The following is a 72,089-nucleotide window of genomic DNA, read 5'->3' as shown; positions in this document are numbered from 1 at the left end:
TAACTGAATATATTAAATCTTAATCTTTGGACATGTTGTAAGTTAAATCAAAACTTTGAACAGTTCCAGTTCAGATCCAATTTTACAGTTTGTAACAAAATTAGAGTTTTCCATTTCTAGCATGTAGCTGGAGCTAAGATTCTGACTTTTATTTGATATTGAAATTCAAAATTGTTTGAATTTTTTTTAAACTCATTGTTCGAATTATTCTTTTATATTATTAATTTTATCGTGAGATGTATGATGATTAAGTAATTGAGTGAGGATTCAAAGCGCTGAAGCTTGAGCTTTTCGATAAATCGAATTACAATTCCAAACGTCTAGTATTGACAATATGAGAGGATCATTGAGAGAATGAGTTTCAAAAGCCCTAAATCAATTTTGAGTTTCACCGACGGATGAGTAGCAAAATTTAACTCCAAACACGGGCTAAAAAGTAAAATTAAAGGTTTAATTTGTTACAAATTGTAAAATTGGGTCTAAATTGTAGCAATTCAAAAATTGTGTCGAATTTGCAATAACGTGTGGAAGGATCACATAAATTTGCTCCCATGTACAACTATGAATCAATATGGATTGTCGATCTTTGTCATGATTTACTATCGTCATAAGTGGATATGATTATTTTAATATTACAAAGTGTTAATTGGTTTGAAATATATATTTTTTTTTAATTTTGGTTTAAAATACACTATCCGCTATAAAAGAAAGTCGCGCGCAGCAGGGAATAGTGGCTAACGGGATTTTGTGAATTTTTGGGAATTCTCGAATTTTCGAGATTTTATCAGTATTTTCGAATTATATACTGTATTTATCCTTTGTGCCTAGCTATATATAAGTCCTTTTGTTAACATATTAGACACCTCTCTTCACCCTCTTTTCATTTTTTGTAAGTTTTTAATTTTAGAATTTATTTCTTTCATAGTGTGTAGTCTTAGATTTATTTTCTACAAAATTCAAGTTTCCAGCTATTTATTTATAATTATGTCTGGTTAGTTATTTTTTCTGATTTTAGGGTTTTTAAATAATTGATTGAATTTATGTGATTGATTTATTAATTCTTTTTGCCTTCCGATTTTTGATTTATAATTCCTAGTGTCTATTTCTTGTGGATTATCTAGTCAATAATTTGTATGTTTAGTTATTCAATTTGAAACCTAGTGGAGATAACTGTTTAACGGATTCGAGAATGTGTAATATGATTTGAACCTCAATACCTAGTGGAGATAGGTGGATCATAGAGAACTATTCATGTGAGTAGATTTTCTTGAGAAGTGGCGGAGATATAGAATTTATTAATCAACTGTCATAAAGTGTTATAACGATAATTTATTAATCAGCTATCATAAACTGTTATGGCGAGAGTGCGTGATTACTTATGTGATCTCTCGTTAGGACGAGATTAAACTGATAATTTAGATTAATAGTTTAATTGTGTAGATTTAATTAACGTAACTGCATTCTTTAGGATCAGTGCTTTTATTATTTATTTTATTTCTTTTTATTTATTTGCATTAGTTGAGTCTAGTTTTTATTCTCCACCATATTTTTGTGTTTACCTGGATATTGCAGTAGTATTTATTAGGATTATTCAGAGTGTTTTCGCTTATATATCAGTCTCTTTGTATACGATACTTGTTTGCTATTTATATTACGATTACACCATGTTAATTGCGGCATTTTATTGCTACAAAAATAGTGATCATTTATTCATTACAAAAGTTTCTCTCTTTTTTGGCTATAAAAATAATGATAATTTATTCATTACAAAAGCTCTTTTTTTTTTTTTTGGTAGTGACCACGACTTACTTACGTGAAAAACAAATAAACCAAAGAATTATATTTAAATCCTTATCACATATAGGCGCTTCTTGCTGTTAGTTGAAGGAAATAAATTTTAAATTATATTATGAAAACATTATGGGCAATCATCCTTAATTATTACCATGAATAATAGTGTAAACTAATAAATATAATGCAAATAAAATCAATCACTTACTTTATGAAAAAGTGTAACATGACAAAAAATTAGTCCGACTATATTCTTATATGTACATTTAACATTATTATTCAGGAAAATCTATATAATATAATGAGTGCACTTTTTTAGAAGCAATGTGAAATAAATTAGTGAAAGGCTTATAGTATCAAGGAAAAGTTGTTTGGCCATACTATGGCTAGCTACAATATGGCAAAAGCTATAAAATTCATGTATTTAATTTTTTACATTTAAAATAAAATTTTGATTTGGTTAGTTTTATACTTTTAGACATTATGACTATTTTTATAATTTTTTTTATTTTCTTAAAAAATAAAATCTTATACAATGTGTATAAAATAAAATGAGTAAAATTTTGAAGTAGCCAAAATAAAGCATAAAACACAATTTATGGGCACACATTGAAAAAACATAAAATTTGGCCATTTTTATTGATTTGGACGTTTTTACCCTTAATGAGGCGGGTCGGGTAGGATCAGGCACGCGGGTCGCGTGCCGGGTCGGGTTAGGCACTTATGGCACTATTAGTGCCATAAGCCAACGGAAATCCAAAATAAAACCAAGTAAAATGGTCTTTTTGGCACTTATGACACTATTAGTGTCATACGTGCAACAGAAACAATAATAATAGAATCAAGAAATCATAAATGGATAATCTAAACCCTAAATCGAACATCTAAACTCTAAATGGAACATCTAAACCCTACGAGGAAGTATTTAAAATGATTCTTTTGGCACTTATGGCACTAATAGTGCCATAAGTGCCAACGAAAATCCAAAATAAAACCAAGTAATAAAATGATGCGTATAGCACTTATGGCACTATTAGTGGCATACGCGCAGCGGGCGCTGGTTTTTCCCCGCGAGCGCGCAACTCACCCATAAGCTTCCAGCGGCCGCGCAATCACCCCAGCGACCGAGTAAAAATGGCAAATTAGGCATACCACCTAATTAATGGCCATATTTTGATGTTTTAAGATTAGGGGCCAAAAATTGATTTTCAATCTTCATTATGGCCATTTGACTACATTGTTTTAAATAAAATTAGCAACATTCTATTTTTATTTTGAACATAATATTTAACAATATTTTATCCGAACATATTTTGTCCAAATAGCATTATTGATATTTAAATACAATATTGTAAGTTTAAAGCTAGTATGACTATTTCATATTAGGACCAAGTAGCATCACTGAATTATTAATTAGTGATCGTTGTTTGACAAAAATAACATATTTTTGCTTCTTCTTTTTTGAGATGGAAAGTTTGTAATATTATTACTCTAAATCATTCTGTACAATGTCCCTTAGCCAGGAAGGTAAATTCTTCGTCCACCTCATCGAGTGTTCCATGTGACGCGCAAACTACGCAAGACTATGAACGACGGTATTGACTGATTGATACATATATGTAGACAATTAAATTGTCGTCGAATTAAATCGTGCCACGTGTAAATTCATGAATTAAATATTCAATTATATTTTCTATTTTATTAAATGGGATTTTATTCCTAAATTAAATAGATATATAATTAATATTTAACATAAATAAATTAATGGGCTTATGGACACCTAAAGCCCTAAGGCCCATGCATGAAGGCCCAAAGCCCATAAAGCCCACGAAGCCCATCTCTAAAATCTATAAATAGAGGTGTTGGGGTGTTCATTAGAAAGAACGTGAAGGAACGGAAGATTGAAGAGCATAAGAATTCTCTCTAGTATCACAAGTAGAAGAGGCGGAGAATTGGAGAGTTCAAGTATTCTTCCAAGTATTCAAGTATCTTGAAGAATTCTATCTAACGTTCAAGTCTCCTTCAAATCTTCAATCGTTTGAGTATTCAAATCTTCAAGTATCCTTCGAATCTTCAAGTATTTGAGCATTCAAATCTTCAAGTGATCAAGATCTTCAAATCTCCAAGATCGAAAGCTTCAAGGCGTTCTTACAAAATTCTAAGGACGTTCTTCTCAAATCAAATCAAGTTCAACGTTCAATCCAAAATCATGACTTAAGTCCCTTGGATTGGCGTCATCAAATCAAGTATTTCAATAATCTTCGAGCTTGTTCAAGAATCAAATGGAAGAGAAGAATCAGAGGATTAACTAGAGATTGCAACCTGCATAAATCTATCTTCAAATTCTATCAAATTATCTTTGTAACGCATTTTGTATTTTATCAAATTGAAATACAAAAAATTTGTGTTTACAAATTTTGGCACGCCCGGTGGGACATCTCTACCTCTCATCTCTACTCTTCACCAAAAATCTTGAACAATGTCAATTCAACCAAATACAACTGCTCTGTCACGACCGGCCTTAATTAAGGATAATTAATCCGGGAAAACCATGACTGGGGAAGGGAAATTAAGAAGCGGGTTTAGAAAGGGGCGTATGAAAGAATACTCAAAGAACTTGAATACGCGTGAAATATTCCTTAAAAAGGAAAAAGGCATAGTTCGCATAAAAAGGGTACTCAAAGAACTTGAATACGCGTGAAATATTCCTTAAAAAGGAAAAAGGCATAGTTCGCATAAAAAGGGTACTCAAAGAACTTGTATACGCGTTATATTCCTTAAAAGGAAAAAGGCATCGTTGGGGGCTTGGCTAAAACATTATCAGAGTTTGCAACGGAAGGCGTAACTGAAATAATCAGTGTTTACAGCGGAATGCATAACTGAGATACATGTATGAAGACATGTATCCTTTCTGAGCCTACTTTAAGTTCGACAAAAACTCCACTCAGCAACACTTCATCGCCCATCACAGCTCAACCTGCACAAACATAAACATACGAAGGGCTGAGTACAAGAGTACTCAGTGGGCAGTGCCAAGCATATAACATAATATCAACAACAAAACACAACTTCGCATAAGAGGCATAAGTTTCTTTCAAATCCTTTGCTCATTAAACATTTTCATATTCATAAACAGCATGAGCGCATTCTTCATCATTAACAATCATCAACACGCATCGTGTCGTGGAGAAGGCCTTCCCCAACGAACACGGGCCTGCCCCTTTGGGATTGTGAATTACCTCAAATGTTTGAACTGATTGCTTGTTGTTGGAGGTTGAACGTATTGTACAATAACTGAAATGAATTGAAACTGCCATTGCTTAACTAATGAAGGAGACTTTGGCAGTAATGGTAGATTTAAGAATAAACTCACCTTGAAGTTGCTTTGTTTGATTGTTGAACTGATTGCTAAAGCTGAATAATTGTAACTGGGAAGATTACTGAAATGAACGATGGTTCTCGTTTAATGCAGGTAAACTTCTCAAAGAAAATGAAATGATTAGTTTTGTTGGCTGAATTTAAAAAGCCATGAAGGTGGTGGTTGGCTGTAAAGTTTAAAAGATTGGAGATAGTGGTGGTGGTTGGCTGAGGGAGGAAAGCAAAAGATGGTGGCGCACTTGGCTAATGCGTAGGTCTCATAGATATATGTTGAGTGGAGTTGGTGGCTGAGTAGGCCACGTAGAGTCTACAGCTTTTGTAATATACTAGACGATTTTCCCCAAGCTGGGAACTAGCCTGTAATCTGTGAACTGTAAATAAATACTGGCTTCGATTTTCAATCATCGCATTTCTGTATCTTGCTTGATATCTTTTTCCTTGCCTGCTAACTTGATAAACTGTAATATAACTTAAATTAAATCCGTAGATTTAATCTGCGTTGCAGTCGGAATAATTCCTCGACTTCTAGTAGCACTAATAAAATATAAATGCTTATGTTTTTCGATTAATAAATAACATGACTTTGCTAAGTCAGTTATAACTTGAAAATAATAATTATTGAATGGCTCAATAATCCTCGTCGCGTTTTTCTCATACTTATAAAAGTATAAAGCTAAAATAATAACTTCGTTTCTGATAAAAAAAAAAAAATCAGGACCATAAACTGGATTCATTTATAAAAATTGCATTTACTAGTTTTAATCATAATTAAAAGAGCGGGCTACTACATACTACCCCTCTTAACAAAAATTTCGTCCCGAAATTTGCATATCTCTGCTAAAACAGTTCGGGGTATTTTTCCTTCATCTTGTCTTCAAGATCCCGCGTAACTTCTCTTGTCTGCGATGTCTCCATAAGATTTTCACTGATGTGATTGAGGCTGATTTCGCAAGTGTCCACGTATTGCTGGCAAGGGGGTGTGGGTGTTCCCAATTGCTGAACCTCGTTGTCTGTTGGGGCATTGCGTGGAGTAGTGACCCTTTTGGCCACAATTGTAACACCCGTTAGTTCCAGCCCGACAGACACCCCTATGCATCTTACCGCAATTTGGGCAAGGTGAAATTCTTCTCTGACCTTGGCTATCCCCAGTTGACTCGAGGTTAGTCTTTGCCTCGTGCCTTTGTTGAACATACTGTTCAGCCCGTTCATTTTCTTGCCACACTGTCTTATTAGTCTGATTGATATTATCTTCATTGTTGTCCCACTTGCGCTTCCCTTTGAGCGTATGTGAGGCTACTGGTGGGTCATTTGGCGTTGAGAGAAATGGTGGGGCTGACTTGTCCGACGGCATTGCAGCTTCAATGTCAAGTGCCCTGTTCAGAGACTCCGTGTATGAGAGTCCTCCGTGGCTTGCTAGAGCCATCTTAATTTCGTATCGTAGACCGGCACAAAATTTCTCTGCCATCTTCTCATCTGTGTCCACTTGTTGCGGAGCAAACCTCGACAGGTTGCAGAATTCCTTGTCGTATTCAACCACAGATTTCTTTCCTTGCTTTAACTCGTAGAACTCAGCTTCTTTCTTCTTCCTATAACTTTTCGGAATATATTTATCATATAATTCTGTCTTAAAATCTTCCCAAGTATAACTTGCCCATTGTTCAGGTGTCAGAATTTTTCGTCGTGCTTCCCACCAGAAATCCGCTGATCCTGTTAGCTGGAATGAGACGCAAGATAGGCGCTCCTCATCAGTACAATGTAGAAAGTTGAAGATGCGTTCATTTGCACGCACCCAAATCTCAGCTTCAGCTGGTTCACTCGTTCCGTCAAACGTAGGTGGGTTCTGCCTTAAAAAGAGTTCTTCGACTCTCCTAGTCGGGGGCGGAGGGGATGGATTATGTCCTCGAGCATCTTGTGGTTCTTCGGGTACAGCGTTACGGTTTCTGCGATTGTTATTGTTTCTCGCAGGGCGTCCTCTCTTAGGCGGCATTCTGATAGCAGGGATGTGCCAATTAGTACACTCTAGCATAATCTAATACAAGCCTCAAAAGAATTCTTGTACAGGTTAAATTATTCTAACTTGTAAACAAGTCATAACTCCAATGACTGCATTGATGTAGTAAGCTTTAAGGGTCCTTAGCATCTCAAATCCATGAGTCATATCAATTCTTAAGCATATAATATCACATCATCTAAATTGGATACTTAAACATAAGTCATGGAGATTTATAGTGGCTATAAAATCATGAGCTTAAAAAATTATTCTATATGCATCACTTATCTTGCTGCCTTCACTATAGCCACCAAAAGATACAATCTAATTTCTTCTATGTTTGCTTCTATGTTCTGTCGTAGTGGTGATCTCATATCTTAATAGCTCTATGTTCATAGGGATTCATTCCATAGGCATACTTAATCGTACTTGCGTAAATCATTTCATTCAATAACAACATAACAAAGCTATTGACAGTTTCTCACTTTGTTATTACGATAATTCTCACTTTTCGTAAACATTAACTTAAAACTTGGAAGAGCTTACCATTCTGCTTCGTTGAGTGTGATGCGATGAAGTGCTGAGCTTTGTCGATTGAACTCTAGACACTTTAGTGATCCATTCTAAGTTTGGCTTAAATAAACTCTTAGGCTCAGAGCAAACGAACTGCTCTGATACCACTCTGTCACGACCGGCCTTAATTAAGGATAATTAATCCGGGAAAACCATGACTGGGGAAGGGAAATTAAGAAGCGGGTTTAGAAAGGGGCGTATGAAAGAATACTCAAAGAACTTGAATACGCGTGAAATATTCCTTAAAAAGGAAAAAGGCATAGTTCGCATAAAAAGGGTACTCAAAGAACTTGAATACGCGTGAAATATTCCTTAAAAAGGAAAAAGGCATAGTTCGCATAAAAAGGGTACTCAAAGAACTTGTATACGCGTTATATTCCTTAAAAGGAAAAAGGCATCGTTGGGGGCTTGGCTAAAACATTATCAGAGTTTGCAACGGAAGGCGTAACTGAAATAATCAGTGTTTACAGCGGAATGCATAACTGAGATACATGTATGAAGACATGTATCCTTTCTGAGCCTACTTTAAGTTCGACAAAAACTCCACTCAGCAACACTTCATCGCCCATCACAGCTCAACCTGCACAAACATAAACATACGAAGGGCTGAGTACAAGAGTACTCAGTGGGCAGTGCCAAGCATATAACATAATGTTTAGCCCTATTTCGTGATGATTTTATGAGTTTTCCTGCTGTGCATTCGAGCTCGTTTCGTACCTTTTTGCTCTATATTTCACGTGCTTGATGATCTTTTTGGATGTACTATTGTCGCGTGCAGGATTCGCGAATTGCCGAGCGTTTTGGTATTGTTTCGAGCATGTTTTGGAGTCAGGCTCACGGCCGCCGCCGCCAGGCGGCGGCCGCCGTGGAGACGGCGGCCGCGGCCCCACGGCGCAGGCCGTGCAACCTTGGGAGCAATCTGCGAAGACGTCTCACGGCGGCCGCCGTCCAGACGCCGGCCGCGGCCCCACGGCGCGGGCCGTACAATTTTTGGAGGAAACCGCGAAGGGGCATCACGGCGGCGCCGTCCCACGGCGGCCGCCGTCCACGGCGCCGCCGTCCACGGCGCCGCCGTCTCACGGCGGCCGCCGCCCCTGTGCAGATCTGGCAGTTACGGAAATTGCTATAAAATCCGATTTTGAGGGTTTTATTTCACACTTCCGACTCCAGCAGCCTCCACCTGCGATTTTATGCTTTTTCCCATAGTTTAGATAGATAGAAACATTCTAGATACTTGTGGATTCCGCTAGATCGTTGAGTTCATTGGATCGATTGTAAGTTCTTCATTTTGATTAGTTAATCTTTACAAGCTTTCTCGTTATTGCATTGCTTAGATAATCGTTATTCCATGTTCAATTGATGAATCGTTGTTCTTTAATCTCGCCTAGATAATCGTTGTTTATGATTGATTGATTTATCTAATGCTTTCTAGATTGCTAGTTAAAACCCTAGGTTTCTTAGTTTCCTGCGTTCTTAATCTGCTTCCTTCTCATTCCGCCTAGATAGATTTATATGCTTTCTGTTGATTCTGCATTAGATAATTACAAGCTTATTTAATTACGCGCTAGTTAATCGGAGAGAGTGCCAGACCCAATTACCCGATTAGAGTGTTTAGATTTCTTTTAAGTTTCTTGTGAGCAATACGGTTAGAGCCCTGCTAAGTCTTCCTTGTGAGACGACTTGAGTCACCTTACCACCCTAGGACGACCTCGTATAAATTCGAGTCCATCCGTTAGGTGTTTTTGGATGAGTCAAATTTTGGCGCCGTTGCCGGGGAAGGCTTTAGGCATTTGATTGTGTTGCATTGTTTTCCGTGTTTTCTTTTGTTTATTTCTTTTGACTCGGTTATTTTCTCCCTCCGGTGCGTTTGATTTGGTTTGCTAGTGTTGTGTATGCAAGGTCGTCGTAGCTTGAAGAGAAAGCTAGTGCCTTACTTTGACAACATTCATCGACCTCGTGAGGTCCTTTCAAGCCTGGAGAAGGAGTCCGAGTCCAGTTCGAGAAGTTTTGTGGAATCACAGTTTCAAGAGAAAAACTGTGAAGAGAGAATTGCTTCCGATCCCATCCTGGAAGCCGTGGAGGAGACGCCTTCAGTGCATTCTGAAGAAGAAAAAGAAGAAACTCGGCCTAATCCTGACCAAGAAGCAATGGCGGAGCAGAATGTCCAGTACATGGGAGATTTTTCCAGGCCAGTTATTGGGACCACTAGCACTTCTGCGATAGTGTTTCCCACGGCGGTCCGGAATTATAATCTGAAGCCCAATGATTCAAACCTGTTGCCGCTCTTTTATGGGATGCCCAGTGAGGACGCCTTGCAGTTCATCCGTGATTTCTGCACCCAAGTGCAGACCTTCCCACTGCTGGAACTCACCGAGGATCAGTTGAGACTCAAGTGCTTACCCTACGCACTCAAGGACCGGGCGAGAACGTGGTTGCTGTCCCTACCGCCGAACTCCATCACTACATGGGGAGAGGCGTGTGAGAAGTTCATGCTCAAGTACTACCCTAATCACAAGACTCAAGAGATTAGGAGCCAAATAATGAACTTCATGCAAGGAGCTGACGAGCCTCTCCACGAGGCTTGGGAGAGATTCCAAGAGCTCCTCCGCCAGTGCCCACAGCACCAGTTATCACCTGTCATGTTGATGCAGTTCTTCTATGACGGATTGATTCAGACGGCACAGTTTATGGTGGACAGTACAGCAGGGGGCAACATTGCCCGGAAGACAGCTGATGAGCTCAAGGAGATTTTCAACACACTTGCAGCGAGTTCTCAACAGAAATCAGCTAGAGGAAGGAGGGTTGAAGCCAATGCAGTAGCTCCCAACAATGAGCTTCAGAAGCAAGTAGCAGAATTGATGAGGCAAGTTCAGCACCTCAAGATGAACCAGGCAGAAGCCCCACCAGTTCACGCGCCACCAGTAGAAGGATGTGGAATATGTGGCGAATTTGGCCATGGAATTAACGCATGCCATCGAATGGGCGAATTCCCACCTGAAGGACAAGCTGAAGTCTATGCTGCACAGGGCTATTCGGGGAGGCCTCAATTTGAACAGAGGCCCAGCTTTAATCAAGGGCAACAAAGCTCCAATTCGGGTTGGAGAGCTCAGCAGCAGAACTACACTCAAGCGTATCAGCAGCAGCAGCCTCAGCAGTATCAACAGTTCCCTATGCAACAAGGGAATTTTCAACAGCAGCAATACCAGAATGCTCCTCAACAGTTTCAGAAGCAAGCTCAACCGCAGAAAACCGTCTCTCGAGGACACCATGCAGTCCTTTATGGAGATGACCAAACAAAACATGGAGTCTCAGAGTGCTACTATCAAGCGCCTCGAGACCACAGTTGGGCAATTAACAGGAGCCTTGACTCAGCTGCAGCAAGAACAGCCAACGGGGAGGTTCCCAAATCAGGACCAACAGCCGCATCAAGCTCATGCCGTGGCGGTGATCGAGGAAAATGCCCCAATAACCGATGGGAAATGGAGAAGCAGAACCGTGCAAGCAATCAAGGCTACCCAATGCCCCAGTGAGCCATTGCCACCTGTCACTGTTGCACTAGACCAACCACCACCCAAGCAAGGAGATCCAGGTAGCTTTATTTTTGATATTAGCTTAGGTGGGGTTGAAAAGGTGTTTGGAATGCTTGATTTGGGCGCGGCAGTTAATTTGATGCCGTTTGATATTTTTGAAAAATTGGGTAATAAAAGGCTGAAAGGCACAAATTTGAAGATAGAGCTAGCTGACGGCTCTATTAGTAGTCCACGGGGCCTTGTCGTAGATGTTGAGGTGGTTGTGAGGGGAATTAGAGTGTTGGCTGATTTTGTCGTCCTAGATGTGGGAAAAGGGATTAGAAGCGAGAATGGGCATCTCGTGCTACTTGGCCGGCCCTTTATGGCTACCACCCATACTCGCATCGATGTGGGTACGGGGACTGTAAGTATGGTAGGGGCAGGTAGAGCGGTAACATTTTCTGTTTTTGATAAAAAACCTGCTACCCCCACCTCCTTAATTCAAATATGCTCGTATGTTGAAACATTTGACGCCTTGGATGAGGATTGTATTGTGCAGGAATCCCTTAATAAGTTGCAGGAGGAGGACGAGATTGTGGAGGAATTCCTTGCTAACTTGCAGGATGAGGCTGACTTTGAGCAGGAATTTCGGGATAAGCTGCAAGAGGAAGATGATATAGAGCAAGGATTTCTGTGTGCTTTGCTATTGGAAGAAAAGTTGAATGAGGTTGGGTTACCCAATCTCGTTGGATGCGTGGATAGAGGGCCATTCAAGGATATGAGTATGGAGGACTCATTTGGAGGACCCGCAGCTGCAATTCAAGAAGATGTGCTTACAAGGGCGCTAAGGCAGCTGAAGCTCCAATCGGATTTTGGTTAAGGGGTTCTCTTAGTCGGGCTGGCGACTTAAAATCTAGCGCTGCATGGGAGGCAACCCATGTTTGCTTGCTTTTCCGTGTGTCGTTTTTCTTTCATTTTGTTTATGTTGTGTTTTGTTGTTTCTGTTGTTTGGTGCAGGTTGTTGCGTTGGAGACTGCTTGCTCTATGGATGAGAGAGAGGCAGACATTGTGGGACACTAAAGACTCACCACTTGATCGGTATTTAGGGAAGTTTCCTCTTTCACCCCTCTTTTTTTTTTTTGTTTGCACTGAGGACAGTGCCAGATTTTAAGTGTGGGGGGGGGCGCTTGTTGGTATTTGTAAATCCTGTGGGTGTTTTCCTGTTGTGTTCTTGGGCTTTCTTGTGTTGGGGCGAATGGTCCCCTTACCTTGTCTTCTTGCTTGTTTTTAAGTGCATCGCATGTTGATAGTGATTCAATGGCGATTCTGGATTGTGTTTGTGTTGTTTGTTGTCCTTGTCTGTCATGATTGATTTGTTCCCAACATGGTGTAATTAGCTTAAGGTTTTGGTGCAACACCCTGTTGAGCAACTCTTGACGTGATTTGTCCGGTAGATGCTAGGGGGAGTGTTTTCAGTGCAATTTCCTAATATCTTTCTCTGTGCTGAATTGTTTGGTTGGTTGTTGAGTTCTGATAGCTTTGGGTCTCTGCTCCTCTAATGGTTTCATTATGAGCATGGAAACCACACGAGAATATTTTGGATCACCTCCAAAAGTTCAATCTCGTGAATTATGGCCCATCTATTAAGAGCGAAAATAACTTGACCCAAAAAAAAAAAAAAAAAAAAAAAAAAAAAAAAAAAAAAAAAAAAAATGAACGAATGTGAAAAAGGAATGAGTTATGATTGTAAAGGAAATTGCATTAGGAAATTCACCCCTAGCGGAGAATCGGGTCTGATCGGATTGAGTTGTATCACCTTGTTGTTGCATTTTTAAACCTTAACTTTGAACATCTGATTGGGGACATTGATTTCTTGAAGGACTTGGATTGGGTTGTGTTTGCTTGGTGAGGAGAATCGCTTGTGGATTTTCTGTCAATGTTGTGATTGTTGCTTGAGGACAAGCAAGGATTTAAGTGTGGGGGGGGTTGTTTAGCCCTATTTCGTGATGATTTTATGAGTTTTCCTGCTGTGCATTCGAGCTCGTTTCGTACCTTTTTGCTCTATATTTCACGTGCTTGATGATCTTTTTGGATGTACTATTGTCGCGTGCAGGATTCGCGAATTGCCGAGCGTTTTGGTATTGTTTCGAGCATGTTTTGGAGTCAGGCTCACGGCCGCCGCCGCCAGGCGGCGGCCGCCGTGGAGACGGCGGCCGCGGCCCCACGGCGCAGGCCGTGCAACCTTGGGAGCAATCTGCGAAGACGTCTCACGGCGGCCGCCGTCCAGACGCCGGCCGCGGCCCCACGGCGCGGGCCGTACAATTTTTGGAGGAAACCGCGAAGGGGCATCACGGCGGCGCCGTCCCACGGCGGCCGCCGTCCACGGCGCCGCCGTCCACGGCGCCGCCGTCTCACGGCGGCCGCCGCCCCTGTGCAGATCTGGCAGTTACGGAAATTGCTATAAAATCCGATTTTGAGGGTTTTATTTCACACTTCCGACTCCAGCAGCCTCCACCTGCGATTTTATGCTTTTTCCCATAGTTTAGATAGATAGAAACATTCTAGATACTTGTGGATTCCGCTAGATCGTTGAGTTCATTGGATCGATTGTAAGTTCTTCATTTTGATTAGTTAATCTTTACAAGCTTTCTCGTTATTGCATTGCTTAGATAATCGTTATTCCATGTTCAATTGATGAATCGTTGTTCTTTAATCTCGCCTAGATAATCGTTGTTTATGATTGATTGATTTATCTAATGCTTTCTAGATTGCTAGTTAAAACCCTAGGTTTCTTAGTTTCCTGCGTTCTTAATCTGCTTCCTTCTCATTCCGCCTAGATAGATTTATATGCTTTCTGTTGATTCTGCATTAGATAATTACAAGCTTATTTAATTACGCGCTAGTTAATCGGAGAGAGTGCCAGACCCAATTACCCGATTAGAGTGTTTAGATTTCTTTTAAGTTTCTTGTGAGCAATACGGTTAGAGCCCTGCTAAGTCTTCCTTGTGAGACGACTTGAGTCACCTTACCACCCTAGGACGACCTCGTATAAATTCGAGTCCATCCGTTAGGTGTTTTTGGATGAGTCACATAATATCAACAACAAAACACAACTTCGCATAAGAGGCATAAGTTTCTTTCAAATCCTTTGCTCATTAAACATTTCCATATTCATAAACAGCATGAGCGCATTCTTCATCATTAACAATCATCAACACGCATCGTGTCGTGGAGAAGGCCTTCCCCAACGAACACGGGCATCGCACCGTGAGAGGGGGCCTCCCTCAGCGGTCACGGCATCGTACTATTGAGGGAGGCCTCCCCCAATAGACGTTGTAACACTGGCATACTGGCATACTGGCATCGTGCCGCGAGAGAGGCCTCTCTCAGCGGACACGGGCATCGCGCCGTGAGGAAGGCCCTCCTCAGCGGACACGGCATCGTACTGTTGAGGGAGGCCTCCCCCAACAGACGTAAGCATTAAACACATGCATAAACTTATTAGCATAAAGCATTCAAGCATAACAAAGCGTAGTTCACATGAGGCGTAAATAAGCGTAATCAACATAGCGTAAATCATTTAGCGTAAAGTATCACAAAGCTTAACCCATTTAGGCATAATAAAGCATAAGACTTGCATAGTTCTTTAATAGCATCTTATTTTACGCGTAAGAAATTGCCCACCTGATAGCAAAGTTTTGCTAAGGTACTGTGATTTCTTGAATAGTTCTTACTCTCGCGCTTGACCTTAATCATGAGAATGTAAAATAAGACATTGCCTCGAGGAAAATTCTCAATTAATGAGAAAGCGTAATTAACTATGCATGAATCTGGTATGCATGAACTAATCTTTTGAGCGATAATTGGGAATTCTACTATTAATCCTCATTAATAGATTTAGCTAATTCTCGTCTAGCGTGGTCGAATAAAACTGTGATTCTTCCTTCCTCATCGGAATATTCTAGTCGTGAAATAAACCTCGCATTTGTACTTGATTGAAAAAGGACTAACTCGGCTTTAATCGAGGTGTGACCTCATAGAAATTATCGGGCTTTTCGATAGAAACATAATTACTAACGTAATCTCAAATAATTAATAGGCTCAAAAGAGTGTAGCCAATTAATTAAATAAAACGAGTAGCTTAACTCAAATAAATAATGGCAGCTCAAAATAATAATTTGGCCTTAAGGAAACAATAATATAAGCTCAATAATTAAGAGGCTCAACAAGGCAGCCTGATAATTATTCATGAATGGCTCGAATTTAAGCGCCGTAGCAGCATAATTTAAAATAATGGAGAAGTCCATATTAACGTGGGCTGAAAAGAATTAATCTAGCTTACTTATTCAAATAAAATCGGTCCCATGAAGAAATAAACAGGCCCGATGAATTTATTTGGAACATGGAATAAAAAGTTTATCACAACTTCACATTAGCCCAAACTTAGAACAATTCGAGCCCAATCTTTTAAAAGAATTAAAGCCCATCTTAAAAGTCATTGGCCCAAAATAATTAAAACAATTCGAGCCCAAACAATATAATTGGGATTTGGAATAATAGTTCATTAATAACTATATCTCAGCCCAATTCTTTTAAAACAATTGAAGCCCAAACTTTAAAATAATTAAAAGCCCAAATGAAATAAATCATCCAGCCCAACTCTTTAAAAAAAATATAGCCCATCAGTAAAATAATAAGACTGGCCCAACTGAAAAAAAAAATGAGGTCCAAAATTAAAAGATCAAGGCCCATTTTCACCTCAAGTCTCGGTTCCTTTTTCTAATCTCAAGGACCGCTCCTCTCCCTCTTTCTCAAAACTCTCGGTCCTCTCTCTCTCTCATACTCACGCCTCTTCTCCCTCAGAAATCCGCCGCCGCGGAAGCTCGCCGGAGAGACGACGATAAGCCGCCTCAATCGTCGGCTCTCTCTCTCTTTCGATCTCGACTCCCAGCGAAGTGGCAGCGACGAGCCAATCGAGTCTTGAATCCTAGAAATCTTCGCCGCTGCCGACTCTTTGTCTGAAATCCGGCGAATCAGCCGGCGCCGGTTGCACCTGCCTCTCTTTCTCCCCGTTTCTAACATGGAGGGGATCGAAAGCTCTAAATATGCCCTGAAGTTTCAAATCGGGTTTTCTTCCCCAAATCCGATTGGTCTTCCTTCCCCGACGTCGTTCAGCTTCTGCCCGGCATCGTTCAGCTTCCGCCCGGCATCGTTCATTCTCTCCAACAGTGGAACCCAAAATCGAGCCCTAGAATCTGGAACACCGCTGTTGCTCCTTCGGCCGGAATCCAGCGATTCAGCCGGCGCTGGCCGCACTCATCTCTCTCCTCGTCTCAATCATGAAATCAGTCGGCGCCAACCGTTCTCTCTCTCGGCCAAACCTCCTGATCTTGCCGGCGTCAGCTGTTCCTGCGCCTAGTTCCGACGCTAACAGAAACTCCGTCGTGGTCGAGCGAATTCTACTCCAGTCCCTGAAACCGGTCAGTCTCCTTATTCTTTCCGTTCTGGAAATTCAGTCCGTTTTCTACCGTCGCTTCTCCAGATTCGGCGGGTGGTGGGGAGAAGTTTGCTGCCTCCGGCGATTCTCTCCTCCGGCGACTGGAGTAAGAAGGCCTACGCCTCTCACCGCGCCGCTGCTGTTATTCCGATGCAGGCAAGACGACGAGAGTTCGCCGCCCGTCTTCTTTTCCCGTTCAGCAGTAGGTGGTTTGCTGCCCCTTGGGCAGCCAGCCCCTCCCTTACTAAAAGCTAAGTTCCACTCTTCTATTCTTCTCTAGTTCTAGTTGTTAAGGAGGGAGATTCTCAAGCTTGTTGCTCTAGAGTGCAGTAAGGTGAAAAGCATGAGTTTTTCTATTGTTATTCATGTCATGTGAAATATGATTATGCCTCTGATATGAATGCGAACTGAAAGATTATTTGGGATTGTGAATTACCTCAAATGTTTGAACTGATTGCTTGTTGTTGGAGGTTGAACGTATTGTACAATAACTGAAATGAATTGAAACTGCCATTGCTTAACTAATGAAGGAGACTTTGGCAGTAGTGGTAGATTTAAGAATAAACTCACCTTGAAGTTGCTTTGTTTGATTGTTGAACTGATTGCTAAAGCTGAATAATTGTAACTGGGAAGATTACTGAAATGAACGATGGTTCTCGTTTAATGCAGGTAAACTTCTCAAAGAAAATGAAATGATTAGTTTTGTTGGCTGAATTTAAAAAGCCATGAAGGTGGTGGTTGGCTGTAAAGTTTAAAAGATTGGAGATAGTGGTGGTGGTTGGCTGAGGGAGGAAAGCAAAAGATGGTGGCGCACTTGGCTAATGCGTAGGTCTCATAGATATATGTTGAGTGGAGTTGGTGGCTGAGTAGGCCACGTAGAGTCTACAGCTTTTGTAATATACTAGACGATTTTCCCCAAGCTGGGAACTAGCCTGTAATCTGTGAACTGTAAATAAATACTGGCTTCGATTTTCAATCATCGCATTTCTGTATCTTGCTTGATATCTTTTTCCTTGCCTGCTAACTTGATAAACTGTAATATAACTTAAATTAAATCCGTAGATTTAATCTGCGTTGCAGTCGGAATAATTCCTCGACTTCTAGTAGCACTAATAAAATATAAATGCTTATGTTTTTCGATTAATAAATAACATGACTTTGCTAAGTCAGTTATAACTTGAAAATAATAATTATTGAATGGCTCAATAATCCTCGTCGCGTTTTTCTCATACTTATAAAAGTATAAAGCTAAAATAATAACTTCGTTTCTGATAAAAAAAAAAATCAGGACCATAAACTGGATTCATTTATAAAAATTGCATTTACTAGTTTTAATCATAATTAAAAGAGCGGGCTACTACATGCTCCAACTTCATCTAAAGGTTCTTCGGAAGGCATCGGTATGATCACGCGAAGCAAAGCAAAATTGATGCAAGAGGTGTCCAAGTCAACCTCCCGTCTTCCATCTATCCATGAAGAAGATGACAACTTTGAGAGAAGCTTCACATTCCCCACTGAAAATTATCAACTCCATGCAAGTGTCATGATGACAAACACTTCCACCATGGAGGAACAACTCTTGAACTTGACAAAGATGGTTGAATCTCTAACCAAGCACATCCAAGAGCAAGATGCCCAGATTGCAAAGCTTAAAGGAGAAAAAGGAGATTCAAGCCACGCCAACAACGATAGGGAAGGCGAAGAAAGCGAAGAAGATGGAGAGAATAACGATGAAGAAATCTCCAAAGACAAATCAAAGAGTGATGGAAAAAGGCCTTCAGGAAAAGACATTCTCTTCTCGTCTGGTGGCCTCATTCCCATTGACCAACTCAAAGAGTTCATCGAAGCAACAATGAAGAATAACTCCGATGGAAGCTCCAAGTCATCGTTAACTTACTCCAAGCCATATACTCGGCGAATTGACAGTATGAGGATGCCTCTTGGCTATCAACCACCAAAATTTCAACAGTTTGATGGCAAAGGAAATCCAAGACAACATGTGGCTCATTTCATTGAAACATGTAACAACGCTGGTACTTATGGAGATCATTTGGTCAAACAGTTTGTTCGCTCATTGAAAGGTAATGCCTTTGATTGGTACACCGACTTAGAATCAAACTCAATTGATAGTTGGGAACAACTGGAGCATGAGTTCCTCAACCGCTTCTATAGCACTAGAAGAACTGTCAGCATGGTGGAGCTCACAAGTTCACGTCAATTCAAAGAAGTGCCAGTCATTGACTACATCAACCGATGGAGAAACCTTTGTCTCAACTGCAAGGATCGATTGTCTGAATCATCTGCCATCGAAATGTGTATTCAAGGGATGCATTGGGGCTTGCAATATATTCTGCGAGGAATCCAGCCAAGAACATTCGAGGAACTAGCCACTAGAGCTCATGATATGGAGTTGAGCATGATGGCAAGAGGGATCGAAGGACCACCAATCCAGGAGTCTAGCAAATTCAAGCCAGAATTCAAGAAAGGAGGAAAACCATATGACAAAGCACCAAAGAAGAAATCTATGGCAGTGAAAGCAACTTCTGTGAAATTTCTAAAGAAAGAAGTTAATCAGGAAGACAACCAGAATGCTCCACGAGACAATCAGAACTCTTCCCGAGACATGGGGCAAAGAAGACTTACCTTGAAAGAAATGCAACAAAAGCAATACCCTTTCTTAGACTCTGATGTTTCAGGAATTTTTGATGACCTGCTCAAAGAAAAGCTTATCGAGTTGCCAGAAATAAAGCGACCAAATGAAGCAGGGAGGACAGACGATCCAAATTATTGCAAATACCATCGTCTGGTTGGGCACCCCATACATGATTGCTTCATCTTCAAAGACAGGGTCATGCGGTTAGCTCGAGAAGGGAAAATATCTCTTGAAGAAGACGCTAATACTGTAAATATGGTCTCCACCGACTTGAATAACATAATAGAAGGTATTGGAACCCTGTATGATACATCCAACCAAGTAGATGAAGAACCTGAAATAAACATGGAAGAAGACGATGATGCATTGGCAATCACATTCTCCAATGAAGACTTGCAACTTGGATTCGAACCTCATAACAGGCCATTGTTCGTGAGTTGTTATACACAGGAGCAAAAGGTCAATCGAATTCTCTTCGATGGAGGCTCGGCAGTCAATATCTTGCCACTAAGGACTTTGAAGCAATTGGGAATCCAAGCAGAAGAGCTGTCAAACAGTCGATTGATGATTCAAGGTTTCAACCATGAAGGGCAAAGAGCTCTTGGAACTATAAGGCTGCGATTGCAGATGCAGGACATGGAGTCCACAGCGTTGCTTCATGTGATTGATGCAAGGACATCCTACAACATGCTTCTGGGTCGACCATGGCTTCATGAAAATGGTGTTATTCCTTCTACATTGCACCAATACTTCAAATACTATCAAAATGGCACCGTAAGAAAAGTGGTTGGTGATCACAAACCTTTCACAGAAGCAGAGTCACATTTCGCCGATGCTCAATTCTATTTGGGAAGAACTAAAGCAACAATGGTGGAAAGGGATGTACCACAGGAGGAGTCAGGATCCCGCCAAGAGAAAGAATCTCGCCCAAAGATGGAAGGTTTCACCATCCCTTTGACTAAGATTGATGCCAAAAAGCCCATTCCTCAGTCACTCAAAGATTTTGTCCAACCAAAGCAAAGTGGCGCCACAGAACATGGAGATCTCTCAGACAAAGAACTCTCAAAACACTTTGGTCCGAAGGCATACAAACTCCTTGTGAATGCTGGATACAATCCCCAAGAAAGCTTCACGTCAAAGTCTCATGTGAGAAAAACTGCTAATACAAGCCAAAATCCCAAGGCAGGCTTGGGATACATGGTGCAAAGCCCCATTCGTATTGCCATCAAGAGAGCCACTGCTAACTATGATAGCACCAAGCAAATCCCGAAATCTTCAAGCAATCGGAGAACCCAAAGGGTTTCTGTTTTCAAAAGATTGGATGAAAGAAAAGCTCAACGAATATCTGTCTTTAAAAGGCTTGGCAAAGGCAAGTCATGGAAAAAGGACGTGACAAAAAGGGCCAATGAATTGGACATAACAGAAAAGCTAAGGAGCTCGATTCCTTCTCGTATGAAGAGGTGTACCACTTTGCTCATATCATGTGGAAAAGAATTGAAGGCCAAAATGAAGACAATCATCTTTACACGGGATGCCGAAGACGATGAAGATAGAGAGAGTGTGGCTTCATCTTACTACATTACTAATGGTGCTAACAATCCAATTTCTCATACTACTCAAGGTCAAGTGCGTTGCGAAGATATTGTTACATCAAACCATATCACCTCATGTGAAGAAGTGGTTGTCAAAGAAGAAGACGCTGAAATAGCTCCTCAACAGTTTGAAGAAGGAGTTAAGGCTACTGTTGATGAATTGAGAGAAATTAATTTGGGCACTATTGAAGATCCACGACCCACTTACATCAGCGTGTTGCTGACCGTTGATGAGGAATACTCATATATCGAATTGCTCAAAGAATTCAAAGACATCTTTGCATGGTCATATAAGGAAATGCCGGGGTTGAGCTCCAAGATAGCTGTTCATCATTTAGCCGTTAGAAAGGATGCACGACCAGTCAAGCAAGCCCAGCGCCGATTCCGACCAGAATTAGTTCCTCTAATTGAAGCTGAAGTGAACAAACTCATCAATGTGGGTTTTATTAGAGAAGTCAAATACCCAACATGGATTTCAAGCATTGTTCCAGTAAGAAAGAAAAATGGACAAATTCGTGTATGTGTTGACTTCAGGGACTTGAATGAAGCATGCCCCAAGGATGACTTTCCATTGCCAATTGCCGAATTGATGATCGATGCCACAACTGGGCATGAAGCATTAACCTTCATGGATGGATCTTCCGGTTACAATCAAATTCGCATGTCACCAAATGAGGAAGAGTTAACAGCATTTCGAACCCCGAAAGGAATCTATTGCTACAAAGTGATGCCATTTGGGTTGAAGAACGCTGGTGCCACTTACCAAAGAGCCATGCAGAAGATATTTGATGATATACTTCATAAAAATGTTGAGTGTTACGTGGATGATTTGGTGGTTAAGTCCAAAAAACGAAACAATCACCTGCAAGATCTACGAATGATTTTTGAGCGACTGAGAAAGCATCAGTTGAAAATGAATCCATTAAAATGCGCATTTGGCGTCAAATCCGGCAAGTTTCTTGGGTTCATTGTTCGCCATCAGGGGATAGAAATTGAACAAGCAAAGATTGATGCCATACTAAAAATACCCGAACCTCGAAATATTCATGACCTGAAAAGTTTGCAAGGGAAGTTAGCATACTTACGAAGGTTTATTTCAAATTTAGCTGGAAGGTGTCAACCATTTAGCCGAATTATGAAGAAGAGTATACCATTCGAGTGGGATGAGTCATGTAGAAATGCTTTCAAGAACATCAAATCTTACTTGATGCAGCCTCCTGTATTAGCAGCACCTGTGCCAGGACGCCCCTTGATTTTATATATTGCTGCTCAAGAACGATCCATGGGAGCTTTGCTTGCGCAAGAGAATGAAGGTGGAAAAGAGAATGCATTATACTACTTGAGCAGGACAATGACACCAAATGAGTTGAAATATGCTCCAATTGAGAAGCTGTGTTTGGCATTAATTTTCTCTATCCAGAAGCTTAAGCATTATTTTCAAGCTCACACTGTCCGCCTCGTATCTAAGGCAAACCCTTTAAAGTTTGTGATGTCCAGACCTGTTCTATCTGACAGACTTGCACGTTGGTACCTCCAACTGCAACAATTTGAGATTGTGTATGTTCCTCAAAAGGCTGTGAAGGGACAAGTGTTGGCAGACTTCTTAGCAGACCACCCAATTCCGGCTGAATGGGAGCTAAGTGATGACCTCCCGGATGAAGATGCACTTGTAATCGATGTCGCCCTACCATGGTGGATGTTTTTTGATGGAGCATCTCATAAAGAAGGTGCTGGTGCCGGGATCGTGTTCGTGACACCAGAACGTCAAGTGCTGCCATTTTCCTTCACTCTAACTGAGAATTGCTCTAACAATGTAGCAGAATATCAAGCTCTGATCCTCGGTTTGGAAATGGCGTTGAATATGCAGCAATCTCACCTCAAAGTATATGGTGATTCTAAATTGGTGGTTAATCAAATACTTGGATTGTATGAAGTAAAGAAACCTGAATTATTGCTATACGTCAAGTATGCTCGAAAGATCATTGAGTGGCTCGGAGATGTGGAGATTGAGCATATTTCAAGAAGTGAAAACAAGCAGGCAGATGCCTTGGCCAAACTTGCATCCACTATAGCTATGATCAGTGGTGAAACTCAAATCCCAGTATGCGAAAGATGGGTCATACCACCCATTTTCGAAGAAGAGAAAGATGAAGAAATTGAAAGCCATCTTGTTGAAGTCTTTGAGATTGAGGAGGAAGATTGGCGCCAGCTGTTGGTCGATTACTTGAAGTATGATAAATTACCAAATGATCCACGTCGAAGGGTTGACATCCGACGGCGCGCCACTCGTTTCATTTTCTTCAAAGGGACGCTTTATAGGAGGTCTTTTGATGGAGTATTTCTCAGGTGCCTAAGTAGTGAGGAAGCTGCTAAAGCCATGGAAGAGGCGCATTCTGGCATTTGCGGTGCTCACCAGTCAGGTCCAAAGCTGCACTTCCGAATCAAGAGGATGGGCTACTACTGGCCAACCATGGTGAAAGATTGTCAAGATTATGCACAAAGATGTCAAGCATGCCAATTTCATGCAAACCTCATCCATCAGCCGCCCGAACCACTACACCCCACGGTTGCGTCCTGGCCTTTTGATGCCTGGGGCATGGATGTCGTTGGACCATTGACGAAATCATCGATGGGGCATTTATACATTCTGGCAGCGACCGATTACTTCTCCAAGTGGGCTGAGGCAGTACCATTGAGAGAAGTGAAGAAAGAGACTGTCGCTGATTTTATCAAGACCAACATCATCTATCGCTATGGAATTCCTCGCTACATCATAACTGATAATGGAACACCTTTCAGCAACACGGTGATAAACAAGCTTTGTGAAAAATTCGACTTCAAGCAACGAAAGTCGTCGATGTATAATGCGCCGGCAAATGGATTGGCTGAGGCATTCAACAAGACTTTGTGCAATCTGTTGAAGAAAATTGTTTCAAAATCAAAGCGTGACTGGCATGAACGCATTGGGGAAGCATTGTGGGCATATCGAACCACCTATAGAACTCCTACGCAGGCAACGCCTTACTCTTTGGTATATGGGGTTGAAGCCGTCATTCCTCTCGAGCAACAAATTCCCTATTTGAGAATGGCCATTCAGGAAGGGCTAACTGAAGAAGAAAATGCACGTCTGCGTCTGGAGGAACTCGAAGCTCTAGATGAGAAAAGGCTGGAAGCTCAGCAAAAGTTAGAATGCTACCAAGCCCGCCTCTCAAAGTCTTTCAACAAGACGGTGCGAGTGCGTTCTTTTCAAGTTGGAGATTTGGTCCTCGCTGTGAGGAGGCCAATCGTTGTCACTCATCGTGTTGGAAACAAATTCGTATCAAGGTGGGATGGCCCATATGTTGTCAGGGAAGTCTACACAAACGGAGCATACATGCTTCTTTCTGATGACAACGTCAGAGTTGGGCCTATCAATGGCAAGTTCCTGAAACGCTACTATCCTTGAAGGGTGATAGAAGTTGAAGCATGTACATATGTATATAGTTCCAAAAAAAAAAAAAAATAGAAAAGCCAAAAAAAATGGAAAGCATAAAAAGCAAAAAAAAAATAGAAAAGCAGAAAAGCCAAAAAAAATGAGTCAGATGAAGAAAAGCAACAAAATGGAGTGTATGAAGACAGTTCCTTGACGCACGAGCCTAAACTGCATGTTACTCCTGGCCCGCATGAGTATAAACTGTGCACGGCACCCAATCTCAAACACTTGTTGATCCTATGAACTACGTTTTGACTTGATCCCTTTCAAAAGGGTACGTAGGCAGCTTAGATAATTTCTAAGTTCAGTCATAAGTTGTGTTTGACTCTTTTCAACTTATATCATCAAGTTATGATTTAAGTTGATTATGTGAAGCCGAATATGTCTCAAATTGGGAAGAAAATCAAGCCATCAAAAGAAGCACAAGCATTTGGAGAAGATGTCAAAATATCCATCACAAACCAAATAAGAATCATCAAGAGAGAAATGATAGAAACTGCGGTTTGCACCAATACTAAGCAAATGGGTCTTGATCCTCCAAAGTTCTCTGAGCAGAGATCAAAAGTGACTCTGAAGTCTTCAAAATTCCGCAGCATTTCCTCATCAACATGTGCAACTTTATGTTTGTCAAAATCTCTTTTGAATTCTGGGATTGCACCTCGGACAATATGAAAGAAGGCACTATCTTGCTTGAAGGACAACGTCATCTCTGTCTTCCACCTCTCTATCATAGCAAGCACTTCCTTGATCAAAGCAATTCGGACGATGGCTTCATTCTCCTTGGCTTAAGCATCAAGAAGAAAATACTCAATCTTCTCGAGCCGTTGTGCAGAATTCTCCCAACTTCGTGAGATGCCAAACATAACAACAACCTCACTCAAACCAGATTCAAACAATCCCAGGTCCGAGCGCACCCAAGACCTGTCAAAGAATTGAGTCATCTGGTGTTGAGGTCAGCTATGCATCACCAACTTCACTTCTCTAAAGTTGAAACTATTTGTGGAGTGGAAATACACGTTCACCAAACATAATAGAACACCATTGATTCATCTATCCTGCTCAAATGCGTGCAAAGAGAAGATGTAACCAGCAATCTTCAAAGGTTAGACTCACAATGGCCCAGATCCGAGCGCACCCGAAATCTGATTAAAAGCCAATTGAGCCACCTGAAATGCAAAGTAAACATCACTCAAATAAGGTCTTAGATGGGCTGCTGCCAGACTTTTGGATGAATTCTCTGAGGATGGTCTTTAGTCGCGCTGACGGAGATGTCAAGATTGAAAGAAAGATGACAATAGATTCCGAACTTTGCAAATACTCAAAACATCTCGTTTGGGGCAAAATCTGCCATGAAGTTGTTTAATGAGACTACGTCAATCTTTAACACAAGCTTCCAAGCTCCCATTGCCATCAACTGCAAGAAAAATAAACAATATTCCAAACAATATTCAAAAAAAAAAAGGGAAGAAGAGGAAGAAGGAAGAAATCAGCGTGCCATCAGAGAAGTATTCTGTTTATTAATAATTTTGGGCCAATATTAACTTAAAAAAAAAAAGCCCAACATAATCATTTAAGAAAAGCCCACAAGCCTCTCGGCTTCTCTCTCACGCTGAAATAGAAGCACAGGAACACAAAAATCCAGTTGCTCCTTTCTTCTTCGATCTGCGCCGCCTCTAATCCGGCGAAGCCGCGTCCCGGTTGTTGGCACCGCCGCCGCTGCCTTCCGCCAACTGCCCTCGGCTTCTTCCCACAAATCCGGCGGGTCACTGCTTCCACCGTCGCCTTGCAAGATTCCTGCTCCGGCATCTATTAAGAGTGTATGCTCGAAATCGCCGTCGGCCGTCAATCTTCTCCTAAAAATACCGCCGCCGCTGGTCCGAAAATCAGCAAGAACTGCGCACAGCCCATCCACCACCTCTTGTTGGAGTTACCATGAACTGCTGCTGCTTCTCTCAGTTTTTTCTGAAGTTGCCGCCGCCATGGATATCCGGCGAGTTCAACCTCAACTTCTACCATGCTTCCGTCTCCAAGCTGTACGGAGTCTCTGTTATAGCTGCTCACCACTCGACACAAATGCCACCAACGGCTGCGGGAAATTCTGCTCAGATACGAAATGAAGCTTGACGAAATCAGCAGCCGTTGTATTCGAAGTCCCTTTCGAGTGGCTCATGATCGAAATACTGTTGAAGGTGTAGCTCGTGCCCGCTAAGAAGAAGCCGGAGACTGCTGCAAAGCCAAAGCCGAAGCCACCGCGCTCTAAACCGGTCCAGCAGCTGCTGCGCCCGCTAAGAAGAAAAAACAAAGCCCAAGGCGGCAATGCTTCTTACACAAAATTGTCTTCTCATGGGAAAAAGTTGCTACCTTCAAAGATAAAACCAAGCCAAATTCAGATGTACAACTAAAAGCAAAAGAAAGTCATGCAGATGAATAACCCAAATAGCCGGGTGGTGTTCTCTCAGAGAATGCATGAGGAAGACGGGAGATTTGAAGACAAATCTGATATAACAAAGTATGTGGATCCTTTGAAAAATGAACTGAAATGTACAAAAAAAATGCATTTGTTCAAATCGAGATCAAAATCAAGTCATTTTGGAAAATAGTGAAAGAAACAAGTAGACGAGCATGAGCAAGCAAGATGTCTAAAAAGCAATATTATAAAGAGAAAGCAAAAGTGAAAGGCAATGCAGCAAGCTCAAGAAATAATCACATGGATGGGCCCAATCTGCTCTACTTTGGACATATTGTAAGAAATCAAATAAATACCATGTTGATTGAGCATGCCAAGCAGAGAAACAAAAGAAATCCGCTCTCGCTCTCTCTCGGTTCACACAGGGACAGCCGCCGACCTTCTTCCCCGGTGGAAACAGCCGCCGGAGGGCCGCCTCCTCCGTTTCCCTCACCCTCTTCTCTATCTCTCTCACTCCGATCATCAACGGCCGCCGCGCCAACTGCAACCTCGCCGGCCACGGCGGCTGCCGCTGCACCTTCCCATCACCGTCGCCACCGCCGCTGCAACCATGGGCTCAGCCGCAGCATATTACTACACCGGATGCGAGCACGACTACCAACCGCACTTCCTCGATTCTTGCTCGCTCTGCCGCAGACCGCTCAGCCAAAACAGCGACATCTTCATGTACAGAGGGAACACGCCGTTCTGTAGCCAAGAGTGCAGACAGGAACAGATAGAGATGGATGAGGCGACGGGTAAGAAATGGAAGATGTCGTTGTCTTCCTCGTCGTCTTCGTCGAAGAGATCGAGCGCTGTGAGACAGACCTCCGATTCCGCCAAGGAATCCGACACGAATAAAGTTGTACAGAGGGGAACAGTGGCCGTGGCTTGACTCTTGAGATTAAAGATAACTGCAAATAAGTATATATATATATTGTATTTGAGAAGAAATTACTGATCACTTCCTCGATGAATTTCGCAAGAACTGGAGTTTGATCTGTAGAGAGAGATGGGTGCAGAAGAACTGGGCGACGTGATTCGGCAATACTTGAAGACCGCGAGAAAGCCGACAAACGGCGCTGAGCTTCGGAGGTACGGTGGTGGACGTGAAGCCTTCGCCGGTGGCGGAGAAGCCCGCTGCCCCGGAGAAGGACGTGCCCCCGTAGTCCGAGCCCGAGCCGGAAAAGGTAGCGACGCCGGCGAAAGAGGAGGAGAAAAAAGGAAGAAGCAGAAGCAAAACCAGAAGATAAGAAAGATAAAAGAAAGAGATGAAGTAAAGGAGTATTTGCTGCTGCTAAAAAGAAGGAAGAGCTACTCTATTTATAAGCAAACTTTTCACCAAATCTCTAAACTTAGCCGCCCAGTATACGAAGAGTGGAGTTCCAGCTGTTCTTCCAGCTATGAATGGCCCTTCAAAACAAGCTGTCAAAGCTTAAAAGGGACTACATTTAATGTAGCAAAGGACTGTGTTTGTGTTGGCACGTACGAAATTTGCCTAAAAAAAAGAGGTGTTGTTAAAAGAAGAATGAAAATGGCATATATGTTAGCTGAAAGTAGAATTCAATACTTGTAGTGACTGAAACTGCTTGAGAGAATCAGTGAACATTGAGCTGGACGGTGGTGATTTAAAGCTTACCAGATGAACGATGAGGATGGAGAAAAGATTGTGAGCTGGAGAATCGTGCTTTTTCTTTGTTGGGTTTTCATTTAATGGCTGAGTGGTGATGGGTCACTCATCTTTAAATTGGAGGAAAATTGTTGGATCATTTTCTAAAAGTCTGGAAGAAAGGGAATTGGCCGAAAAAAAAAAAAAAATTATATGGCTTTGAAAAAAAAAAAAAAAAACGTGAAGTTTGGAATTATAGCTATGATTTTGCCCACTTCAAGTGAAGCATTAATTAATAGGCTGCAATGTCTAAAGTTGCGCCAAGAATTTGTAGCCAATTCACAAAGTTCATGAAATTCAAACACTCCTAAATACGAGTATAAACTATTTAAAATTCCAAAATTCAATTCAAAAACTCCTAAATACGAGTATAAACTATTTACAAATTCAAGTGAAAAACTCCTAAATACGAGTATAACTATTTACAAAGTTCAAGAAATTGAAGAACTCCTAAATACGAGTATAAACTATTTAAAATTTCAAAATCAAATGAAGAACTCCTAAATACGAGTATAAACTATTTAAAATTTCAAAATCAAATGAAGCACTCCTAAATACGAGTATAAACTATTTATAAATTCAAAGAAAATGAAGAACTCCTAAATACGAGTATAAACTATTTACAAATTCAAATTCAAATCAAGCACTCCTAAATACGAGTATAAACTATTTAAAATTCCAAAATTCAATTCAAAAACTCCTAAATACGAGTATAAACTATTTACAAATTCAAGTGAAAAACTCCTAAATACGAGTATAAACTATTTACAAAGTTCAAGAAATTGAAGAACTCCTAAATACGAGTATAAACTATTTAAAATTTCAAAATCAAATGAAGAACTCCTAAATACGAGTATAAACTATTTAAAATTTCAAAATCAAATGAAGAACTCCTAAATACGAGTATAAACTATTTAAAATTTCAAAATCAAATGAAGAACTCCTAAATACGAGTATAAACTATTTAAAATTTCAAAATCAAATGAAGAACTCCTAAATACGAGTACAAACTATTTAAAATTTCAAAATCAAATGAAGAACTCCTAAATACGAGTATAAACTATTTAAAATTTCAAAATCAAATGAAGAACTCCTAAATACGAGTATAAACTATTTACAAAATTCAAAGAAATTGAAGAACTCCTAAATACGAGTATAAACTATTTACAAAAATTCAAAGAAATTCAAGAACTCCTAAATACGAGTATAAACTATTTGAAAATTAAAAAAAAATTAAATTCAAGTCAAGAACTCCTCGATAAGAGTTTAAACTATCAAAATAAATTTCGAAACTTGTCTATTACCAAAGACATTTTGTCCATAAACAAGTCTCGATGGGGCAATTTGTAGACAATTAAATTGTCGTCGAATTAAATCGTGCCACGTGTAAATTCATGAATTAAATATTCAATTATATTTTCTATTTTATTAAATGGGATTTTATTCCTAAATTAAATAGATATATAATTAATATTTAACATAAATAAATTAATGGGCTTATGGACACCTAAAGCCCTAAGGCCCATGCATGAAGGCCCAAAGCCCATAAAGCCCACGAAGCCCATCTCTAAAATCTATAAATAGAGGTGTTGGGGTGCTCATTAGAAAGAACGTGAAGGAACGGAAGATTGAAGAGCATAAGAATTCTCTCTAGTATCACAAGTAGAAGAGGCGGAGAATTGGAGAGTTCAAGTATTCTTCCAAGTATTCAAGTATCTTGAAGAATTCTATCTAACGTTCAAGTCTCCTTCAAATCTTCAATCGTTTGAGTATTCAAATCTTCAAGTATCATTCGAATCTTCAAGTATTTGAGCATTCAAATCTTCAAGTGATCAAGATCTTCAAATCTCCAAGATCGAAAGCTTCAAGGCGTTCTTACAAAATTCTAAGGACGTTCTTCTCAAATCAAATCAAGTTCAACGTTCAATCCAAAATCATGACTTAAGTCCCTTGGATTGGCGTCATCAAATCAAGTATTTCAATAATCTTCGAGCTTGTTCAAGAATCAAATGGAAGAGAAGAATCAGAGGATTAACTAGAGATTGCAACCTGCATAAATCTATCTTCAAATTCTATCAAATTATCTTTGTAACGCATTTTGTATTTTATCAAATTGAAATACAAAAAATTTGTGTTTACAATATAAAAGACACCAATTAAAAAATTATCTCTAGCCACCTCCAAAATATCACATATGTGTTGCGGGAGGAGCGCCGGCCTTGGAGTCTGTGAAAATGGAAACGGGTGTAGCTCGCACTCCATACTAAGGGTAATACCATGCATGGACTATAGCCATGACTTCCGCCACCATTGTCTTGGAAGTTGGCATCGTCCGCATCTCGGATAATGGCTCCCAAGCCAAACACATTGCTACTCTCATCCACTCTGCAAGTCTCATTAATAACCCTCCTTGGCCTCATGCTTCTCTCTGCATTTTTGTATCCAAATTTGCCACACCATCATAGCCCCTAACATATTTTAGCTTTAATTACATGCTCTCGCCTCAAAAGTACATCATGTCACGAGTTTCATCCAAGATTGGCTATGCACACCAAATTTTCATGCTATTTTGAATATTTAAATTTTAATCCACACGTCAACTTTCTTTTCTCGAAAACTACATCAAATAAGTTTTGGACTTGGATTAGATTTTTTAGCTGATTGACTGGGATTCCCCCCCCCCCCCCCCCCCCCCCCCCCCTTTCCCATAATTTTTTTGAGTCATGTTATAATTTTTGGATTCAGATATATATATCATTGAAACAAACCAGCTCTACGCCTAATTATTCTACATTTAGTTTGTCATTTTTTTTAATTATTAGTTTGTCAAATTATTGGTCGATAACTATTTGGGATTTTGCAACTAACTGAAACCCACTTTTTTTGTTCTATGATCGACCAGCACTTTATTAGTTCTAACCAATATAACTTACCTATAAGTTATAACAACTCCAGATTCATTAGTAAATCTTATATTTAATTATTTTCTCAATATTTGTGATTTTTACTAATATTAGCCTTTTATTTTATTTTAATTTATTAAAAATTGCAAGAGGTATCTATTATATAATCAAATACGTCATCCATCAGCAGGCGGGACCACTACCCACACAAAAATGGAAAACTACACCGCAACCAGACGAGATTGCTCCCAAGACATCTAAAAAAAGTGTCTTTGGGTGCCCCAACTTTGTCACTTGAGGCCAGTATGCATCATTAGCAATCTTTTATGTTTTTGTATAAAAGTATGTTATTATTAGTATTATTTTACTCAATCAACTAAACTATGATTTTTTTTTTGAATTAGAAACTAAACCATGATTTTAATGTTACACAAAATATACGATGTGCATTGATAAAATACATCAATAAACAACATTTTGCGTTAGATCATAAATGTATGAAAAATTATAGTGGATGCACCTACTGTGCAATTTAAAATGAAATTTGTTGCATAATGAAACTATATCGTATAATACTATGTTTAGTTTGTATTCTCAACATCACAGCCATAATATTTCATTTTCTTTTTCTTTGAGTTGGCATAGCAAAATAGGTTTAGCTCCGCGCTGGTTTCCAAAATTAAGAGTAGCTAGGCTATTTATTGCATTGTAATGCTCAAACTTTTATAGGAAACATGAAAATTTAATTACTTAATTTAGAACAACGTACTTGATGGGGCAAACTAACGACAACAGCTCAAAAAACCCAACAATTGAATGTTGTAATTACTGTTATTTTCCTTTTCTTCTGGGACACAGAGACATGATTAAATTCAATGCCAGTTTAAATTAGCTACATGATTTGGTCATACAAGCATAAGATGATAATGAAACACAGCTCAATTTGTAAGACGTTTCCCCTTCAATTATTAAATTGTGGGTTCGAATAATCACTATAATAGAGAACCACTATTAATAGTTTAAACAAAAAAGGAAAAAATATTTAAAAAAAAATAAAAAATACAAGATAAACTAAGATACATTTCTCAAATTTATTAATGATTTCTTTTTAATTAATGACAGCGAGCCACATCAAATTCGCCCTTCAGAAATAAGAGCATCCACAATGGTTACACGATAGCCATTACACGATTGGGCTATCGTGTAAATGAGCTATCGTGTAACCGTTGCGGGAGAGGTTTACACGAGGGCTACACGTTCTATCGTGTAGCCCTTTAAACGGTGATTTTTTTATTTTTTTATTTTTTTCCAATTTTTCTTCTCTTTATAACTAATTCTATCATGTAAGCTATCATGTAACCCCACTGCAGCATCTTTACACCATGTGGTCCCCCATCATAAAATAGGCTATCATGTAAGCTATCATGTAACCCCATTGCGGATGCTCTAAGTAACAGAATAACAGTTAGTAACATTTGGAAGAAATTAAATTTTTATGTTTAGGGGAAATACGAATTCTTCCTAGCTACGTATCCAAAATTATTTTTGGATTGCATACATTAATAAATTAAAGAGCGTGTATTTATTTTGAGATAACAGTCAATATGATGGAGTATTATATTACTTGAAAATAAACCAAATTATTAAGGAGCAAGTGAACAAGAACAACCGATAGATTAATTTGGTCAGATATTAATTAAGGACAACTCACACAAAGCCAGATTCCACCTGTTGTGTTAATATACTTTGTTTGCGTAATTAACACTGCAACATAGATGGAACAATATTTTAATATATTAGTTTTAAGAGTGAAGCTTTCATAAACACTCCAACCGTTTACATGATTCGCGATGTCCCATAAAATATATTTTGTCATCAAAAGAAAAAAAGAATATTCCAACTCTCAAATTAATAGTGCAATTACATAATTTGACGGTCATTTACATATATTTTTACACTGCCAACTTCTCTATAAAATTACTTTATTATCATCCAGCATATATTTCATCATTAAATCGAAAATTCATAAAAGTACATTTCTAATAGTACCCATATCTCTTGGTACCCTTGTTTGGGTTGGTTTGGAATTGATTTAAAAAGTTAACACATATATTCACACTATGTTCGAATTTATCCACTCAATTTTAAACAACTTTAGTGATATATTGTAAAAGATATTGGATACGAGATGACAAAGTAACCATATCATGAGTTTTCTAACGCCACATTCAATTTAACAATTAAATGTTGGACGACAAAGTAATTTGATGTAAGTCTAATAACAACTTCAAATTCTTAGGTGTTATTACACCATTAGCTTGGGAATTTCAGCTTTTTTGCCCAAAATGGATTTGTAAATAAATCGTTGTAAATAAAAGGATTTTATGTATTTTCTATTCAACCCTTATGACTCACCTTTATAAAGGTGATAAGTTCCACTAAATTGCAACAAATGTTGTGTAACATAATTTGTCACAAAAGTTTATTTGATGTACAAAAATCCCAGATTCGAATTACTCATCACACGGTTAAATATATAATTTGTGTGTTTTTGCACATGAAGGAGGGTACAATCGCATAATCGCAAACATCGATTTCAGTATATGCCTTGTATGTAAAAAAAAAAAAAAAAAACTTGTTCTATCATGTGTTAATATTTAGGAATAGTAACATGTCTGATCACTCTTCGTATTTAAATACGTTATTATTAGTATGTCATATCTCATTAATAATGTGAAAATATGATATCATATATGGCTTATAGTATAATGTACAATTTATTTAAAACAATCAATCATGTTTATGGTTTGAATCAACAAAATAATTGTCTGAAATAAATTTTTACGATATAGTTAGAGTGAATATTGTCACCACTCATCAAATATAGAGCCCATCCATAGGTCCTCCTTCTGGACAATAATGGAAGTCAACAATTTAAGTTGTCCTAATCTATGTTTGTCTTTTTGCACGTGAGAATTACTCCAACATTTGTAGCTGATCTCACTTTATCATAATTACTCCCATATTGGCATTTTCATTTCCCTATAAACGAAATGTAATTTTGAATAGAATACTTCCAAATCTTCATTTTTAAAATCTTCAAACTCTCCCCCCTTTTGTTATGTTGAATTCGTGCTCTGAGGTCTTATTTATTCATATTAATTTGTTTTTAGGGGTATTCAAACATTTTCATTGTATTAAGTAAAGGAGTCACAATAATTTATGTTTAGTCTCACATTCCACAAATTTGAATAGAATGCGCAATATTAATATCATGATAATCTATGACAAAAATCGATACAGAAAAGCCTTTAATACGCTTATACAGTTGACATAATTTATTTGGTATGCACACAAATTAATTATACACCTCATAATAAAGAATTGATCAAAACTACTGCACTAAATAAATGGTGTAACAAATACTAATAATTTAATTGGGGTTGTTAATTAAATGAGAAAAGTTGGCGTATAAATTATGGTGAGAGTGCAATCCAACGAATTAAAGTGTTTATTTTTAATTTGAAGACTAATTTCGGCGCTTTGTACGTGGGTTCTTCCTCTTCCTTCCTCTTCTCCCTCTGTCAACTCCGCTCTCTCTCTCTCTCTAGCACGCAGACTAAACACGCGTTTCTGCATACGTATACATACACTTGTTTTTGTATCTATTACTTTTTTTCTCTCCGAATCTATCCATTGCGATTACGTCAGATGTTTGAAGTGCAAACGTTAAGAACGAAGCGGTGAAGCCTATATCAGAGGTGATTTCAGCTGCAAGTTCGAGTATCTATCGGTGTCTTGCGCCTCGGATTTATCGAATCGGTGGCTTGAAGGTGAGTGACTCTGTGTGTGTGTTATGTTCTCGATAATTGAATTCGTCGGTTTAATTTATTTTCTTCATCTTTTTTTATATCTTCTTTTTCCGTTTTGTTTTCTTACGTTTTATTGGATTGATTTGGATTGAAGGAGACTCGGCCTATCGCCGATTCTTGAATGCTGGTTGGGAAAAATGTGGAGTTTGCGATTTTTTTCTTTGTGATTTTTGGCGTTTGTTTCGTTGGAGTGACTGTAGAATTTGGTTGAAGTGGTTCTGTTCTTCACTCACATCGAAAAAGTAAACTAGAATTGTTAACCATATTCCATAAATTTAAAATTCTTGTGGTTGATGGTACAAGTCTCCGGTTTTCTTAATCATGTGCGTGTGTGTGAGCTGCTGCTCGTTTTGTGATTTAATTTATAGTTTTAAAACTAATTTCAATCTGGGATTAAGTATTTGTCATTTGTGGGAAATTATCGAATAAAAGTTTAAATCCTGTATTTGAGCCCTATCCTCACTGTTGAGTTCAAGTTGAACTAGCTGCTTGTGCCCTTTTTGGTCCAAGATAACACTGATAACGAAATAATAAAAGAAAAAAAAAGAAGCATAAATTGCGGTGAACTGAAATATGCAGTTATGTGACATCAGGACATGTTTCTTTGCATCCTTAATCCATGTGAGTACCAATGCAAACAAGATATAAGTGCACCATGAGTATCTCATGCCATCTGCATGTCACAGCTCAATACCGTAAGTTTTGAATTGGATTCCATAAGTCTTGTAGGGGGCATGGATGCAGAAGTTGTAAATTTTCCTTAGTGAAGGCAGTATGAGAATCAACAAGTTGACAATTTTCCTCCTGTGATGGTGATTTTAAGATTTGTTATGCCCGTTCTCTTTCTTCTGTTTTCCAGTTGTGATGAATGTTCTAATGAGATATAGATAAGGACAGTAATCACTGCACTTTCATTGTACACCATGCATCAGATACAATTCAGTGACTTTTCTGCAAAGTTTTATTTTTATGTGTATTATTATTAAGATCAGATATCATATACTTTCATTTATTGTAGCTATTTTATCAGAAATTGAAAAGGCATATGAGAGGATCAACATCATGGAGGTGGCTAATCAAGAAAAGATATTACTTATTTGATGGGGTAAGTGGCTTGGCAGGGTTACCTTTATTTGTTTCTGTTCTGGCACAGACAAATTAGATGGATCTTACAACCCTTTTATATATAGGTGAGGGTTCAAATTAGAACCTTTAATTGTTGTGAGAACGGCCCTTCGATCACGAAGATCTACGGTGGATGCATCATCTTACTGGATGAATGCATCACTTGGGTTCGAATCCCATGAGGGACATTTTTTTTTCCAAATGTATTAAATTTAACAATGAATGCATTAAATTTATAGGGAAGTGCATTGTTCTCACGTACTCATGGAAAATATAGTTCTCACAATAACCCCCCCTATATATACATATACTTATTGAGGGTTTTTTTGAAAAATAAAAGTCGTCCAAGTTTTTAAGTTGGAGCAGTATTATGTATCTGTGTAGAATGCTTAACCTGTAACCAAAACTGCAGGGATTATGTGGGGCAAAGATGAATCAGCTGCCGTTTATGGGAGTTGTCTGTACAGTTATGTTATTCGTCATATACAGGACCACAAATTATCAGTACCAACAGACAGAGGTATCTCAACGCAGAGTTTGCTTAAGGACTGTAGTTGTTTTAAGATGTATCTGGTTTCTTTTTTCTAACGTTTTCATGTATATTTACCATGACGGTATAACACTTTTATCCTTGTCTTGCCTTTTCTATCAGATGGATTCAAAATTGCAACCTTTCTACACATCAAAGGTATATGCATGTTTTATTATTCTAACAATCTCAATGTCATTTATGTGCTGAAAGAGTTGTGATAAGATACTTCGGTTCCTTTCTTTATATACTTTTCGACCAGTTTCTCTATTTTCTTTTCTATTTGCTTTTTCCTTTCTGCTGTTGAGGTTCTATTGGCATTTTTATCCAGGAGACACCAGTAGATACAACAAGATTGAATAGTCTACCTCGTGGTATCATTGAAGCAAGATCAGACCTGGAGTTAAAGCCTTTATGGGCAACAAGCAGTCATAACTCACAGGTGTTTGTTTATGTCATCACTCACTTATCTCATTGATTAAGGATGGATTGTTGATGACAACTATGTAACATTTCTTGCACACACCTCTTTCTGATGGACTATTTTCTGAAATTTCAGAGAAGTGTAAGGGAATTTAACAATTTGCTAGCAATGCCTGTTGGAATTAAACAAAAGAAGAATGTCTGCACTATTGTTGAAAAGGTACAAAAGTCTTTACATTGAAATGCTGAGAATTTCTGATCATTAAGAAATAAGAGATGACCTCGGTTTGCAAGTCACCTAATTTTTATGGATTCAGTTTCGTCCAGAGAATTTTACTATTGTTCTGTTCCACTATGATGGAAACGTGGATGGGTGGTCAGACCTGGAATGGAGTAGGGAAGCTGTACATATAGTAGCTCACAATCAAACAAAATGGTAAAACCTATAATCTGTACAAGTTCGAACGTATGTTATTATTGAAGTTCTCAGTTTTATGTATCATACATTTCCAAAAAGTTGCCAAAGACCGACATATTTTGAACCAGGAGTTCAATGTATCAACTCTTTTATTCTTTTATCGACGTAAATGCTACGCCAACAATGTGAGATCATGATCCAATGTGATATTTTTTGATAAACTGTGTTTTCATGTTCAGGTGGTTTGCGAAGCGCTTTTTACATCCTGCTGTTGTGTCTATCTATGATTACATATTCCTATGGGATGAAGATTTGGGAGTAAAAAATTTCCACCCTGGAAGGTACAATTGCATCGACCTATTTGTTTCCTGGGACCTCTATTTTGTTCTTACTTCTTAGTAGAAAATCCAGTTATGTTTTAGGAGTTTGAAAAGATTACTTGCTTTAACTAGGTACTTTAGATAGCTCATGCAACCTGGGAATATGTATTTATTTGGGGGATCTAACTTCTACATTTCCTTCTGAATATTTATCTTCTTAATCTGCAAAAAAACCAAATTATGGTTTCATCTCCGATTCATCTGTTGTACTATCTCATAATTAAGTATGATAACTTTAACTTCTCCTTGCTCAGGTATCTGCAAATTGTAAAATCAGAAGGACTTGAAATATCTCAGCCGGCTTTGGATCCAAATTCTACTGGCATACATCACAGGATCACTATAAGAAATAGAATGAAAATATTTCATAAGTATGCACAAAATCTGCTTGGTCTAAGTTCTTACTTCTGTATGTGGTGGTATTGGTTCTTATATATTTTGTTTCAAGCAGAAGAGTCTATGATGTCAGAGGTAGCACGAAGTGTTCAGATGATAGTGAGGGGCCGCCATGCAGTGGGTAGGTTATTCTGTTGAATAATTATTTCATTTGTGTACTTGTATTCAGTATAATGAATCCTGCTTCATGATTGGTTTGTATCATCAATATTTCAGCTCTCTTTCTTTTTCCTTCGGAACATTGTTGCTTGCCGTGAACTTATATACTTTCTTTCTTCCGTCCTTTCCTCTTTGTACATGGGATATCCAAGCCAGATTTCTCAGCAATTCAGTAGAGCACCAGGGCATATGGTGCCTCTTTCTATTTTCTGAAGGCACACATGCTGATTTCACAATCTTTTTTGCAGATTTGTGGAAGGAATGGCTCCTGTGTTTTCAAGATCAGCTTGGCATTGTGCCTGGCATTTGATACAGGTAATCTTTGGTGTTTACCCTGGGCCTGAACTAATTTCTTGTGCTTTGCTTGCTTAAAAGTTAAAACCTACAATTATGAACGAATCATGCATAATACTTCCGTCAACATCTTTCCTTCAACACTTTTAATCACAATGCCTGAATCTGTATTGTTACTTGCCAAAAAGTTTAAGTTTGAATGCAGTTGCTATAGAAAACAAGTAATTTTTGTGAAACCTTATTCTTTTTTACTTTTATATTCCTTTTAGAATGGCCTTCAGATCCAAGTTACAGTGGGTTTATGGGTCTTTTTTACCTACTGATGGTTATCCACCATGTTGCACGAATGAAAACATGTGCAGAGTGTATAGATAGCTCTGGAATCGTACATACGGCGTTAAATCTAGCTATTAAACCTTTGGCCTAATGTATCAGATTGAATCTATGCTCATTTATATTTGATCTACAGTCATATAAGTGTAGTATTTCCTTCTCAGTACTGTGGATCTTACAGTTTTCCCTCGATTGTCAGAATGATCTTGTTCATGGATGGGGAATGGATATGAAACTTGGCTATTGTGCACAGGTAAGATTGCTATCAGAGGCCATGTGTTTGATTTCTACGAATGTGGTTTTATCTAGATGAACTATGGTTAGTGTAGTTCCACTCCACGGAGGCATCTTGTTGAACTTTTACTCAGTAAAATCCCTTCTCTTATTCCTTTCACGGAAATTTGAAATTCATTCATGTCAACTAATAGGCCAACAGAACTTTACAGATATTATATTTTACTTATTTTGATATATTTGGAACTTTACAGGGGGATCGTACCCAAAAGGTGGGAGTAGTTGATAGTGAGTACGTAGTTCATCAGAGCATACAAACTTTGGGCGGGCAGTCTGCAAAAAAGGTGATCTACTAAACTTCCCGCTGTATATATCAGAAATCTTGTAATATGTGATAGATGTAATAGATAGCTGTGGTATTAGGCATGGGATTGATTACGATCATTATTTGGAATTCTTGATGGGAAATATACGTGCAGTTCCTGAAGTAATATAGTTAAACTTGGATAATTTGTTGATTGATGCCATTCTCGATCCATTAATGATTTTGCATCTGCAAATGCTGGAAGAAATTATTTATCTTATGATATTGTATCGTGTGTACATTTTATTGTAGGTGATGGTCGAGATATAGAAATATAAGGAGCCTTTATTTCTTACTATATCTAGAGCCCATATATCATGTACGGAGCTTCGTAAATTTACCCAATGTGCACCAAAGATAATGGCTACAATAACATATAATAAATCTCAATAAATCATTTTCAAGTATGAGCATTTGAGAATATTCTTAAAGAAAAGAATGTATTTTGAATAGACAGAATTGTCTGTCCACAAATATGTGCTCTGACGACCACTTTCATTGTTTCTCTGCTTTGATCACTTTCCAATTTTGGAATATGCATAATAATCGAAGCTTGTATTACTTATTCTATTTTCCATTGTTTCTAGTCAATACTTGCTTCTATTTTGTGCTCTTTTTTATTCTTATATTATAGAAAGCCACTCATCCCACATCTTTACCTAAATACAACACAAATTTTGATTAGCTCATGGCAATCATGTCATCGGCATAGTGAACCAAATTCAGAGTTAGTGATATTAAGCTAATTAGCTTCTCAAATTTTATGAGCTGTTTCAGTTCATCGTGAGTTGATGTTTTAATATATATGCAGGTCAAGAATCCTGAAGAAACTGTTAAGGTATAACTTTCATCACTTGAGCTCATTTGTTCCGTCTCTTCTGTCCCTTTTATTTTCAGAGAAACTGTTGAGTAGTCTCTCTAAAATTTGCAAATACTGATTCTTACTTCGCTGTCTCTTTTCTTCTTTATTCAGAGGCATCCTGTTGACGTTAGATCAGAGGTGAGTTGCCGCATCTGGCTTTCCCATCCTAATCTTGCGGCTATTTGATTCTTCCAGATAAGCAGGATTGAAAATAAAACTGCACAAGGCATAGTCTAGGACAATAGATTTTTGTGGTTCTAATGCTCTTGTTTGGACTGTCCTAAAGCAGATTAGGAGGCAATCAACAGTAGAGCTTCAAAAATTCAAGGAGAGATGGGAGCGAGCCGTGAAGGAGGACAAGAGATGGGCCGATCCGTTCCCTCCAAGCCCAATGCGGAAGCTTAGGCGCAACCGTAAGCGCGGCTATTCTAAGGTCTAACTAGGCAAAGTTCACTGTAAATTTTCTCAGTCTGTCCGGCCAAATGTCGATTCTCGTAATTATTTTATTTTTTAGTGTTCATAGTTTAGCCCAATTCCGCCATTGATCTAAAAGCATGCCAGAGGGTCATTAGCATACATGCATACACACCATCACAGTGGTCAGATTTGAGTAGGACTAGAATTCTCAAAATCCCTAGTCTTGTGAATTTATGCAATTACATCAATTATAATTTCAATAGAAATATATCATTTCCAGTATTGAAGGAACAACTAGTTTTTAATCCCCCTTCCCCAAGAATATTAGAGTAGAAAGGGATAATATTTACATTCAATTGCACTTCAATTATGTAGATAAGATGTTTTTGATACAGGTATACGCAGAGAAGAGTTTTTAACCCTTTTTTTCTTTCAGTATGTACAATAATCTGGTTGATTCTATAGGTTTCGAAAATTGTGATTTTAATCTTAGTTTGGGTTGCTTCTCGATCTCGAGTCGATTGTAAAAATAAAAATAAAGGTTGTGTATGTTTGAAGAGTGAAAGAATTATCAAGTGACTTAGTATTAAACAATATTATTATTATTATCCAAAATAGATAGAGTCTCACTCTATATGTGACGGAGGGAGTATTATTATTATTATTATTATTAGGGTTTGAATTTTGGGATTGAGATTTTGAGTTCACTCACAGTCACACCCGCATCTTGAGACTGAATTTATTTGTTGGTGTTATTATAATGAAACTGCATCACATTCATATCGTACAAATTATGTTGTATTCGTATTCGTGTCAAACAAATTCACAACAGATTTTGTTTGTATTTGGTCTCATGTGTCGTGTTACCAGAATTATCAACCTAGAAATCGCAAATGCTGTATCGATTTGTAAATATTGAAATTTCATGTCACGTTAGCAAAATCTCGATTGAATCCCAATTTGCAAAAAAACTACTATCATATGGCGTATTGATTCGTAGATATTGAAATGTCAGGTTATTTTCATGAAAGTAGTTGAAATTTTATATTTAGTTTTTTCTTTTTTGAGCGGGTTTAATGTTTAGTTTATTCCGATGAATAAAAGCCTTTGCATAAAACGAATTTTTGTATCAGCGCTGTCTTGAAATAAAAGGCACCAAACTATAATAATTGAATAGCCGCCGGCTTTACGTTAAATGTTTGACAGTTGAAGAACAGGAACATGTTCCCATACTAAACATGATGACATTGTGATTAAATATTACGATAACATGTTAGGAGCAAGTTTGGGTTGTTATAGCGTATTTATATCCAAATTGAAGGAATCATTGTTTATGTAGTTGTAACATCCGTTTATATAACTGTGCTATACCCTTATATTTGAACTACATTTATACTCAATATTTACAAAATTTTTATCTAATAAATTATTTAAAATTATCTAACAAATCAATTTTAGTGGATCGTTTTCTTGACTCTATACACATCTTTCAACTATTTATTAAAACTGATCATACCCCTAAACCACACCACACTTTTGATGGATTAACAAAATTCATGAAGCTTTAGAGTTTACTAGAATTCAAATTATGAACATTAGAATAGAGTATATTATGAAGTTCTAATTAAAAACACTTATGTACTATTAATTATTCCACTTAGTTTTTTTTTTTTTTTACTTAACAGTATTAAACAAAAAAATTTAAAGCCCGCGCCACAAGAGAATCAAACTCAAGACCTTTGGCCTTAGGCATTAATCCCTTACCGCTTAATCAACACACGCACAAAATATTCCACCTAGTTGGAGGAATTAAAGCCTGCGCCACAAGAGAATCAAATTCAAGATCTTTTTCCCATGCGACGAAAAAGGACACTATATAAATATAACACAAAATCAGCAAGTAGGAGGAATTAAAGATTTAGGGCATGCACACAAACAGAAAGTCTGTTAACATAATATTATAGATTAGGTGATAACCATGGTGCAAAATCCTGAGGGTTTACATACAATGGGTAGAGGTCTTTCATAGCTTAGAGACCGGCAAGCCTGCAAGAAATGAACAAATTTGAGCACATGATGTTATATATAGTAAGAATTGATATGATATGAGACATATATGCAAGTTGAGTTACCTAAAGCTTTGGAGTTAACAATGCTGGGGCATGCTGCTGGTGGTGGAGACTTGTCGTTGAGGAACGGGTCTACCCGGTTCGGATCCGCCCAAATCGGGTATCCCTTTATCTTCCCCTATTCAATCAAATCATCATAAGTCAGTCATCAAATCAAATTAATGTTTGAGGTTTAATTAAGACTTAGTGTGTTCATACCAGGACATTAAGTGCGGCCAATGTGGCCATTCCTTCACGAGTCCACTGCAATTACAACATATGATTAGAGCTGATGACTTCAACATATCATGTTACAACAAGTTACCTTTGAAGCTGAGGCAATGTGAGGCACAATTATAGCATTCTTCATTTCTGCTAGCCCGGGCTTCATGTATGGCTCTTCCTGAAAACAATTTCACAAGTGGATATGATATGATATGATGAAGAAAGAATTGAATTGCGAAATGGGGTGTACCTCAAAGACATCAAGACCAACTCGAAACATAGGATTAGCTCTCAAGTGGTCGACAAGAGCAGCCTCATCAATCACAGGTCCTCTGCTGCAGTTAATAAGGATGGCTTCCTTCTTCATCTTCCCCAGCCTCTCCTTGTTCACCAGATGATACGTCGTCTTATCCAGCACCGGATGCAGACTTATCTGCACACCACCACACCCATAATCAATTCAAATCATATCAATTCAATGGATTAATTGCTTCACTTCATCTATACATATATATTACCACATCAGCCTCTCGGAGCACCTCATCCATGCTCGATGCCCGTTTCCACGTCACCGGCTGCTCCCCATTGGCTTTCAGGAACTGCCCGTAAGCTGCAAACACAAAAATACTAATTATACAGAGCAATGAGGGAAGTAGTAGTGATGATGATGATCATGCCTGTAACGAACTTCTCGAGACGAGTGGACTGGTAGAGATCGTAGTAGATCAAGTTCATCTTGAACCCTTCTACCTATAATATTTTTCCACAAAAGTTAAAAAATTATGTCAATGATTTTAGACAAGTTAAGTTTTAGGGATTAGTTGGAGACCATCATTCTTGCATATGCAGACCCAATTCGACCTGCTCCAATCACTCCAACAGTTTGGCCCTTTAGTAAGTTCCCCACAAAACTGCAGAATTATTAGTGATTAATTAAGAAAAAGAATGATTAATTATGTAATCCTTGGAGAATAGAGGACATACAGATGAGGAAGCCATCCATCATACAAGCCTCCCCTCATGAACTCATCAGCCTCAACAATTCTCCTGGCTGCAGCCAATGAAAGTGAAGCTGCTAACTCTGCTGTAGTTTCTGTCAGCACTCCCTATTTCAACACCAACCAACCAACCAACTCCCATCAAAACTATTACTACAAAATTAATCAAACTCGACATTAATTCTTACAGGTGTGTTTCCCACAGCAACACCATATTTGTTAGCAGCGTCGACGTCAACGTTGTTGTACCCCACAGCCATGTTGCTGAAGGCACTCCCTCCTGCTCTGCTCAATGCACTGAACAATCTCTCCCCCCAATCCTCTGTCAACTGAAATCACAACATATATATATTTTATGATTATTACAAAAATCAAGTTGATGATGAGTTAATTAGTTTACCTGTCCAATAACTCCATCACACTTATTCCCAATCAAAGAAATGATGTCTTCAACGGATAGTATGGTTTTCTTCTCCGTGCATATCTGCAAGCGGAAACAAAACAAAATCATTAAAGAAATGTTTTTGAATAATAATAATGATGATGATTAATTAATTACTTCTAGACGGCAATCTTGATCAACCAAGAGATTAATCCAGCGTGTTCCTGGCATAGATTTGGTGCTAACAACTCTGTATTTTCCATTAGGATTGTACACTTCAACTTGCAATGGTCTAGCCATGCTTCACTTCTTGTTTTTCTTTTACGTGGAGCAGCAATGGAATTTTTTTAAATTTCTAAATTGTTGAGCTTTCCACATCATGTGGACCCCACTTTTGACAAATGTGAATCAACTTTTGACATTTGCAGTCTTCTTCAACAATTTGCTGCAGCCCACCAAATTGGAAGAGCAAAGCAGCAAACTTCAACAAACAACAGCTCAACTTTCCTATAAATAGAGCTATGTATTCGGCAAATGTAGAAGTGCAGAGTGCGAGAGAAAAGTGAGGCAAAACAAGAGAGAGTTTGGTGAGTGCATTTTGAGAGAAGAAAATTGTGAAGAAAAATTATAGGATTTTTCATCTCTCTTAAAATAGTAGCTCAGTTCTCTTGTGTTTTCCAAGTTATTAAACTTGAGATTTGTGTTTCCCCTATTTTGTGTAGGGAGAATTTTGTAAGCCTACTATATACATAGTGGAAGATTTCTAGACTACGGTCTCGTGGTTTTTCCCAATTTGGGTTTTCCACGTAAAATTTCTTGTCTCATATTTTCTTATATTTTGCACTAAATATTTTTCTTGGTTTGGATCCCATTTTGTAATCCAGCAAGAGGGAAAAGAATTATCCTGGTTCCGCTGTGCAAGTGTCATTTATTTGGACACTCGTGAATATTTATTCACCACTTTTCCCAACAAGTGGTATCAGAGCCACTTTGGTTCTGAGGCGGATTAAAAATGGAGGAATCGTCGTCGCTTGGTGGTATGTTCAAATTGAACGGATCAAATTACTCAATTTGGAAGCCAAGCATGTTGGATCTTCTCTATTGTAAGGATCTCTATTTGCCCTTACATGGAGATGATGCCAAACCAAAGGATATGAGTGATGATGAATGGGTCATCATGCACAGAAAAACAGTTGGTTACGTCCGGCGCTTCATTGAACACAGTATTTTTCATCATTTTGCTAATGAGGAAAAAGCTGACGTTCTTTGGAAGAAAATGGAAGCTATGTTTGAAAGGAAAAATGCTTTAAACAAAGCTTCCATCATCAGAAAAATCGTTCGCTTGCGATATGCGGAGGGTGCCAACATGACGGAGCACCTCAATGCATACCAGGGTCTTATCAACCAATCCACCAACATGAAGATTTCTCTTGATGATGAAGTCGTAGCTTTATTGCTACTCAGTTCGTTGCCGGACAGTTGGGACACTCTTGTAGTGTCAATCAGCAACTCGGCTCCAGGTGGAGCACTGACCTTGCAGATGGTCAAAGATTGTCTTCTTAATGAAGAATCCAGAAGAAAAGATCAAGAACGTTCTTCTGAGACAAAGGCGATGATTGCTGAAAACGGAGATCGAGGGAGAAGTAAAAGTAAAGGCTCTCAATACTCGAGAGATAAATCCAGGGGGAAGTCTAAACCCAGAAAAGACTTCAAATGCCATTATTGCGGTGGTCCAAACCACTATGAGAGAGACTGCAGAAAGAAGAAAAGAGATCAAGCGCGTGGAAATAATGAAAAAGCTGAGAATGACACAACAACAGTTGCAACTGATGGCGATGTTGTCGTAGTTTGCGATGATGCTCTTGTGAGTTCGTCATGCCAACAAACAGACTGGATCGTTGATTCGGGTGCATCATATCACATTTCACCACATCGTGATATGTTTGCATCCTACACCGGTGGCAGCTTTGGCAAAGTCAGAATGGCCAATCATGGTGTGACAGAAGTTGCTGGTATAGGAGACATTGTCCTGCTTACTAACACTGGATGTAAGCTTATCTTAAAAGATGTCCGACATGTTCCTGATATCAGACTCAATATTATTTCCACTGGCAAGCTCGACGATGATGGTTACATCAACCATTTCGGCGAAGGAAAATGGAAGCTAATCAAAGGCTCTCTAATTGCAGCAAAGGGTAGAAAGCAAAATTCTCTCTACATGATGCATGCAACGTTGTCCAATGGAGAGGTGAATGCAGTCGTCAAAAATTCCTCCATTGAGATATGGCATAAGAGGCTAGGGCATCTGAGCCAGAAAGGTCTGGAGATCTTGGCTAGAAGAAGCCTCATCCCTGAGGTTAAAGGAATGCACTTGGAAACCTGTGTTGATTGTTTGGCCGGAAAACAACACAGAGTTGCATTCAAGAGCTTCTCTCCCTCAAGAAGAGCTCAACCTCTTGATTTGGTGCACACAGATTTGTGCTACATGAAAGACAGAACTCTTGGTGGCGCACTATATTTCGTCACTTTCATTGACGATTTTTCGAGGAAAGTCTGGTGTTTTGCTTTGAAAACCAAAGACCAAACGTTGGAGGTCTTTAAGAATTTTCAAGCAAAAGTCGAGAGACAAACAGGAAGGAAACTGAAGTGTGTTCGTGCAGACAACGGCGGTGAGTACCAAGGCCCGTTTGAGCAACACTGCAGGAACCATGGTATCAAGCTTGAGAAAAGCGTCCCAAAGACCCCTCAACACAATGGCGTGGCAGAAAGGATGAACAGAACAATTTGTGAGAGAATCAAATGCATGTTGTCGCACTCCAAACTGCCAAAATCCTTTTGGGGTGAAGCTATGAGGACCGCAGTTGACTTGATCAACCTTTCTCCATCAACTCCTCTGGGTGGTGACATTCCAGATAGAGTTTGGTCCGGGAAAGACGTGTCTTACAAACACTTGAGAGTGTTTGGCTGCAGGGCTTTTGTTCACATTCCAAAAGATGAGAGATCCAAGCTTGATGATAAAACCAAACCATGTATCTTCTTGGGATACGCTCATGAAGAGTTTGGTTATAGATTATGGGACCCAGTTAACAGGAAAGTCATCAGAAGCAGAGATGTTGTATTCCTTGAAGATCAAGTTCCTGATGATGCGAAGGAAAAGCCTGAATCTAATTCAGAAGTTCCTGTCAACTTAGATCCAGTTCCTTCACCGACACTCCAGAATTACGGGGGAGATACCCAATCGGAGCATGGTGATCCGGTTGATGATGAAGCAGGTGACGATCAGACTCCACCTGTACAAGATGATGTCCCTCCAGTCAGAAGGTCTACCAGAGAAAGACAACCTTCTACCAGATATAGCCCACATGAGTATGTAATGCTCACTGATGGAGGAGAGCCACAGAGTTTTGTAGAAGCCATGGCGCATGACCAAAAGGAGAAGTGGTTAGAAGCCATGAAGGAGGAGATGAACTCCTTAGTTGAAAATCACACCTATGACTTAGTGAAGTTGCCAGCCGGCAAGAGATCGCTGAAAAACAAGTGGGTCTACAGATTAAAGGCTGAGGATAATAGCTCACAACCAAGGTACAAGGCGAGACTGGTTGTGAAGGGTTTCAGTCAGAAAAAGGGTGTTGATTTTGAAGAGATTTTCTCACCAGTGGTGAAGATGTCTTCAATCAGAGTGGTGCTCGCGATTGCTGCCAGTTTGGACCTGGAGATCGAGCAACTTGATGTGAAGACTGCATTTCTACATGGAGATTTAGACAAAGAAATCTACATGGACCAGCCTGAAGGTTTCAAAGTCAAAGGAAAAGAGAACCTTGTATGCAGGTTGAAGAAGAGCTTGTACGGCCTGAAACAAGCTCCCAGACTATGGTACATGAAGTTTGAGTCCTTCATGTCAACCCATGGCTACAACAAGACCACCTCAGATCACTGTGTTTTCTTCAAGAAGTTCGCAGGAGGTGATTTTATCATATTGTCAGTCTACGTTGACGATATGTTAATTGTAGGCCATGATGCCAGCAAGATTGATAAGCTGAAGAAAGAGCTGAGCAAGTCTTTTGCGATGAAAGACTTAGGCGCGGCTAAGCAGATCCTTGGAATGAAGATCTTCAGGGACAGGAAGAGCAAGAAGCTCTGGTTATCTCAAGAACAATATATTGAGAAAGTTCTTGAAAGATTTAGAATGAGCAAGTCGAAGCCAGTCGCCACTCCACTTGCGGGTCATATGAAGCTAAGTTCAGCACAATGCCCGACAAGTGAGACAGAAAAGAAAGAACTGCAAAAGATTCCATATGCTTCTGCGGTGGGGAGTCTAATGTATGCTATGATATGCACTAGACCTGACGTCGCTCACGCAGTTGGTGTGGTAAGTCGATTTCTCTCAAACCCAGGAAAAGAGCATTGGACAGCAGTGAAATGGATATTTCGGTACTTGAGAGGTACTTCTAAACTTTGTCTGAAGTTTGGTGATAACCATATTCTACTTGAAGGATATGTGGATGCAGACATGGCTGGTGACATAGATTCCAGGAAATCCACATCTGGATACCTGATGAGACTTGCAAGGGGAGCTATCTCGTGGCAATCGAAACTTCAAAAATGCGTGGCATTATCCACAACGGAAGCTGAGTACATTGCTGTGACGGAAGCTTGCAAAGAGGTGTTGTGGTTGAAGAAGTTTCTACAAGAGTTGGGCTTGAAGCAAGAGAAGTATGTGCTTTACTGCGATAGTCAAAGCGCAATTCACTTGAGTAAGAATTCGAGTTTTCACTCAAGAACGAAACATATTGATGTGAGATATCACTGGATTCGAGATGTACTTGAAAGAAAACTAATGCAGCTCGAGAAGATCCACACCGATGAGAATGGTGCAGATATGTTTACCAAGTCCTTACCCCGAGATAAGTTTGAGATCTGCAAACGTGAAGCAGGTCTAGTTGAATCTCCACATGACGTGGAGGGGGAGAATTGTTGAGCTTTCCACATCATGTGGACCCCACTTTTGACAAATGTGAATCAACTTTTGACATTTGCAGTCTTCTTCAACAATTTGCTGCAGCCCACCAAATTGGAAGAGCAAAGCAGCAAACTTCAACAAACAACAGCTCAACTTTCCTATAAATAGAGCTATGTATTCGGCAAATGTAGAAGTGCAGAGTGCGAGAGAAAAGTGAGGCAAAACAAGAGAGAGTTTGGTGAGTGCATTTTGAGAGAAGAAAATTGTGAAGAAAAATTATAGGATTTTTCATCTCTCTTAATATAGTAGCTCAGTCCTCTTGTGTTTTCCAAGTTATTAAACTTGAGATTTGTGTTTCCCCTATTTTGTGTAGGGAGAATTTTGTAAGCCTACTATATACATAGTGGAAGATTTCTAGACTACGGTCTCGTGGTTTTTCCCAATTTGGGTTTTCCACGTAAAATTTCTTGTCTCATATTTTCTTATATTTTGCACTAAATATTTTTCTTGGTTTGGATCCCATTTTGTAATCCAGCAAGAGGGAAAAGAATTATCCTGGTTCCTCTGTGCAAGTGTCATTTATTTGGACACTCGTGAATATTTATTCACCACTTTTCCCAACATAAATTTGGGAGTGTATAAATTATTTATACATAAATTTGATGAAATTGATAATTGGATGTGGTGGAGAGTGAATGGTTAGAGGCCTCTCATTTTGGCATGAGATAATGAAGTATGTGGAGTGACGCCACGTAGATATACCTATCTTTTCTTGCTAACTCACAAATTTTATTACCGTTTGTTTGTGGACGTGATTATGTGTGTGTTATGTTGTCGATAATTGAATTCGTCGTTTTAATTTATTTTCTTCATCTTTTTTTATATCTTCTTTTTCCGTTTTGTTTTCTTACATTTTATTGGATTGATTTGGATTGAAGGAGACTCGGCCTATCGCCGATTCTTGAATGCTGGTAGTGGTTGGGAAAAATGTGGAGTTTGCGATTTTTGGCGTTTGTTTGGTTGGAGTGACTGTAGAATTTGGTTGAAGTGGTTCTGTTCTTCACTCACATCGAAAAAGTAAACTAGAATTGTTAACCATATTCCATAAATTTAAAATTCTTGTGGTTGATGGTACAAGTCTCCGCTTTTCTTAATCATGTGCGTGTGACTCGTTTTGTGATTTAATTTATAGTTTTAAAATTAACTAGTATTACCATTCGTGCGATGCACGACGAACATTGAAACTAAACAATATATTTAAATAAATAAATATAAATATTAAATAAAATTAAAATATATAAAGATAAAATATATTTTAATATAAATAAACTAAAACAATCCACGCCCGTCAATTATTTAATAAAATCCTAAATTTAAAAATATAAATTTTCAACTTTGTATAAAGCGTAATGATAATTAAAGTTATTAAATAAAAAAAATCAATAATAAAAATTAGCATTAGGCATTATTATCATCGAGTAGTATATGCGTCATAATAAATAAATAAGTATTTTCATACACAAACATATATATAAAATTGTAAAATTTTAACTAAGTGATAAAGTAAAATATTTTAACTTTTAATTTATTTCATAACTTAATCGTTTTAACTTCATTTTTCATGATTTTTATACTATATTAAATTTAAAATGAGTATATTTTTTAAAAAATAAAATAATGTGATAATGTTTAGAAAAGGATTAAAATCTAAAAAGAATAGTGAAAAAATGGTGGGAGAAGAGAGAGAAAAAAAAAGAGGGAATAAATGGAGGGAAAAAGCCATTTTTTTATATCAAATTAAAGCTATTTTCATAATCTTTAATTTGATATGTATATTAAATATTTAACATTAATCAAATTAAATTACAATTGAAACGAAAAAAGAGAAATGGAAAAAAAACATGCAGGATTGAGTGTGAATTGTGAAAAAATAGGTATTCTGGAGTATTAAAAAAATTATTTTAAAAAAGTTACACTAAAAAGTATCCGAAAAAATTATCTAGTTGTATATTATATAAATATAGATATAAATTGATGTCATATATTTGCTATGAACAAAAGAAATTAAAATTGAAAATAAAATTAAAGTAAAGCTAATTAAATAAAATCAAAAGATTAGAAAGATGTAGAAAATAAAATAAATCAAAACATAAAAGAAAAAGGTGGAGTATAAAGAAAAATGAGTGGAACGCAATTTTTGCATACTTGTTGAAAAATAGGAAGCAGTTAAAAAAAAAAACTGATTTTTAAAATTTGGTGGGAAAAAATAGCCGTTAAACTGCCTTTTTATATATTATATAGATTTCAATCTGGGATTAAGTATTTGTCATTTGTGGGAAATTATGGAATAAAAGTTTAAATCCTATCCTCAGTGTTGAGTTGAAGTTGAAGTAGCTCTGCTTGTGCCCTTTTTGGTCCAAGATAAGACTGATAACGAAATACTCTCTCCGTCCACCAATTCAAGGCCTACTTGCCTTTTTGGGACGTCCACAAAAACAAGGCCTACCTATTTTTGGTAAGTTTTTATTCATTATTTAATCAAAAAAGTCAAAGATTCTTTACAAAAAAGTGGGACCCTTTCTCCACTCAACTAATAAAAATACACTTTTTCTTAAAAAGTGGGATCCTTTCTCCACTCAACTAATAAAAATACATTTTTTCTTAAAACCCGTGTTTTTTCCCCTAGGCCTTTAATTGGTGGACGGAGGGAGTAGTAATAAAAGAAAAAAGAAATATGCAGTTATGTGACATGAGGACATGTTTCTTTGCATCCTTAATCCATGTGAGTATCTGCATGTCACAGCTCGATTTTTGAATTGGATTCCATAAGTCTTGTAGGGGGCATGGATGCAGAAGTTGTAAATTTTCCTTAGTGAAGGCAGTATGAGAAACTCCTCCTGTGATGGTGATTTTAAGATTTGTTATGCCCGTTCTCTTTCTTCTGTTTTCCAGTTGTGATGAATGTTCAAATGAGATATAGATAAGGACAGTAATCACTGCACTTTCATTGTACACCATGCATCAGATACAATTCAGTGACTTTTCTGCAAACTTTTATTTTTATGTATATTATTATTAAGATCAGATATCATATACTTTCATTTATTGTAGCTATTTTATCAGAAATTGAAAAGTCATATGAGAGGATCAACATCATGGAGGTGGCTAATCAAGAAAAGATATTACTTATTTGATGGGGTAAGTGGCTTGGTAATGCAATAACTTCAAAATAGATTTTCAGTTCAATCATACATCAATACATAAAACGCATAAACATTTTGATTTTAGCGTAGAAAAGCCCACCTCGTTGCGTCTCTATAAACAGGTAACGTCACTCTCTTCCTCAAGTCGTTACTTCCCAAAAGGACCTTCATCGTTATGAAGAATCGATGAGAATAAGGGTCGTTATCGTTATAAAAGAAAACTCATTTATTAACCTAACTCAAATAAGGAATTAAAACTTAACAATTTTAACCCTACTGTCTTGCCAGCGCTGACTTGGCAGCCAGAGCTGACAAACTCGACAAAGCTGAAAATCACACGCCAGAGCTGCCGGCAGAGCTGAAAATCACACACCAGAGCTGACCACTCGGCAGAGCTGAAAATCACACGCCAGAGCTGACCAACTCGACAGAGCTGAATTCCGCCGCCAGAGCTGACAAACTCGGCAGAGCTGGAATTCACACGCCAGCTCAAAAAGCTCAACACTTACTCATGCTCATCAAAACATTCGGTCCTCATTCTTCCCTTTTCTAACATTTCTCAAAAACTTCTAAAAAAAACTAGCATACTCAAGTGACATCCTAGAACACATACGCAAAAATACTTAACATGCAGCGTCCCATATTTCACGAAATTAAACAATCATGCTCTACAAAAATCATACAAATTTCGTACTTGGAAAAATACGAATTTAAAATATAACAATCCTAGCATACTCATAAGCACAAATATCAAGTCAAAACGATCAAACAAAAATCGAAAGACGAGCTAAACGGCGAACAAAGACGGGGCTGCCCTCATGGGTTTCGTAGCTACAGTTCGTTCAGTTCTTACTTCCTTCACTAAACATGCTCAACTATATGATAAGAACAACATACTAAAAATTCACAATGATCCGACATCGTTTCAAAATAAAGACGAGAAATCGACGTTTTTCGACGTCGACAAAACTCAAAAATCTAACCATCAAAACGTAGGTAGAGATGACACCTACCTAGATATGTGTTTGAAAAGATGCTCGGGGCTCGTCTCTTCGCTCAAAACGGAGCTCAAAAGCTCCAACTCCAAGCAAAAATGGAGACCGGCGTGAGTGTTGTGTGTTTTAGGTGTTAGTGCGTGTGATGTGAGTGATTAAAGTGTTTGGCTGACACACAGCCGATATTAAAAGAGGTTGGGGCTTTGGGCGGTTGGGGGGGGTTAGGGTAGGGTAGATTTAGATATTTAGGATATTAATCCCCTCTTAGTCGTTAAATATCTCGTTTCGCCTCGTTTTAACGACTAACTATCCATACTCTTCGTTACTCTGGTGCGTCGTTTTACACCAAATATATCCGGTAGTCAGCCGGTATGCCCACACTGTGCAAACAGCAGTAAGCAAAATCGTCTCCCAAGGGATTGGCGAGAATTTCTCTAATTAAAGCCTGCAAGTAACCCACGAAATTTTGAGAAGAAAATATAGAAAATACTAAACTTAAAATTAAATAAATAAAACCCAAATAAATCAATTTTTCCAATAGATAAAAGATGAATAAAAATTCCAACAATTAATAAAAGAATTCCAGCAATCAATTAAGTCCACCCTAGCTTAATTATTCCGATCATGGATGCAAAAATAACTTTAAATCATGCAAACAAACCAGTTATAATCACCGAAGACGCTTCTGACGTGATCTTATTTCTCCTTAATTATTCGGTAACCAGGAAGACGCTTCACTAATTACTACCCTAATCGACTGACAACCGTAAGAGACGCTCTATAGGTTTAATGAGCCGACAGCATTAATATCTAGAGAAACCCGATTCAAAACCAATAAACTCTGACGCAGGATTATTGAATTAAGACTGCTTTTCCCTTGACCTTGATGTGTCAATTTACCACTAATCAAACCTAAACCACAATTACGGATGGCCGGTTCAATTGACTATATAATTAATTCTAACCCAATAAATATTTGCAACTATCTAATGGATTAAAACAATTAATATCATTAAACATGGAGAATCGCAGATGCAAGCATAAAATAAAGTATAAGAACAATTAGATCTCACAGAATAATTTCGCTAGTGCTTCCCTAATCGATGCCGGAATAAACGAATTTAGCTAGAAAACATAATTAAATAACACAAGAAATAAATAAATAAATTGCAAGGGATGAAGAAACGAAAAACTTGATTAATTGCTGAAAGTTGCATCCAGTCGCTGCTCTCCAAAGTTGGCGTCTGAATTGTGATGTGTGTGTCTAAATTGATCTCTAGCTAATATATATATAACTAAGGAAAAATCAAAACCTAGTCTAAATAGGCAACTAAAAAAGTAACGTAAAGTCCAAAAAACAAACTAGTCTAATTACAACAACTTAAAGTGGCGCATGGGTCCACTAGCTAATTAACTAACTTGTCTAATTAACTTAAATCAAAAAGTGGCGTTACATAGCCCACAAAACAAATCAAAGTGCAGCTCAACATCTCTCAATTATATTCATCACTTCTTCAATAAATTTTTCCTTCAATCATACTTCCTTTGATTCAGACTTCGTCCATGCAGAATTCGGTGTGCCCATTGACAGCTTCCTCTTCACACAGCTTCACCACTCAAAACTCTTTTCAATACAGAGTCTTTTCTTCAAAGCCTACCAAATACAATCACAATTCACATAAGGCTTTAATTTATTCCAAAAGATGATATTTAACTCAAATTAAGCACAGAAATCATACTAAAATCCCCCAAATAAAGGCGTATAAATACGCCCAATCAAATCCCCCCACACTTAAACAAAGCTCGCCCTCGAGCACCAAAAAGAACAAAACGACAGGGAATGAACAAAAGAAGACTCAAAACAGCAAAAACAAAGCTTTGGCAACAATATGATAGATAATACTCAAAATCTTGATCAAGATACAATCATCCACAAACCACTAACCATGCTCTTGCTCAGAAAATTATGCCATGATCTTCATTCAAGTCAAAATTGTGCAAATTCAATCCTGCCTCACCAAGTTCACTCAATTTCTCTCAAAAGACAAATATGGACAGAATAGATTCACACAATTCACAACTTTATGCCTTCAAACACAGCTTGCCCTTATGTCACTATCTCCACCAAAATATGGAACCAATGCACAAATCAAAAGGTCTTGCAATTTTGGTTGTAATGGGGCTTGGGTACGTATAGGGCATAAACATGAATGAATGTATACACAATAGGCCCTTTATTTCCTTTGCACTTTTGCACTTTTTCTTTCTTTCTCTTTTTCTGTTTTTCTGTTCTTTTTTTTTTTTTTCAACTGCATATATATCCCCAATAACTTAATGAATCATCACTCAACACACTAAAATGATAGGAATACTCATTTCTCATCTCGTCATAACATAGTGCATTCACATGTTTTCAAGGGACAAAAGCAGGCTAAAATAGGTTAAGGCTCAATATATGTGACTTTTAATCAAACAAAACAAGAGCAAATTAGGCACAAACGGGCTCACTAAGGGGAAAAGTGAAGGTTCGGATCATATGTTCAGGCCAAAATAATGGTTATTCCAAAATGCCTTAATCATTTTCATGCATTAAATTCTCAAACTCAGTCTTGACTATGGCAACAGGGCAAACCAGAAATTCAGCATAGAAGTTCGAATCAATCACTCATCAAAGAAACAATTGGAGCTAGTCATGTGTGCTCATTAAGGCTCAATCCTCACAATTTAGTAGGCTTCAAGTAATTTTGATCAAATTTTGCACGTTTTTCTCATACAAGAACACCTACGAACATATGCACAATTCCATCACAAGAGCAACAGCCTATCATACCAAATCCAATATCATAATCTCAACTCTTCACATCATCATCATAACATTGCCAAAGAACTCGAAACTGACAAGAAAACCAACATAGCAACAAAGCAAAGACACACAAAACAAAGACACCCCCCCCACACTTGGACAACACAATGTCCTCATTGTGTGAGAGTATGACAGACCAAAACAGAAACAACAGCAGACAACTAAAAGAAATCAAAAGCTTCAAAAACGAAAAGCAAAAAGAAAGAAACATCCCTGAAATGGAATCATGTAGGTGGATGAGGGGCTGAAGCTTCCGGCGATGAGGAATGGTGGTTGGGCGGTTCGCTGGTGGTTGGGGCAGGGGTGGACGGACGGAGCAGCGGCGGAATGGAGGGGGTGGCGTTGGGGGAAACCAAATTGAGGGAATTTTGACTTTAGTCAAAAACCCTAGTTCTAGAATTTGCACCTTGGCCCCCAACTTTTCAGAAACTGGAGGGCAACCCCCAAACCTGCGAAATTGACCAAAACACACCCCAAGTTTTTTTTTTTTTTTTTTTTTGAGAAAAAAAACTAAAATTAACAAAACAAGGGCAAGAAAAATCGGGTTGCCTCCCGATGAGCGCCTTTATTTAACGTCCTTGGCTGGACAGAAAAGAAGTTCAAAATCCTTAGACAATGGTTGGAGACGTCAGGCTGAGCGCATTGAACGACTCCATCTCGACTCCAGCATAGTATGGCTTGAGTAATTGTCCATTAACCTTAAAACACTTTCGTGTTTCGAGGCTTTGGATTTCCACAGCTCCATGAGGACTTACACTAACAACTTCAAACGGGCCCAACCAACGAGATTTCAATTTTCCTGGCATAATCCTTAAGCGTGCGTTAAACAAGAGAACCTTCTGCCCAACTTCAAAGGATTTCCTTCGAATGTATTTGTCATGTAGAAATTTAGTTCGTTCCTTGTAACGACTTGCATGATCATACGCCTCCAATCGAATCTCCTCTAATTCTTGCAGTTGAAATTTCCGCTCTTTGCCAACAACTTTCTCATCTAAACAGAATTCCTTCACGGCCCAAAAAGCTTTATGCTCCATCTCAACAGGTAGATGACATTGCTTCCCAAAAATCAGCCTGTATGGAGACATACCAATCGGTGACTTGAAAGCAGTGCGGTATGCCCACACTGCATCGTCCAGTCTCAAACTCCAATCCTTTCGTCTCGGGTTGACTGTTTTCTCAAGGATGCTCTTGATTTCTCGGTTAGAAACTTCAGCTTGACCGTTGGACTGGGGATGATATGCCGTGGCAACTCGATGGTGGACTCCATATTTCTTGAAAAGTGCTTCCAAAGTGCGGTTGCAAAAATGGATTCCTTGATCGCTGATGATGGCACGGGGCACTCCAAATCTGTTAAAAATATTAGCCTTAAGGAACCCTGCAACAACTTTAGAGTCATTAGTGCGGGTGGCCTTCACTCCCACCCACTTCGAAACATAATCAACAGCCAAAAGAATGTAAGAATTTCCAAAAGAACTAGGAAACGGTCCCATAAAATCCATTCCCCAAACGTCAAAGATTTCACAAACCAAAATAGGGACTTGAGGCATTTCATTGCGAGAAGAGATATTACCTGTTCTTTGGCACTTGTCACAATTTTTGCAGAAATTGTAAGAATCCTTAAAAATAGTTTCCCAATAAAAACCACAATCAAGAATCTTACGTGCTGTTCGTTTGGGACCAAAGTGACCTCCACAAGCATGAGCATGGCAAAAATTCAAAATGGAATGAATCTCCTCATCAGGGATGCAACGTCGTATCACTTGATCCGCACAGGTCTTCCACAAATAAGGATCATCCCATATGAAGTATTTTGCTTGGCTCCTCAACTTATTCTTACGGGTTGTCTCCATTCCCTTAGGAAAAACTCCAGCAGTTAGAAAATTAACCAAATCAGCATACCAAGGAGTGTTACCGTCGATGTGCAGCAGCTGTTCGTCTGGAAAGTCGTCTGGTATGGGCATACCGTCCGACACAGTCTGCAGTCTGCTCAAATGGTCAGCTACCAAGTTCTCGGCTCCCTTTTTATCTTTAATCTCCAAGTCAAATTCCTGCAAAAGCAGAATCCAACGGATCAAGCGAGGCTTAGATTCTTTTTTAGAGAGCAAATACTTAAGAGCTGCATGGTCAGAATAAACAACAACTTTAGAGCCAATCAAATAAGATCTAAATTTTTCACAAGCAAAAACGATGGCTAAAAGCTCCTTCTCCGTGGTTGTGTAATTGCATTGAGCCGGGTTGAGAGTTTTGGAAGCATAGTAAATCACATGGCTCTCTTTCCCAACTTTCTGCCCTAGCACTGCTCCAACGGCGTAGTCGCTTGCATCGCACATGATTTCAAAAGGCTCTCCCCAAATTGGTGGTTGAATGATGGGGGCAGAAGTGAGTCTACTCTTCAACAAATCAAAGGCCTCCTTGCACTTGTCATCGAACACAAAAGACACATCTTGATGAAGCAACCTAGTGAGAGGTTGAGCAGTCTTTGCGAAGTCCTTGATGAAGCGCCTATAAAAACCTGCATGGCCTAAGAAAGCACGAATCTCTTTCACATTAGAAGGATAAGGTAACTTAACAATCAAATCAATTTTCGCCTTATCAACTTCTACTCCTCTTGCAGAAATCACATGCCCAAGAACAATCCCCTCTCTCACCATGAAATGACATTTCTCAAAGTTCAACACTAAATTAGTGTCGACACATCTCTGCAAAACTTGCTCAAGATTAGTCAAACAATGGTCAAAAGAGTCTCCATGCACAGTAAAATCATCCATGAAAATTTCTATGCAACTCTCAATCATGTCAGAAAATAGGCTCATCATACAACGCTGAAAAGTACCAGGAGCATTACATAATCCAAACGGCATACGACGCCATGCAAAAGTGCCAAAAGGGCAAGTAAAAGTGGTTTTCTCTTGATCTTCCTGAGCTACAAAAATTTGAAAATATCCAGAGTAGCCATCAAGAAAACAAAAGAATTCCTTACCAGCCAATCGCTCAAGCATCTCATCAATGAAAGGTAATGGAAAATGATCCTTCCTAGTGGCATCATTCAACTTCCTAAAATCAATGCACATACGCCAACCAGTTTGCAACCTCATGGGAATCAACTCATTATTCTCATTTTTGACCAATTGAAAACCAGACTTCTTAGGAACCACATGAACAGGACTGACCCATGTACTATCAGAAATCGGATAAATAATCCCTAAATCAAGCAATTTAAGAATTTCTTTAAGCACAACTTCTTTCATGACAGGGTTCAATTTTCTTTGAGGATCCCTAGACGGCTTACTATTAGGCTCAAGTAAGATTCTATGCATGCAAGTAGAGGGACTAATACCTTTGATATCGGCTATAGTCCATCCAATGGCAGATTTATGCATCTTAAGAAGACTTACCAACCTTACCTCTTGTTCTGCACTGAGTTCATTGCTGATGATCACTGGCAGCGTGTCATCCTCTCCTAAAAACACATATTTCAGATGCTGGGGCAGTACCTTCAAGTCCAGCTTCGGTGGTTTCACAACAGAGGGCAAAATCGGTTCTGTGCTGGTCGGTATGGGCATCCTGCTCGACAAGTGGCGAACTGGAATTTCCTCCGTTGAGTACAGCTGCATGATAATCTCTCTAATGTCTTCATTCTCCTCAGTTTTGGTGTTCTCTTCAGTTAGGGAACTGAAAATAACCCGCTCAAGCTCATCCTCCCTGAAATTCTCAACAAATTCCTCAACCAAAGGATCAATAACATCAATCATGAACACAGATTCAGGATCCTCAACATGCTTCATAGCCTCAAAAATATTAAATGTGACAATATCTCCATCAAATTCAAGGCTAAGCATTCCACTATCCACATCAATTTTTGCCTTAGCAGTTTTCATGAATGGTCTCCCTAAAAGAATCAAGGATTGCTTAGCAGAGGCAGAATCATCCATATCAACAATATAAAAATCCACAGGAAAAATCAAATCATTGACCTTGACAAGGACATCCTCAACAACACCTTCGGGATATGCAGTAGACCTATCAGCTAACTGAATGATAACACGAGTGTCTTTCAAAGGTCCTAATTGCAAATCCTTATACACAGAATAAGGCATGACATTTATGGATGCTCCTAAATCTAGCATGGCTCTCTCAACAGTCTTATTACCTATAATGCATGGAATGGTGAACATACCAGGATCTCGACACTTTTGGGGTAATTTTCTTTGAAGAACAGCAGAAACATTCTCACTCACTCGAATTTTCGCATCATTCCCAAACTTCATTTTCTTAGAGCATAACTCTTTTAAAAACTTTGCGTACCTGGGAACTTGCTTAATTGCATCAAGCAAGGGCAAGTTTATTTCTACCTTTTTGAAGATTTCTAGAATATCCTTCTCTTCTTCAATTCTCTTGTTCTGAGCCAACCTAGAAGGAAAAGGTGGTGCAATCAATGATTGAGGAATTGAAACCTTAGGTTTTCCACTTACCTTAGAAGAGCTAGGCTCGGTGGATTCTGGTGACTTCTCACTAATTGCATTGTCCTTGGCTTCATCGAGCTTTTCTTCTTTGTCCTGCTGCTTAGGTTGTGGCTCAACTAGAATTCTCCCACTTCTTGTAGTTACAGCACTTGCATTTTCCTTGGGATTCATCTCCGTGACAGAAGGAAGTCGGCCTTGATTCGCCTGCAGCTTGTTCACCTGAGTGGCTAACTGCGTGATTTGTGTGCCCATATTACTCAACGCTGCCTGAGTTTCATGCTGGAATGCCTGCTGACTTTGCACCAAATTCTTCACAATTTCACTGCTCTGGGCGAGGCTCTTCATGATATCGCTCATATTGGGTGCAGAACTCGGTGAAGGACGTGCGGTATGGGCATACTGTCCAGCCTGCGGCGGATTCGGCGCATACATCCCTGGTTCCTGCTGTCTCCACCTAAAATTTGGGTGATTTCTCCACCCTGGATTGTAGGTGTTGGAAAAAGGGTCGTTTCGCCTTTGCCTTTGTGCGTTCATCTCTTGCTCATCAGCAGATCCCATGCACGCTTGCTCAGTATTATTATCCTACAGAGATGGACATGCATCAGTATGATGATTATTTTCAAAGCAAATTCCACATTGAACGTGTTGAGTTTTAGAGACAGCAAGTCCTCTAACTAAAGAGGTGAGAGCATCAATTTTCTCGTTCATGTTGGAATCTTCTACTTTCTGCACTGGCCTATAACGATCATCATCCTCATCCTCATATTGTTGGCCATTTGAAACCATGTCAACGATGAGTTTCTTTGCTTCGTCCAAAGTTTTATTGGTCAAGCTTCCACCACAAGCAGCGTCAACAATTTTCCTATCAAAAGAAGACATACCACGATAAAAATAGTTAGTAAGCAATTGGTAGTCAGAAAATCCATGATCAGGACACTTGCGACACAGCTGTTGGAATCTCTCCCAATAATCGGCTAGACTCTCCGCCTTCTTCTGTTTAATGCTTCTAATGGCCATTCTCAAATTTGCAGCTCTGGACTCAGGAAAGAATTTTCGCAAGAATTGTTCTTCTAAATCTCCCCAAGTTCTAATCGAACTAGGAGGAAGATCAAAAAGCCAATCTCTCGCTCTACCCTGCAAAGTATGAGAAAAAGTCAATAGCCTCAAATTATTTTCAGTAAAATCATGAGGGCGTAGAGTTGAGCAAACTAGATCAAATTCAGCCAGATGCTTGTGTGCACTCTCTCCAGGTAAATCACCGAATTTGGGTAGCACTTGAATGAAACCAGGCCGTATTTCAGCGTTGCCATTAATGGCAGGAAGGACAATGCACAAAGGGCGATTGTTTCTATGACGGCCTAACTCTCTGATCAGTTGAGGTGGTTCCTGTCGAGGATCAACAATCTCTCTATCGTTCTCCTCATCCCTATTGTTACGATCACCCATTGGATCTTCAATTTCTTCTTGATCCTCAAGACTCGGTGGAGCAGAATTGGATCTCTTTTTCCACTCCTTAGCTTGCTTCTTCAACTTTCGTGCGGTCTTCTCGATTTCTGGATCAAAAACTAATACGCCTGTACGAGAAGAACGGGGCATAAACTAAAAATAAAATAACTAAAAATAAAAGACAGACTGAAATCAGTAAAATCCTGCTTAAAACCAATCCCCGGCAACGGCGCCAAAATTTGGTGCGTCGTTTTACACCAAAAATATCCGGCAGTCAGCCGGTATGCCCACACTGTGCAAACACCAGTAAGCAAAATCGTCTCCCAAGGGATTGGCGAGAATTTCTCTAATTAAAGCCTGCAAGTAACCCACGAAATTTTGAGAAGAAAATATAGAAAATACTAAACTTAAAATTAAATAAATAAAACCCAAATAAATCAATTTTTCCAATAGATAAAAGATGAATAAAAATTCCAACAATTAATAAAAGAATTCCAGCAATCAATTAAGTCCACCCTAGCTTAATTATTCCGATCATGGATGCAAAAATAACTTTAAATCATGCAAACAAACCAGTTATAATCACCGAAGACGCTTCTGACGTGATCTTATTTCTCCTTAATTATTCGGTAACCAGGAAGACGCTTCACTAATTACTACCCTAATCGACTGACAACCGTAAGAGACGCTCTATAGGTTTAATGAGCCGACAGCATTAATATCTAGAGAAACCCGATTCAAAACCAATAAACTCTGACGCAGGATTATTGAATTAAGACTGCTTTTCCCTTGACCTTGATGTGTCAATTTACCACTAATCAAACCTAAACCACAATTACGGATGGCCGGTTCAATTGACTATATAATTAATTCTAACCCAATAAATATTTGCAACTATCTAATGGATTAAAACAATTAATATCATTAAACATGGAGAATCGCAGATGCAAGCATAAAATAAAGTATAAGAACAATTAGATCTCACAGAATAATTTCGCTAGTGCTTCCCTAATCGATGCCGGAATAAACGAATTTAGCTAGAAAACATAATTAAATAACACAAGAAATAAATAAATAAATAAATTGCAAGGGATGAAGAAACGAAAAACTTGATTAATTGCTGAAAGTTGCATCCAGTCGCTGCTCTCCAAAGTTGGCGTCTGAATTGTGATGTGTGTGTCTAAATTGATCTCTAGCTAATATATATATAACTAAGGAAAAATCAAAACCTAGTCTAAATAGGCAACTAAAAAAGTAACGTAAAGTCCAAAAAACAAACTAGTCTAATTACAACAACTTAAAGTGGCGCATGGGTCCACTAGCTAATTAACTAACTTGTCTAATTAACTTAAATCAAAAAGTGGCGTTACATAGCCCACAAAACAAATCAAAGTGCAGCTCAACATCTCTCAATTATATTCATCACTTCTTCAATAAATTTTTCCTTCAATCATACTTCCTTTGATTCAGACTTCGTTCAGGCAGAATTCGGTGTGCCCATTGACAGCTTCCTCTTCACACAGCTTCACCACTCGAAACTCTTCTCAATACAGAGTCTTTTCTTCAAAGCCTACCAAATACAATCACAATTCACATAAGGCTTTAATTTATTCCAAAAGATGATATTTAACTCAAATTAAGCACAGAAATCATACTAAAATCCCCCAAATAAAGGCGTATAAATACGCCCAATCATACTCGCCTCTCAACTCTCACTCACTTTCATTACACTCGTAATTCTATATAAATATAGAACACGCAAGCTCGTTCTCGAAATTCTAATAAACGAGCTCTATTCGTTTATCGAAAAATTCCGATTTACTATTCACTCGTCGTCCAAAAATAAAAACTTTCATTATTGGACTCGTATCGAAAAACTAAGAATATTTCTCGATGACGCGCACATAAGATTTTGAAAGTCGACAAAAAGACGAAATAACAATTATTACCATTCATCATCAAAAAGTTAAAATTTCAAAAATGTCTTAACGGACTCAGATCTCACTTCCGAGTTCACCGTTCTCATTCAAATAATTATCTCAAATTATTCAAATACTCAAACTCAAATACGGATATAAAATCTCACCCCGTCCAGATATAAACAAAAAGACTTCTCAACAACTGTAAATCAAAAAGTTCTAAATACATTCTCATGTCTCTATAAAATTAAAGAAGGGAGCTAAACCTTAATTACTCAAACTTAAGCAATTAAACAAGTCATTAAAAGCCCGGATATTACAACTCGAGCGCTCGTGGGCTACTCAATGCAAGGTGTGTGCGGCGCGTGTAAAACACGCGCCCTATATATATATATATATATATTGAAATTTGAAATAACGTACGGCTACTTCCGATTTTTTTTTTCTTTTTTTTGCCTTCAACGGCTATTTTGACCGATTTTTTTTTTTTTTTTAATTTCCTATCTATAAATATCCCTAAACTCCTTCTTCATTCACACAACAACAATTCTTCTCCTTCACTCTTCCAATATTTCTCTTTCAATATTTCCTTCTTTTTCTTCAAAAATTGGCGGAACCGTTGCACGATTCTTCGTCTAATTCATCCGACGGTGTAGCTCAAGCGATCATGGACGAGATATAGTTGCACAAACAATTGATGTCTCAAATCTACTTCCAACCGGCGCCAGACCGTGTTAAACGTCCCCGGTCTTATGTCCACCGTGATCGTGAGGATGCCCATCTACGTCTTATGCAAGACTACTTCAGCGACAATCCGACATGCGGGCCTACATTTTTCCAACGTCGTTTTCAAATGTAGAAGGAGCTGTTCTTGGGCATCGTGGAAGCTGTTCAAGGTGTGGATAGTTACTTCCAGATGAGCAGTGATGTAATAGGTCGGGACTCTCTCACGCCTTTGCAGAAATGCACGGTGGCTATCCGCCAATTAGCCACCGGCGTCAGTGCGGATACGTTTGACGAGTATCTCAAGGTGGCTGAATCGACGGGGCGTGTATGCCTCAAGAGATTCTGCAAGGCTGTCATCCAAGCTTACAGAGACAATCAGACAAGTATCTTCGCCGTCCAACGCCGGAGGACATCCAACACCTTCTTCAGATGCACGAGGCGCAACACGGATTTTCTGGGATGCTCGGGAGTCTTGATTGTATGCATTGGGCGTGGAAGAATTGCCCAAAGGCGTGGCATGACGCATATACAAGCGGTGATCAAGGATAGCCCACCTTAATCTTGGAGGCCGTTGCATCCAACGATCTGTGGAGTTGGCAGGCCTTCTTCGGTGTCGCTGGTTCGAATAACGACATCAACGTTCTGAACCAATCGCCTCTCTTCGCCGACGTGTTGGATGGAACGGCGGCGTCGGTGCTCTTTGAGGCCAACCGACGCTACTACCAGATGGGCTATTACTTGTGCGACGACATATATCCGGAGTGGCGTTGCTTCGTCAAGAGTCCACCGATGGCGACCAATCCGAAGGAGGCGAGGTTCAAGAAGATGCAAGAATCGACACGAAAGGATGTCGAACGTGCCTTTGGAGTCCTTCAAGCTCAGTGGGGAATCATTCGAAGCCCGTCGCGTAATTGGTACGTGGAGCATCTCAAGGACATCATGATGTGTTGCATCATTCTCCACAACATGATTGTGGAGCACGAAGGTGAAACGGCTACCAATTGGAGAGATGACGACGCCGGACACGGGGCGTCTAGTACTAGTAGTGACTCGACGGAGAGTGCTAGAGCAACCCCAGTTTTCTTCGATGAATACATGCAAAGAGATACCCTTTTCCAAGATAGGCAGATGCATGCTATGCTCCAACATGATTTGTTGGAGCACGTTTGGGTACATTTCGGACCTCTATGACCGGAATAGTTATTTTAGAAATTATTTTTATTTAATTAAGTTTTATGTGATTTTTAGGATTTTAAAATTAATGCAATTTAAATTTGAATTAAATTGTGTTACTTAAATTTGAGCAATTAAATTTAAATGAAAACATAAAAATCAAAAATAAAAAAATCAAGTAAGCTATCAAGTAACCCCACTGTGGCCTCCTTACTCATTGTGGTCCCCTCCTATCATGTAGGCTATCAAGTAAGTTCACTGCGAATGCTCTAAGTTGTTTAGAAACTTATAAGCTTTTGAAAAATGTTTAGCAAAATAAGCTCTAACAATTTATAAGTTCCTCAAATAAATAGAAACCCTATCTTATCTTCTCATGATTTTATAATTAACAATCAATTTATAAAAATAATCATATTATGCTTTGTTATTTTCAATATATGCCCTTCCAATTTCATTTTTTCTATCAATTTTTTATTTTCATCTTAAACTCAATTATGTAAATACTTTGACAATTTATAAAATTTTTACAAATAACATCTTATAAGCCAACTAAAATAAGCTTAGTCAAGTACAATGTGGTACATCTAGATAAATGATACATCTGTCTCATTAAATTCTAATTCTGATTATAAATCTTCATTTAAAATTGATAAACTCTGATTAAAAATTAATAACCTTTTAGTATATGGATGCACATAATTTTTTTTAATCAACTTTTAGTATATGGACGCACATAAATTTTTGCAAATATAGGTTGCACAAGTCCTTTGGAAACATAATGAAAATGACAATTACACGAATATGTATGCTAGACTACAATTTACAATTCTCAAACACTTTTCATGCATTAAAACATTTGAAAATATTTATGTCAAATTGATCTGAACCAAAATCGGATTATTTCGGTTTTGTTTGGTAATAATATATAATAATCTAATTATAGATTATTTTTCATTTATGTTACTCCATCAGTCTCATCTTCGTCCCTTATTTTTTTTAAAATGTCCCAATATATAGTCCACATGCTAAATTAAAGTTACATTTTTTTACTAAAATAACCTTATTTAATATTTATTCATATTCACAATTTAAACTATTTTTTATCTTTCAATTAATATAGTCAAGTCTAGAATTACGTGAGATGATAAAATACATTAATCTTCTTAATTTAACCTACATTAAACAAAGAAATTAATATAAAATGACATAATGGATTGATGATTGTTCATGCATATTTTATAAAATTTGTTTCCAATTTCTATCTACATACCTCTATATATATTGAGTACAATTAGAGCGGTAAACGAGACGAGTCAAGCCGAATACTAACAGGCTCGAGTTCGATTAGAGCTTGATTCAAGCTTTTATTTTATTATTCGAGCTTGGTTCATCATCCACTTACCGAGCTCGAGCTTGGTTCAAGCTCAGCTCGTGTGATACTCGATAATGTTAAATTCGAGCTTGAGCTTGAGCTCGTCTCGTTAGATGTTCGTATACATGATGTTCGAGCTCGAATTCGTTAAAAATTAAGAAAAACTTCTTAATTAATATGTTACTCGAGCTCGAGCCCGTCTCATTTAAGGATCGTTAGTAACTCGATTGAAGGTTTGTGAGCAGGCTCGCAAAGATGTTCGCGAACAATCGAATTAGAACATGTTCGCGAGCTTAACAAGCCGAATGTTGTTAGCTTGAGCTCGACTCGATAAAGTATCGAGCTCGAAATTAGGCTCGAACTTTGCTCATTTACTATCGAATCGAGCTTCGAACGAGCTTTTTTTTAGTCAAATCTCAAATAGCTTGCGAACAGCTCTGTTTATTTACAGCCCTAAATATAACAACAAGTTAATTACGAAATTTGCAATGGATAAAAACAAGAAAGATAAACACAAGGCTGAAGTTTTAACCATCAACAACAGTGTTGCAACTCCTACGACAAAGTTTGAGTATTTGTGAGTCAAAATTTGCCTCATAATTAATTAAGTGCACAAAAAATGATAAAAAGACAAATACCCAATTAAATTAGAAAAGCAAATTTGACCAATAATTTGATAACACGGAAATGCAAACTTAAATTTTACTCTAAACATAAATTTGACCAATAATTAAGAAAAATGTGAAAAAAATATATGAAACAATAAATAAGGGCAAAATTGAATCATTACATATAATTTATATTTTCCAAACAAATATTAATTATATTTTCTTAATATGTGTGAAAAGGTAAAGGGGACTATGAAGGTGAGACAGGGGGAATAATTTATATTGATGACATTCTGAATTACATAAAAAAAATAGATAAATATATTATTTATAGATTGTTTTGAAACATTTAGGCGCAAAATTTCATCAAACTCCACACGTAACGATAGAACATGGATTAGGTGATTTTTGAAAATCCTTAAAGTCCTCAATTGAGCAGCTGTGCTGCTTGAGATTGGATAAATCACCTAACGGGTTTGTACCACTTGGAGGTCCAAAGCAGTGCAGGCAATAATCCCGAAAATATTCCCAAGAAATGTGAGGTTGATCTTGACGTAAGTGGTGATATCATAATTGAGCATTTCCTGTGAGATAACAGGCGACAATTGCCACTCGGTTTGCTAGTGCGATATTTTGATTCATAAAAAATAACTTGCAACGGTATAACCAATTGAGTGGGTCCTCTATCCCGAAGAAGAGAGGAAATTTGAATCATGGCCCTGGATATGGGGGCACACCATTCTCGTTGTTGTGTGGAGTTGGTATCGCTTGGCCAGCAGAACTAAATTCATCGGCTGGAGACCTGTCTTTGTCAACAAACTAGTTGTTCCACCAACTTTTCCAAACAGTTGATGGATTCCTTGAGAGTAAAAACCTATTCTTTGGATGCAAATTAATCGCCCATGACGATGACAACAAAACCAATTATACAAGATGCTCTTATGCAGGAGCGTGTCACAGTCCTTCAAACGTGAGAAAGAGATGATTGAGGGTGAGACGATTTAGCTATGGTTACAGATGGAAAGATAGAGATATATCTGCAAATTTGAATAACAAGAAATAGGAAATTTTTTATTCAGAATTCCTCAAACACCCTAAGAATTTTTCTTGCTTCCAACTCGTGTACCATACTCCTTATCTCCCAGCCTTTAATAGGCTTTACAAATTTGTAATCACTCAATAGAAAAAAGAAAATATAATATTTCAAAATGAAAGGAAAGATGCAGTCTTCTAAAGATAGCTCAAACAAATCCTTTGATTGTCATTTGTCTTCAATCAATTCCAACTTGCTTCACTTGATTTGCTTGATTTATGGCATTCTTTATTTCGCGACGATATCATTGTCCTACGAATGCATCATATTGAGATCGATGAGACATGGATAAGTTTGTTGGACATATTGTGAAAAATGTTCAAAATTTTTTAGAAGAACTTAAGTAAAGCAAACAAGATTTTTGAAAATTGTTAATCTTGCAAGAATGTTATCAAGAATCTTACAAACTGGTGGACGTCGTATACCACCAAATAATTCCTACAGAATGATCAAAACAAATTAGTATGATGATAAGCAGGGTCGATCCCACAGAGGGCAGGTAAAATCATTCAATTCCCTAAAATCTATAAATTTTGGTGATGCCACCGCGCCTTAAAATTTGAGAAAAATTAATTATAACTAAGGAAGCAATAAATCAAATAAAATAACTCTAGAAATTAATCAATAAAAAGGTAACTCGGCTCGAATAAATCAACACTAATTCAATTCTCTGATCATCGACGCAAAGATTAATTAATCCCTATCAACCAACTAGTTATAGGATACCGTGATACGCACTGACATACCCCAATTCCTACTTACTGTGTCGATAGACAGCTGGATACGCCAGTCCTGCCTATTTCCCTTATTAAAATATAACCTAACTGGATACGTCAGTCATAGATTTAATATTCTAATAGCATTAAGATGAATGAACCCAGTTTAGACCAATTATCCTAGATACGCTAGTAATAATTAATCTACCAATTTATTCCTACTACGAACACAGTAGTTTTATCACTAATCAGCCCTATTCCAACAATTACGGATTGGAGGTGCTAATTGACTGTAATCCAATTAAATCTAAGTTAATCAGGCTTAAATAAAATCAGAATTATCTTTAAACCCTAGGAACAAATCGGAATCAATATGAACCAATTTTAAAACCAATTAGATCTCATAGCTTAATAAATTAGTGCTTCATTATTCTCGCCGAATTAAGAAATTAGCTATTCATATTATTGAAATAAAACACAATAAAATCAAAGAAAGAAAGCATAATATAAAATATAAAATCTAAAGAATTGAATTAAATAAAATTGTCACCGAAATCTCCAGATCAAAACAAAGGTACGAATTATCGAATAATGAAGAAAAGAAACTCCAAACGTGTTCTGCTCCAATCCAGCCGCCAACTTCCAATTACTGCCGCCTTCTGTGATATCCCCTAAAGTCTCTTAATACTCCAATATATATATCTCTACCCCAAAGTCAAACTTGCCTCCAATTTCCTAATACCTACTGTACGTCACAGATGGGGCCATGGGCCAAAGTTACAAACTTCAATCAAATGCAAAATCTAATTAAAGATTCGTAACTAACGGGCTTAATAAATAAAACTAATAAACTTCTAGCCCACTAATATTTTGCCACTTTTATGGATTAACATTTAAATAACAATAATCTTCTAAGTTTGCACCAAAAATCTCTTCATTTCCATCATTCTTCTATTCAACTCCAACGACATCAATTCTTTAATTCCTGCACCAAAAATACCACAAATCATGTAAAAGCATATAAAACTCATAGCAAACACACACTAAACTAGGTAACTCAAATACACACATCAAATCCCCTCACACTTAGATCATACTTGTCCTCAAGTATGACATGAAAGAAGAATTTAATGGTGAAAATTAGCCACTAGAGACAACTTCTTTCCTCGACACGACACTAAGGACTCTAAAAGCAAAGAACGAAACAACGAACATAACAACCAACTGGAAAGAAAACAGAAAAGAACAAGGACACTAACACCGATAAAAAACAACATCCAAGTAATCATTAAAACACTAGTAACGTAACATATTGCCAAATCGAACTATGCAACTCACAATCGATTCTCAACTCTCAAATCAAGAAAAGGAAATGTCAAACAAGTGTTTTCATTGTCAATCTAGTCCAAATCAAGCAACAACGAGTTCCTCTCAAGGTTTACTCTTCTCTCAAGTATTTATTTTGGAAATTCACACAAGAAAGAAATTCCACTTAGTTGTGATATGTCATGGTCACATAGTAACTCAAAAAGGTCTTTTCTCATTTGGTGTAATGGGGCT

General features: G+C 38.3%; 4 protein-coding genes and 1 long non-coding RNA gene across 6 annotated transcripts; 3 read left to right on the top strand and 2 right to left on the bottom strand.

Annotated features, from left to right (window-relative positions):
- The first annotated feature begins 19,736 nt into the window (after positions 1-19,736).
- On the top strand, positions 19,737-24,428 carry LOC131008454 (uncharacterized). Its single transcript, XM_057935330.1, has 3 exons — positions 19,737-19,760; positions 19,842-20,396; positions 20,475-24,428. The coding sequence occupies exons 1-3, from the start codon at positions 19,737-19,739 to the stop codon at positions 24,426-24,428; spliced, it is 4,533 nt and encodes a 1,510-aa protein (XP_057791313.1).
- Positions 24,429-26,313: 1,885 nt separating this feature from the next.
- LOC131013412 (uncharacterized) lies at positions 26,314-27,922 on the top strand. The gene has a single exon (XM_057941486.1). It carries the CDS (start codon positions 27,233-27,235, stop codon positions 27,794-27,796), a length of 564 nt encoding a protein of 187 aa, XP_057797469.1. The 5' UTR covers positions 26,314-27,232; the 3' UTR covers positions 27,797-27,922.
- A 6,989-nt stretch (positions 27,923-34,911) lies between these two features.
- LOC131013401 (uncharacterized) lies at positions 34,912-41,561 on the top strand. Of its 2 annotated transcripts, none has more exons than XM_057941476.1 (16): positions 34,912-35,306; positions 36,376-36,450; positions 36,883-36,990; positions 37,123-37,158; positions 37,331-37,441; positions 37,559-37,642; positions 37,740-37,858; positions 38,080-38,181; positions 38,475-38,591; positions 38,672-38,737; positions 39,024-39,090; positions 39,602-39,655; positions 39,891-39,980; positions 40,812-40,838; positions 40,974-41,000; positions 41,152-41,561. In XM_057941476.1, exons 2-16 carry the CDS (start codon positions 36,391-36,393, stop codon positions 41,299-41,301), a joined length of 1,218 nt encoding a protein of 405 aa, XP_057797459.1. In that variant the 5' UTR covers positions 34,912-35,306; positions 36,376-36,390; the 3' UTR covers positions 41,302-41,561. The 2 variants fall into 2 exon arrangements, with proteins under 2 accessions (XP_057797459.1, XP_057797458.1); XM_057941475.1 differs by having other exon boundaries at positions 36,364-36,450.
- Positions 41,562-43,213: 1,652 nt separating this feature from the next.
- Positions 43,214-50,687, bottom strand: LOC131013402 (glycerate dehydrogenase HPR, peroxisomal). Its single transcript, XM_057941477.1, has 13 exons — positions 50,575-50,687; positions 45,170-45,347; positions 45,011-45,094; positions 44,799-44,939; positions 44,597-44,718; positions 44,442-44,523; positions 44,290-44,362; positions 44,131-44,222; positions 43,863-44,045; positions 43,713-43,790; positions 43,607-43,651; positions 43,412-43,526; positions 43,214-43,325 (listed from the first exon to the last, which is right to left on the bottom strand). Exons 2-13 carry the CDS (start codon positions 45,290-45,292, stop codon positions 43,303-43,305), a joined length of 1,161 nt encoding a protein of 386 aa, XP_057797460.1. The 5' UTR covers positions 45,293-45,347; positions 50,575-50,687; the 3' UTR covers positions 43,214-43,302.
- Positions 50,688-69,770: 19,083 nt separating this feature from the next.
- LOC131013425 (uncharacterized) lies at positions 69,771-71,711 on the bottom strand. Its single transcript, XR_009097674.1, has 2 exons — positions 71,080-71,711; positions 69,771-70,065 (listed from the first exon to the last, which is right to left on the bottom strand). It is a non-coding gene; the product is annotated as an uncharacterized LOC131013425 (long non-coding RNA).
- Positions 71,712-72,089: the final 378 nt, after the last annotated feature.

The sequence above is a fragment of the Salvia miltiorrhiza genome, chromosome 2 (assembly GCF_028751815.1).
Source record: "Salvia miltiorrhiza cultivar Shanhuang (shh) chromosome 2, IMPLAD_Smil_shh, whole genome shotgun sequence".
NCBI lineage: Eukaryota > Viridiplantae > Streptophyta > Magnoliopsida > Lamiales > Lamiaceae > Salvia > Salvia miltiorrhiza.
The sequence above is the reverse complement of the archived record's forward strand: the minus strand, read 5'-3'. Positions and strand labels throughout refer to the sequence as shown.

What these genes read in the sequence shown, in the direction of transcription:
- LOC131008454 (XM_057935330.1), top strand. Translation starts at nt 19,737, where the DNA reads ATGGAAGAAGACGATGATGCATTG. An exon ending in AAGAAGACGATGATGCATTG is followed by an intron (nt 19,761 to 19,841) that starts GCAATCACATTC and finishes TGTTATACACAG; the next exon opens with GAGCAAAAGGTCAATCGAAT. An exon ending in CTCAGTCACTCAAAGATTTT is followed by an intron (nt 20,397 to 20,474) that starts GTCCAACCAAAG and finishes TTTGGTCCGAAG; the next exon opens with GCATACAAACTCCTTGTGAA.
- LOC131013412 (XM_057941486.1), top strand. Translation starts at nt 27,233, where the DNA reads ATGCCAAGCAGAGAAACAAAAGAAATCCGCTCTCGCTCTCTCTCGGTT.
- LOC131013401 (XM_057941476.1), top strand. Translation starts at nt 36,391, where the DNA reads ATGAGAGGATCAACATCATGGAGGTGGCTAATCAAGAAAAGATATTAC. An exon ending in GCGGGCAGTCTGCAAAAAAG is followed by an intron (nt 39,981 to 40,811) that starts GTGATCTACTAA and finishes ATATATATGCAG; the next exon opens with GTCAAGAATCCTGAAGAAAC. An exon ending in ATCCTGAAGAAACTGTTAAG is followed by an intron (nt 40,839 to 40,973) that starts GTATAACTTTCA and finishes TTCTTTATTCAG; the next exon opens with AGGCATCCTGTTGACGTTAG.
- LOC131013402 (XM_057941477.1), bottom strand. Translation starts at nt 45,292, where the DNA reads ATGGCTAGACCATTGCAAGTTGAAGTGTACAATCCTAATGGAAAATAC. An exon ending in TTGCTGTGGGAAACACACCT is followed by an intron (nt 44,719 to 44,798) that starts GTAAGAATTAAT and finishes GTGTTGAAATAG; the next exon opens with GGAGTGCTGACAGAAACTAC. An exon ending in TGTTAACTCCAAAGCTTTAG is followed by an intron (nt 43,326 to 43,411) that starts GTAACTCAACTT and finishes CATTTCTTGCAG; the next exon opens with GCTTGCCGGTCTCTAAGCTA.